Consider the following 72,089-nt stretch of genomic DNA (forward strand, 5'->3'; position numbering starts at 1 on the left):
GGAACGCTTTTTTTTAGAAAGGAAGCTCCTTCTCCAAAATTTATAAAAATTTGAAAATTATTCCTTCTGAAAAGCTTGACCTCGAAGCTGACTGCTGAATGCGATTAGGAAAGAAGATTCCTGAAGATGCACCAGACTGATTCTGGCAAGCCGTCTGTCGTCTGGATATGCACTGTTGTTCGTCATGGTCAACAATCTTCTACGTTCGTCCTTTCGTTTTCCTGACCACGATGATGACAAGCGGCTCTCATGCTCAGGTTAGTGCTACTTGTATGTCTGGGCACACAACACATCTGAGATGCACCCACTGACGTTATCGAACTGAAGAATGCAGCAAGGGTTCCTCGGATTCTCTTGATTTCGGAACAAATTTCCTTCACTTTCACCCTCTCCGTATCTTCCCCATGCCCTCCATGCATACACAATCGAGTTTGCACTTCAAATGTTGTTTTTACTTTGGCAGTGCGTTCGATAACGTTAGGACAGTCTAAGTTAGGTGTTCTTCTCTGGCTTCAGGCTTATTGGACGTGTAAAAATTCTAAAAAATAGCTTCCAAATGCTAAACGCAGGTCCCTATGAATACGGTTCTGCTGGGCAATGATGTTTGCACCAATCTACACTCTATGCAGCTGTCACAGCAGCCACAACTGATCCTCTCTCTCTCTCTCTCTGATCACTATTTGATAAAGCCAATCTTTAAATCACTGTTGCACAGGATCTCGGGTGGGAAGAAGCGATGAATCGATACATGGCAGTGTGAATAAAAGAAGAACAAATTCCCAGTGCACGTGAGACTCGGTTAGAAAGACTGATTTCTGCATTCGTAAGAACGTCACACCCCGGGGATCATGATAAAGAAAAAATAGGTCGTGAAAATGACTGAAAGAACCAAAAAAGTATTTGATCTTCCAGCCAGCTTAGCCTGGCACTACCATACTAGCAGTGCTACCAAGTACCAGCCCCCCATATTTTTCTGTATTTGTACGGAAAATCACTCCTTGTCCGCACTACAGAATTTGAGCAAATGGTATAGAAAATCGAAGAGGATCAATCAGCTGTGTAGAAGCATTGCAAGTGTAAGCTGAGCGATGAATAGTCTTGTACCAAAGCGAGTGCATGCCGTACCACGACAACATGTACATGTAGCACAAAAAATAATGTCGTGAGTGCAAGTCACACATGTTTTACACTACTAAATGCAGCCACCGACATGCATGTGCGTGTCCAAAAACTTTGTAGTGCAACTTGCATGCAATGTACACGGCAGTACGCAACACACTGCAAGATACGGAAAATCAGAAGTCTGAGTGCGCAAAACAGACTCAATTGGTGGGCAGCTCTGTACTGGCCTGTACGGAGGGAGTGAATCTCAATGTGTGCAATGCACGCACTTCGGCCGACAGTGAAAACTAGGGGTGAAACGGTTCCATGTTTTTCATGTTCGGGTACCCGAATGCCAGCATTGTTTCCCACGGTTCGGGTATCGGTTCCATGCACTCTTTTCTCCAGACCGACAAAATGCATTCGCGACAATTATTTTTTAGAAAAAACCATTTTTACGAGCAAGAATGAGACATCGGAGAGTCCAAGTGCGAAGAAGATAATGACCAGAGAACTCTTTGGAAGAGTGGGGACCGTTAGGTAAGACATTTAAAATCTTGAGTAGACGACGTGTACATGTATTTGTACAAGAACGAGATTTTTCGAGTTTCGGTTCGAAATTTGACGGAACGGGTACCCGATTCTTTTCAGCTGGCGGTTCCAAAACCGGTTCCTTACCCGAACCGTTTCACCCCTAGTGAAAACTATGCAAGTCGTGTAGGTTTGTAGGATGAATGTGAGTCGTTTAAGACAAGCGCCTGAGTGGAGTAGCCCACCGAAAGAAGAGTACTTGACACCGCGAAGTGGAGTCTGCGCATACAACAGTGAGGGGGTAAAATTAGCTATGACTGATTCTGCATGTGTGTCACATTACTCTAGCAGATAGGCACACGTGTTGTTCCAAAAAGATGCTTATGTCAGTGTCTGAATATGTCATGTACCAGGTAATATTGTTGCCAGGATCTCAGGATATGGTATCAATTAGGGGTGAAACGATTACACTTTTCAACTATCGGTTAACCTACCCTTGCATAGATTCGATTATCGATTATGATTATCAATTACTGTGTCCTAGAAATTGTCGCGCCGGACCAGCACAAAGTATGCCGTGTTGACATATACACATATACATGTACATACACACATGCAGATAAACCGGGTACTCTACACAATGCAGTGGCACATCACGTGCAGGTGCAGACAGTCAGTTTTTTATTTTTTTTTATTTTTTCACGGCCCCTACTGGAAAACATTTGGACAAGAAAAGAAACGAGGAAAAGGACAAAGTACAGTATCTAGTAGTGCTGTACATGACATCTTTTGATTCTTGCAGGCGTTTCTTTTTTTTTAGAATCGCGTAATCGAAAAAGACAGCATGAGCGAAATCGTTTCCTTGTAATGATCAATTAGACGGATAACCGATATAATCGTTTCAGCCCTAGTATCAATAGATTATCAATATCATACATCACCACCCAAAGTATAATAGCCGAAGGGCCCGTTTGTGTGGTGGTGTATGATTTCGTGAGCAAGATGAAGTGGCTCCAGATGTGTTTTATATAACACCCTAAGAAAAGATCATCAATACTGGGGAAAGTGATTCTGGTAGCATGTTGTATCCAGTGTGGCATGACAGAGACTCCCTCGATTTAGGCTAAGGCCTGTGGAGAATACATAAATACAATACACACAGGCATCGCAACCTTCGGATTATATGCACTTTTGCTTGCCTCCTGGAGTGTGGTTGTGCCTTGGTTCAGTAGACTTTGTTTTTCGAATTCGTTTCTATAACATTAGGTTTCTTTGTGTTGCTGCTATGTCTTTTCATGTGTTTTACAGGATTGCCATCTGTTGATTAATACCACTCTGAGGCACACTCACGAGCGAAGGTGTTTGAGAATCCATGTCGGAATGATGGTCGTGTTGGCCTAAAGGTGCCATTGCCGATACTCGCCACCTCCACCCTGGAACATGTTCAATTTCTGTTTCTCGTATGGAAGGACCGAACAGGTTGTTTTCCTGCCTCAGTGGACCACTCAAGACTAAACAGCACTGATGGAAGAAGATTTGCCGTGAATCTCGTTCACATAATCAGCCTGTTTAATTGCTGTACTGAGGTGACTGCTTCATAACAATGACCAAGCAGCATTAATTTTTGCATAGTACTGCAGTGCCCCTAAAATTGGAGAATATCGAAGTTCTCTGATAGCATTGTGATTCATTTGTGAATAAACATCACTACTCTTTTTGAGTAGCATAGCAATGACAGAGTTGGTTTGATGTATGACAAAAATGGAGCCGCTTTTTAAACCTGTACTATAATCAGTACCGCCGGAAGCAGTTTTTGATTGGTCCATGGCCTTTTATACTTTGTGTGTGATATGGCTGGTACACACGTCCTCCACAGCAGGAAACATTTGTTGGTGGCCAACCAGACCGGTTCCAGCGGGCCTGATAATTGTGGGGGTCATGAGCAGCTCAAGTACTTTGCATGGTTTTGGACATGTCCTCAGTTGAAACCGACTTCCCCAAGCGTTCTCTGAGGGGACCTCAGTCTACTCTATCAGTTCATGTATTCTGTGAAGTGACATGACCATTCGTGGGGACCTTGCTCATAACTGCAAAAGTCCTCGTCTGATTTTTCCGAATCAATTGAACGTTGTACATGTGCATGTAGTGAAAGCCACATGCAAAATGCTGTTCCATGACACTCATCTGCCACCAAGCACTGGGTTCATTGGCTGAAAATATTCTTCGGCACAGTAAAGTCGTGCGCCCAAGAGCGTGGAAGCCTAGAACATCCAGCCTGAAATACTAAGAACACCACAGCCCAAAATTAAGAATTGCGGTGCTGGGTTTGTGCTGTTGTAAAACACGGGGATTGTTATTGATTGTTCTGTTGTACATGTATTTGAGCTTTACCACTACATACACGTCTGTCATACACAATACTCAATCTGAGGACAAAATGCTGTTTCGCTCATCAATGCAGCACAGAGAAAAGGAGGCAGATGAATGTCCTGCTAGAGAGCATCGAATACTGTAAGACATGTTATTATAACGATTGTCCAAAATTCATAGGTTAACGAGAAGATATGTTTAACGACCTCGAGGTATTCCGGCATATCCACACACAACATATATGAAGCAGTATGGCCTCAACGGATCTTATTATAACGAAGAAATGTCATCCGTTAAAGCGTTAGATTTACTTCCTCGTTATAATTATATACATATCTTACAGTACAGGTATAGAATCATGCCTTGCAGATCTCGTTACGGCCCCTTCGATGCATGTTTGAACATTAGACGGCTGTGTAGCTTCAGTTATCTCGGAATATGTTATCCAGCAGCAACAACGTTGAGCAACGATTAACTGACATACACCTATTCACTATAATGAGTATGCGTTGGAACACTTTACCCCGAGTCATACTATAGCAGTGAATGCCATGCATGGGTTTACCTCACACACTGAATTTCATAATTTGACATCCAAATCACAGAAGAGTGGTGTTCGAAACTTTACGTAATTGCACTCCATGTCCTGCGAGCTACAGTAGAATACTTTAGTTATAGCACGTTCTCAGAAACAAATCGTATAGGTTCGAGGCTGTCAACCCAGAAGTTTGTGATTTCACAGCCATAGATGTTACCAGTCACGTCACTGTATACAGTAGGTATGCAGAAGAAATACTAGTAACTCTTTGCGGAAGAGCTGTGCCTAAATGTGTACAGTACAATAAATTAATAAAAAGTGGGAAAAGCAGTGACAAGGCTGTGCATGATGTAGATCTACCAGTAAGTACAGTGCACCAGTGAAACTGTTGGCGTAGTACCGGTATACTACTATAATTATGGCATGACCCATGCCACTACAATCTATTTGCAGTGGGCCGCAGTAGGCCAGTGCAACAGAACGCAATTCAGTAGCTGAGTGCAATGTGAACATCTATGACATGCAAGTAAACTGCCATACAGCACAATCGATTACTCTCAGCCCACATAAGTACAATGTAGGCCAATCAGTAGTATAGATACATAGAGCACACTCTACATCATACATAGTTAGCACCAAATCTATATTGTCGATGTACTTTGTAATGACGAAAATTAATGATGGCAAGCGTGCTTGATTCATCATAATACTGCCTTGAACTTGGTTGGAAGTTAGTTGGAAGTTCAGTGGTCGAGGTAAGCAGAGCTGCTCCAGCTTTCAGAATCCTGCATGAAAAAGGCAGAAAGCAAATGTAGGTATAATAGTAGCAAGGTGACGTAAAGAGCCTGTCTTTCAATACAATAATTCTATCCACTGCATGGACAGACCTGGTGCTTCATTCACATCTGTTTCTTGCTTTAAAACCTACTTCCTCCTTCTGCCATGTAGCTCATGACATACATTTTCTTTACGCCTTTTCAGCCGTGGTCGACTTTCGCCCCTCCTGTTTGATTGGCAATTGCAGTCAACCTGGGGAATATTGACCCTCGATTGTGAATGAGAAAAGTGTCGATATTGGTGTATTGTTGTTACTCGTGAGGTTGGAAGTATGCAATCAAATGGTCACTAACGTTAGATCTGAAGATTGTGTCGTTATTTGTGAGTTGTTTTGTAAACCCGAGGTACATTATTCACAAGGTGGATTGTACATGCTATGGGATGTAGGATAACTAACCAAACAAGAATGGTGTAACAATGATTTGAGTCCATATCCAATTGGATGAACCTAGAGCGCATGATCCATTCCAGAAAGGCGACTTCAGTGAGTCTTGAATTGTCAGCAGCATCATACTTCCATTGAGCTTTTTTTCTTTTTCGAAACGACCCTCTCTTTTCAATTCGAACGAAGGTCAACATACGATTACGGCAGGCATGCACGCACTGATCTTCACTGTATACATGTGCATGTATACTGTACTGTAGTCTGTACAGTCAACTAGGCGTGTTCCACTTGGCTTCCATAGGTGCAACTTGGCTTACGGTAAGTGTCACTACAAGTGCATAGTAGCCCCCCTCCGGGAGTGCGCGTGAACAGGAACTGTGAACTGGTAAAAGAATCATTCGACACCTTCGTTCGTTTCGATGGAGAAAGTTCATTTGGCAAATTGAGGCCTTCGTTTCACCCCTAGCCACAGGAGTGAAATTTTCACTCCTTGGCTGCCTGTTTGAGCCGTCCTTGTGGAAGGGTTTATTTATGTATGTCTGCATATAGACCTTATTCAATAAACGTCACAATCACGTGAACCGGGGTCCCGGGAACCAGGGAGCGGCAAGAGACCTGCACTCAGTGCACAGAAGACTTGGCGTGGGAAAATAGGAGTAGAAAAATACCGGTATTTTACTACTCCCTTGTACGAACTGGGCCTTTCTTGCCACTTGTTTCACGTACGCGTGCCCCAGCTTACGACAAATCCCTGGAGGCGAGTCCAAAAATCATGTTATCGAATAAGGTCTATAGAATAGTTGATCTAGACGTTTGGGTTTAACAGAGCAAGCCTGTGATTAAGAGCTGCACAGAACACAGATCACGTAGAACTACCCATATGGGGTCAAAACTCACAACGCGTTGGGTACTTTGGTCTCATGTCGTCTCCCCAGGTGCTATGAATCCCTGATGCACATGTATCTACATATACAATGTAACCGTAACTCTACCAATGTTGCGGACGATGACCCCCCCCCCCCCCCCCCCCGGCATACAGAAAGTTGCTATGTCCTGGCCCTCATACAGCATTGGGGAGGCACTGAATCACTTTTGCAAAAGGACAAGCCGAAAGTGGCATTACACATTTTCTATTCCCAGAAAAGCGGCGTTCCAGCCGAGTTTATCTTTTAATTTAATGGTTTTCTCGGTTGCGATTTCATACTTGACAACCATCCCGATTTGGCCGGGATCGTCCCGACATCGAGGGTGGTAATAGGCACCCAAAAGTGCATTAGCTCCATGCCTCACCGCGAGCTACATTTGTATACATTTTCATGCCTAGGTATGTCATTCGATCTCAGGTTTGCAAAGGTTGGCAGGTATGGGATTTGTAGAGTGACCAGTTCTGACTATTGCCACCTGCTGCGCAGAAGTCTCATTCCTACATCCTGGCTGCAAACCTACCTCCCCCCCCCCCCCCCCACACACACACACCACCAACAATGTTGGATCCTATTTACAGGACCTCACTCTCTATGAAAGTGTAGCAGAGGCACTGCCAAAGTATAAAAACAACATTTGAAATGCAAGCTCCATTGTGCATGCATGGAGGGCATGGGGAAGAGACGGAGAGGGTTAAAGTGAAGGAAATTTGTTCCGAAATCAAGAGAATCCGAGGAACCCTTGCTGCATTCTTCAGTACGATAACGTCAGTGAGTGCATCTCAGATGTGTTGTGTGCCCAGACATACAAGTAGCACTAACCTGAGCATGAGAGCTGCTTGTCATCGTGGTCAGGAAAACGAAAGGACGAACGAAGAATATTGCTGACCATGACGAACAACAGTGCATATCCAGACGACAGACGGCTTGCCAGAATCAGTCTGGTGCATCTTCAGGAATCTTCTTTCTTAATCGCATTCAGCAGTCAGCTTCGAGGTCAAGAGCGCGATGATATTTTCAGAAGGAATAATTTTCAATTCTTTTTAAATTTTGGAGAAGAAGCTTCCTTTCTAAAAAAAAGCGTTCCTTGCTTTCACGCAAGGTGCCTTGCCGGACATGTCGTCGACAGCACAGTGTCGGCAGATCCACGTTTGTAGGCTGCAGCGGCCTGGTGGTGAGATTTCGGGCCCGGGAGTACTAAAAACTGCTCGCATCCCAGGGTGCTCAGTTTCGCTCTATCCGATCGAGTAAGGCTTCCAGAAAGGCCCTCAGGTGCGCGGCCTGCGGTGCCATAATATACCTCGGCCCGGCTCTAGACAAGTACCGGTACAGGTAGACTCCCTCTAATTCGAATACTGTATAATTCGAACATTCCGTTTAATTCGAACTTTTTCGTCGTACCGATCTTCTGCAAGTCACTTCAAGCGCTCACCACCAACATCCTCGACCAAGACTTCAGTGTGACGGAAGCTCTTGCCAGCATTGCCTCAGCCAAAGCGTCACAGCGTGCAGATCACCGCCAGAAAGCGAAGACCGACATCCGTGGCTTCGCTGCCGACGCATCGCCCACTTTGCAGCACACAATTCAGTTGGCAAGTGAGCCTGGCGCCTCCAGCTGGCTTACTTGTCGTCCGCTATCCCGTCATGGATTTGTGCTATCCAAAAGCGAGTTCCGCGATGGTTTGGCACTGCGCTATGGCTGGCGGCCTTCTCGCTTACCGTCAACCTGTGTCTGTGGAGCCAGCTTCACAGTAGCCCATGCCCTGACATGCAGCACCGGAGGTTTCCCGTCACTTCGACACAATGAGGTGCGGGACATCACTGCCTCGCTATTGAAACGTGTCGCCAATAGTGTCGCTATCGAGCCACACTTACAACCGCTCTCTGGTGAGCAGCTCCGCTACAAGACTGCCTCCACAGAGGACCAGGCTCGACTTGATGTTGCGGCGAGTGGTGTTTGGGGAGGTCGGTTTGAGAGAGTCTTTCTCGATATTCGGGTTTTCAACCCCTTTGCTCCCTCAAATCGATCCTCTTCCATCACCGCTTGCTACCAGCGTCATGAACGTGAAAAACGGAGGCGATACGAACAGCGCGTCAAGGAGGTCGAGCGTGGAACCTTCATCCCTGTGGTTTTCGCTGCAACTGGTGGTACTGGTCGAGCTGCTGCCGCTCTCCTCAAGAGAATAGCTGCAATGGTCTCCGACAAATCTGGTGAGCCATACTCTGCAGTGATGGCATGGATCCGCTGCAGGTTCAGCTTCGCCCTTCTCCGTGCAGGCGTGGCTTGCCTGCGTGGTGCACGACGGCTGTATTCGCACCCGGAGGTGGCTGAGTCATCCGCTCGACTCGCTGTCTCGGAAGCTGCCATACAGCACTAGACACTTGTTTATGCTTCGTCATCATTGCTTTTTCTCGTATGGTCCATGTATGTAACTACTGGTACTTGTTAAAAAAAAAAAAAAAAAAAGTCAAAATCGAATGCATAATTCGAAGTACGTGACTTGTGAAGTCCAGAGTGTGCAATGAAAAAGTTTGTCCGGAAGATAACCACCCCCAGTAACGCTGGCCGTGAAAAGGGTGGCTCTTCACGCAGTTCATGCAGTAGTGATGTCTCCGGGGAACCGTCTCCCCCTGCCCCAGGAGCTCATAAACGTAGAGCTGAGAGCCCAACGGAGAGTCTCGCCCCAAGCGAAATTGACAACCCGTCCCAAAGCCGACGAGCTGGAGCTGAGAAGACAGCTCGCAAACCACTGACCAGCCTGACACCAGATCGTCAAGCCCAGTGCGCCGGAGTGTCAGAAGGTCCTGGCGATAGTGATGCTGTAAGGCAGATCAAGGGCCTCTTCGAGACGTTTCAAGGGCAATTTCGATCGGAATTCAAGAACATCATCGAAGAGACCCTGGGACCACGACTGGACAGCCTTGAAAAGAGGCTTGACGAGCAGCGCCAAGACATCAACCGCTTGTCAGCGGAGAACCGTAGGCTGAAGGCAGCAGTAGAGAAATGTAATGACGATGTTGGCAAGGCGGACAATGGCGCCAAGTCCGCCATTGTCGAGATGAAGAAAACATTTGCCGACATCACTGCCAGACATCCTGCCGCCAGTCCAAATTCTGCTGCAACCTCCAAATACGGACTGTCTGAGGACACACTGCGTGACCTTGTTGCGGAGGCCAGTGAGCAGCAGAACAGAGTAAACAATGTCATCCTTCGCGGCGTACAGGAGCTCCCATCGGAGAACCTGTCTGCCATAATCGGCACCCTCGCCCCACAACTCGCTCCAGAGGACATCAAATCTGCAGCCCGGCTTGGCCCCAGCCATTCATCACGGCCACGGGATGAAACATCTAGCTCACGTGCTGGGGCAAAACCAGCGCCTCGTCTCGTGCGAGTGGTGTTGTCCCCACAGGGGAAGAATTTACTTCTACGCAACAAAACGTCAGCACAATACAAAGGAGACAACGTCTACATCCAACACGACCTCACCCGACAAGAACAACGACGACGAAAGGACTTAGTCCCGAAGTTTCGAGCTCTTCGCGACAAAGGTGTACGATGCCACCTCCCCCGTGACAAGATTATAAATAATGGTGCACCGCTGTCATCAGACGACATCACCCGTCTCCTCAACACAGTCACCCAATAGGATACTGCCAGGGCATCCCCTCAAACGTCAGCACGAAAGCTAAGTATCGCTCACCTTAATGTATGTAGCCTGTATAATAAATTACATGAAATTGAAGCACTCATGCATGCTCACGATTTAGACATATTAACGTTAACGGAAACGTGGCTATCCGACAGTGTACCTGACATATGTATTACAGTACCTGGATACACCATGCATAGACTTGATCGGAACTCAAAGAGAGGAGGTGGTGTCAGTATATACGTAAGAGAATGCTTCGGTAATCGAGCACTACATCACTCCTCTCCCATTGAAGCCCTTGCAGTACACGTGAACATTCACCCCCAGCCTCTCACTATCCTCTGTGCATATCGAGCTCCAACAGTACCTGTAGCATTTTGGCAAACCTTATCTAGCCTAACTGATGACATACTGGATTGTACACCGGCCTCCTCTGCGTGCATAATTCTAGGCGATTTCAATGTCAATGTCCAAGACCCTAGTCACGCACATTACCCTCACCTACGAACATTCTGCCATGATTTTGATCTCCGAAACGTTGTCACGTCACCAACTAGATTCCCTAGTGCAACAACCATAGACCTAGCACTGATCTCAAGCTCTTCCTCCACCACGTCTACTTCAAGACCAGGCAGGGATGAACTGATTTACAAAGACTGCAATGTTATTCCATGTGATATTTCCGATCACCAACTTGTTTGTGTGAACTACAATATCCATGCTACCACCAGCACGCTCAAGACAAACAGACAGGTACAAGTACGAAAGCCACCGCTGCGTACGTTGAAGATTAAGCAATTCCAAGAGACAGCTGCTAAACATATGTCTACTCTCCACCAGCAGATCACATGCAGTTCATCACAGATGTCTCTAGATAGTTATACTGAACACTGGCAGGATGCAGTCAGTAATGCATTGAATGAGTACTGCCCACTAAAGACTGTTAACGCCAAGAAGAGCTATACTCCATCGCCTTGGGTAGACGATGAGCTCCGGCAGACTTTATTCAAGCGTAAACGAGCACACCGTGCAATGATAAAACGTCCTGATCGCTCAGACCTGCTGCAACAATTCCGAACTCTACGAAGACAATGTAAACTTTTAACTAGGAAGAAACGGTCTACATACTTCCAGCAACAACTAATCTATCATCGAAACCACCCAAGAGAGCAATGGAGTGTCATGAACAATCTACTGGGTAGAATTAAAATCAACCAGGAACCTGCTGCCGAAGTAGCCGACATCACAAAGACATTTACAGACGTTGTCAACGATACATCACTTTCTGGCAGTACACTACGCACTCCTAATGGCCCTGTATCGGAATACTCCCTGACACAGTTCACACCAGTCACTGTTCCACAAGTCCAACTCCATATCCAGAGAATGAACAGTCGTAAAGCCACAGGACCTGATAACATCCCCGCCCAGGCCTACAAGCTCATCAAAGATGAGATCGCCCCATCTTTAGCCAAACTATTTACCAAGTCTCTTACGTCTGGCGATTTTCCATCGACATACAAACTAGCAAACGTGCGGCCTATCTACAAGCGTGGAGATAAGTCAGTCCCATCCAACTATAGACCAATATCACTCCTGTCCCACATGTCTAAGCTACTGGAACATATTGTACACGACCAACTAATGTACTATATCTATAATGCACCACCACCACTGTTACCCCTACCTGCTGAGCAATTTGCCTACCGCAGAGGCCACTCCTGCGAGGACTTGCTCACTCCCGTGATCAACGACTGGATGCTCTCCTTGGACAATGGTGATTATGTCGTAGCTGCCTTTCTAGACATGTCTAAGGCATTCGACACAGTTAGTCATGAAGTTCTACTGAGTGAACTTCTGGAGATCGGTGTCGGTGGTACTGCCTTGCAGTGGTTCTGTAGCTACCTTACCCACAGGAAGCAACGTGTGGTCACCAAGACACAGCAAGGCCTTACATATAGCAGCAACAGGGGGGTTCCGCAAGGCTCCGTCTTGGGGCCCTCTCTCTTCAATCTGTCAGTCAGAAAGCTCCCATCTGTACCCCAGCACTGCAAGGCTCGACAGTACGCGGACGACGTCTCCCTGTACAAAGCTGGCAAGAACGTCAAACAATTGTGCAAGGAGTTGACAGAAGACATTGTGAAAGTGAAAGAGTTCTTGGCGGCCAGAGGCTTACTGCTGAATCCTTCCAAGACGCAGTTTGTCGTGTTCAGGTCAAAGTGCAAGCCCCTTGACCCTAGCGTGGCTCTACAGCTGGGTGAGGTCACAATCAACCCTAGTGCACACATTCGATACCTTGGCATTATACTCGACGAACATCTCTCCTTTGGAGAGCACGTTAGGCAACTAGAGCGGAAAGTTGGAAGTAAGTTAGCCATGTTCAGAAAGGTCCGAGATCACATGACGGTAACTGCAAAGCGTGCATTTTACATTTGTTCCATTCAGACAGTACTCGAGTATGGGAGCAACTCATTTGCTCACTGCTTGTCAGTAACTCTGCATGACCGTCTAGTCCGTCTTAGTAATAGAGCTCTACGCATTGTGTTCAGTATGCCTCGTTTTTCTGACGTATCCCTTATTAATGCACGCCATCACATTCTCCCTTTGTCTGTGCGCTATCAGTTCAAACTCTATATCTTAGTGTTTCGTGTCCTGAATCAGGTAACTACTACTCTCCTTACTGATTGCTTTTGCCTTCGTTCTACTTCTACTCGTACCAATTCCTGCACTCGCTCCCAGGTATCTTCGTCTGTGACTCTACCCAAGGCTAAAACTCGTTTCGGTCTCTTTTCAGTTTCTTTCATCGGTTCCGACCGTTGGAATGCCCTCCCTGCTGCAGTCCGCTTATGCTCTTCCCTGCATCTATTCCGTAATTCAGTACTTTCATTTCTAGGGTACCCTGTAAGAAGGCCTTAAGCCTGTGGGGATTGCCCTATCAAAAATTTGATAATAATAATAATAATAAGTACGAAAAGTGCGCCGGTTGGATAATTCGAACCCAGTCTTCGTACAGAATTGCTGTTTAGGCCAAGTAAAAAAAAAAAAAGCTAGATGATCGTCCCCGTCCGCCCCAGTTTTTGTCAGCGCCCCAAGAAATATTTTATTTTTTAAATCGTGAGTTTTTGCCGAAATCGTTGGTTTTTTTACCGATCGCGGATGCAGGAAACATGTGCAATACTTTCTTTACTACAGTATATGGACCACATACTACTAGTATATCACAACGTCAGTATCGATCTGCTGAAGAAAGAAAAAGAAAAAAAGAAAAAAAAGAAAAAAAGAGAAAAAAAACCTTGATGTTGTTGTGTACACTGTGTGCATGAGAGGGTAAAAAGTAAAAAAATAAAAATAAAATCCTCCCGCCCTCCCCGATTTTTCCAAAAAAAAGGACGATCATCTAGTAATTTTTTTTTACTCGGCCTTACATTGGCTTTTTTTTTTTTTTTTTTTTTTTTTTTAACTTTGTTTTACTTCGCAAGCTATGTCCTTTGAACGCTTATTTCGAAGTGAGATTGAGTTGCTATCCTTGTAATTCGAAGTTCATTCTTTTCTCCTTCTCTAGCCAAGAGTAGCTCAAAAATCGATCGATGGTCCGCTGCAGGATCGACTATAGCGTTCAAGAAACCCACCTTCTCTCGAAATTTGATTCAAGCCCGTGCGAGGCAAATTGCAAAGGTTTGATTGAAGACGACTTCTTCCTGGTGGCTGACTCTCTTCGCGGATCTCGATGGCCTTTCTTACCGCGCCAGCTCGTGCGCGGAGATGTTGGCGCACAACAACACTATTGTCGTAAATATTGTCTATGCCTTTGCTCCACTTCCGTTCTTCAGAACGACGTGCTGCTGTCCAACGGCCTTTCATGACGCCGATTGGGCAGCGCAGTTCTTTTCCGTTGAAATTGTTTCAGGAAAGCTGCAGTGACTGACAACTTCTTCACTAGAAGATGTCAAAATGGTTTTGTTTCGATCCAGTGTTTTGATGATCCGTTGTACATGACCCGTACCTAGTACCTATGTTTCGTTGATGCAAGTAAAAATATGCAAAAAATATTCAGCAAGCGATTTCAAGCATTTTGACATACATATCAGTGCATGGGGCTGCATTTGGATAATTAGAAGTTCTGGATAATTCGAAGTCAGGGCCTGGCAATTTGAGGTTCGAATTAAAGGGAGTCTACCTGTACATGTAGCGTGGCCCTCGGCCCTCGACGCCGACGGTCCCATGCAGGAGTTGTAAAATACCGGTATTTTACTACTCCTGGTCCCGCGGCTGCCTGTAGAACCAAGACTTGGCAAGAGTTCATAACCCCCCGTGCCCCGTACCGTATGAACTCTTTTTTTTGCATTACGTCATACCCTTGCTATGAAGCCTGTTACTTCCAAGCAGGGAGTCGTAAAATACGGTATTTTACGACTCCCTGCTTCCAAGCCTCTTGATCTTGTCACTGTCAGGGCAAAATACATTAGAGGGGAAGTCTAGTGAGTCAGGATCAGAAGTGTCCTGTGGGTCTAGCCCTCACTGCCTCAGCCCCTCTGCGGCAAGTGTAAGCCTGAAAGTCCGACGGAAAGTCTCCACTGCATTGCGGACGCGAGCACTGATAACACCTGTAGTCAGTCAGGCGCGCCGAAAGTGGTCCGCAAATTGGGCAGCGCTCCTGTAACAGCTAGCGCAAACGACTGTGCGCACCAGGATCTGGTGGCGAACCTTCAAGTGCTCTTCGCGGACTTCAAAAAAGAAATTCGTGCCGACCTCACGACGATCGGGAAAGAACTGGTCCAAGCTCTAGACAAACGCCTCACAGCTGCCGAGAAGCTCATCGCGGAGCACGCTATCGAGCTCAACCGTCTCAATGCCGAGGCACGCAAACTAAAAGGCCTTGTTGAGAGACAGGTCCAGAATGTATCAAAATTTAGGTACCATTGCCTTTGGGTTATCCGTCATAATAATAATAATAATAATAATAATAATAAAAATAGATGATGGAGCTCGTTCCGCCATTACGGAACTTGAGAAGAAGCTGGAGTGACGTGACGTCTAGACAGCCAGACGCCACCACTGTTACCCAACAGCAACAAATGATTAATGGCAGGTACTGCCAAAATCGGCACCGCGAATGTCTCCCTCATACGGGACCTGGTGGAAGAGGCCAGTGAACAGCGAAGACGTGCTGATAATGTGATCCTGCGCGGGATCACGGAGAACACAGGTGAAGACCTGAAAGTGAAACGCACTGTTGCTCAACTGGTGCCGGATTTGGACACCAGTGATATCCTCTCAGCGGAGCGCATCACTCCAAGACGCCAAACGGAGCAGTCGCGCCTGGTGCGCGCCACCCTCACCAGCCAGGGCAAAACTAAACTGATGCGCAACAAGACAAGGGCCAAGCATCATGATGTAAATGTGTACGTGTCACACGACTCGACCAGGGGAAAACAGGAACGCCGATGTGCTTTGGTACTACCCCAGTACAAGGCCCTGCGCTCTAAAGGCATTGTATGCCATCTACCAAAGGACACAATAACCCATAACGGTAAGAGCCTCACCCCCAGTGATGTTGAAGGTCTCCTAAAAGTAAAAGACCAATAGGATATTGCCAGGGTACCCCAGCCTCCCAACTCATGCATTGTAACTGCTCCAACCTCATGCATTGTAATTGCCCACATCAACATTTGTAGTCTTTTTAGTAAATTGAATTACGTCTCCTCCCTATTGCATAAGTATAACATTGATGTCCTTGGTGTTACGGAGACGTGGCTATCTGATGCTGTAACTGACAATTGTGTACACCTGCCGGGATATGACCTCCATCGCTTAGACCAATCATGCAAGAAAGGCGGAGGAGTATGCATTTATGTTCGTGACGAATTCAAGAGCAGAATGATTAGTCTTACCCATGACACTGAAGCACTGTCTGTCCACATTTCCCTACCACAACATCCACTGACAGTCATCTGTGCATATCGCCCTCCTACACAGACAGTCAATTTCTGGCAGAAGCTCACCGAAATGACAGATGACACACTTCAGTCTTCACCACCAAAGTCTACTCTCATTGTCGTTGGTGATTTCAATGTCAATGTACAAGACAGTCACCATCCACATTACCACCATCTGGAAACATATTGTCATGATCTAGGCCTCCGTAACATAGTCAATACACCAACGAGATTTCCCAGCCAATCCACTCTAGACTTAGTCCACTCCTAGTACCGAATACACTGCAATACATCTCACCTAATAGTCAAGCACATGCCGACCTCTATCTCCATACCTGCTCAGTAGAACCGTGCGACGTGTCCGACCACCAACTTGTAACTGTACAACTATGCACCTCCTCACTACCAATCGTACGCTCCCAACATCACTTCTACCCTCGCAAACCACCCATTCGTACGCTACCTATTTGTGAATTCCAGACAAGTGTAGCTCAACAAATGGCCAATCTACAAACTCACAACGATGACCTCCAGAGCTTGCAGGACAAGATCACTTCTTCTCTAGACCAATACTGCCCGCTGGTACAAGTACGTGCTACCAGGAAACAGATGCCGCAACCCTGGGTCGATGATGAACTCCGTCAACTGCTTTTCCGAAGAAAACGTGCCCACCGTGCCATGACCAAACACCCAGACTGTGCACGGCTTGTCCAGAACTTCAGAGGCCTTAGACGGCAATGTAAATTGCTTACTAAGAAAAAGCGCTCTGCGTTCTTCCAGCAACAACTGCATGACCATCGACGCAATCCATGTGCCCAGTGGTTCATTCTCAACACTTTACTTGGAAGGAAGAAGATCTCGCAAAATCCTGCTGCAAGTCTGCATGATATCACAACTACGTTTGCCAAGATCATTACAGATCCTTCACTCAACTCACAAATCCCTCTGACAAGTCCACATGGGCCACTGCCTCAACACTCTTTCTTGGAGTTCACCGCTGTGACAGCCGATGACATCCTGGCTCTCCTACGACGTCTTGACAACCGCAAGGCCACAGGTCCTGAGTTGATCCCTCCCACCATCTACAAGATACTTGGAGAGCAAATATCAGCACCACTTGCACGGCTCTTCTCGTCCTCACTCTCCACCGGTGAGTTTCCCGAATGCTACAAATTTGCACATGTACGTCCCATCTACAAGAGAGGTGACAAGTCCCGATGATTGCTAGCAACTACAGGCCGATATCACTGTTGCCCCAGATGGCTAAGCTTCTGGAGACACTGGCACATGAACAACTCATGGACCACATCTACACTGCTCCGAATGCGACACCACTACTCCCTCCGGAGCAATTTGCGTATCGGAAACACCACTCCTGTGAAGACCTACTGGCGTGTGTAGTGAATGACTGGCACACATCCCTTGATCAGCCGGGACACTTTGTTGTTGCCGCATTCCTGGACATGTCCAAGGCATTTGACTCGGTAAACCATAGCATGCTCCTACAAGAATTGACAGACATTGGCGTGGGAGGTACAGCTTTGCACTGGTTCCTTACATACCTACAGAACCGGGAACAGCGCGTCGTCACGAAGACAGCTCAGGGGGACACATATGCAGGAAACAGAGGTGTGCCGCAAGGCTCTGTCCTTGGGCCCTCTTTATTCAATTTTATCAGTTCGTAATCTTCCCTCGGCAACGAAGCACTGCAAGGCACGGCAATATGCAGATGATGTTTCCCTCTACAAAGCTGGCAAGGACCTAAACCAAATCACACTCGATCTCGCTGAGGATATTACCATTGTTCGTGATTTCCTGGCTGCACGAGGTCTCTGCCTCAATCCTGACAAGACTCAGTTCATAATCTTCAGGTCGAAGTTCACACCTTTGACCCCTGACGTCAGCCTTCAACTGAACAACACCTCAATTGCCCCTTTGCCTGAAGTGAAGTACCTTGGCATCGTTTTGGATGAACACCTTACTTTCTGTGCCCACATCGCCCACCTTGGCTTGAGCGCAAGATTGGAAACAAGATCGCCGTGTTCAGGAAGATACGACACCAACTCACGGAGCACGCCAAGAAAACATTCTACATATCGTCCATCCAATCAGTTCTCGAGTAGATCTACGGGTCGAATGCGTTTGCTCACTGCCTTCGTGAGGGTCAATATGAGCGCCTGGTTCGCTTGACTCGGTAGACGTGCCTTGCGCACGGTGTTCAACCTCACTCGCTTCAACAGCATCAGTGCACTACAAAAACGCAACCATTTACTCCCACTCGCCGCTCGGTATCAGCTCAGACTTTTTGTTGCGCAGTGCATCGTCACATACAAACTCCTGTACACGCTCTCAAGTTTCTGCAGCCCTTACTCTTCCCCCTGCTTCAAATCGGTATGGTCTTTTTTCTCTTAGTTTTCTAGGCTCAGATCGTTGGAACTCTCTACCTGCTGACATTCGCCTATGCACATCTGTTTCTCGCTTCCGTAACCTTGTATTGGCACATTTAGGGTACCCTGTAAGAAGGCCTTAGGCCTGTGGGGATTGCCCTATCAAAATAATAATAATAATACGAAGTAGTGGTTGCGACTTCGGCGATAATTTGTAAGAAAGGGTTTGCTCCCCACACCGGAGCTCGCGCTATTCCGCCGACTTTACTTGACACTTGACTGACTCACGACTGCCATCCAGAGCACACGAGAAGTCCATCGAACCTTCGACTCGGCAAACCTGCAAGAAAGCACCACTCCCTGCTCAATACACAGTGTTTCGGGGAATTCACCCCTCATCAGTTGAGCTTGAGTAGGCTGAGGAAGATTGTGCCTGAAGAGCACCACTTATATAGTGCTCTCCAGGCACAAACATCACCAGGGATACAAACTTACAGAGACGCTCCGCTTCCAGCGCGACAAACACCTCGTGAACACCAGATAGCAGCGTGAGTCAGTGTCGCTCCTGGACGGTGAGACAGACGTCGAGGACCCTGGTGCTGCTATCTGGTGTTCACGAGGTGTTTGTCGCGCTGGAAGCGGAGCGTCTCTGTAAGTTTGTATCCCTGGTGATGTTTGTGCCTGGAGAGCACTATATAAGTGGTGCTCTTCAGGCACAATCTTCCTCAGCCTACTCAAGCTCAACTGATGAGGGGTGAATTCCCCGAAACACTGTGTATTGAGCAGGGAGTGGTGCTTTCTTGCAGGTTTGCCGAGTCGAAGGTTCAATGGACTTCTCGTGTGCTCTGGATGGCAGTCGTGAGTCAGTCAAGTGTCAAGTAAAGTCGGCGGAATAGCGCGAGCTCCGGTGTGGGGAGCAAACCCTTTCTTAATAATAATAATAATACTGACAGTTAGTTTAGACCATTGTCGCGTCGAGGAAGACATGAACTCCAAGGAGCTAGAGGTGCGTCACTACCTCATTCCAAACAATCGCTGCAAATCGCTTAAATAAAACGTCGCTAAACTTGACAATGGGAAAACGCCAAAATTAATAATTTCAAACTTGGACTTCACGGAGAATTTCAAAGTTTTTAGGAAATTAGAGGCCACATGCCACGTCAGATATGACGGAGTTGACAGCCCAGAAATTGCGTAGAGGATCTACGCGTTCGACAGCCTGCGAAAGTGTATACTGTAAATATACAAAATTTCGGCGCTGCAAAATTTCGGCACTTCACGATTTTTGACATTTCGGCGGCGATGTATTTTCGGCGTGGGGTAGAGGGCATGGTATTACGACAGATGCTGTGAAAAATTTCACCGGCGTTTTAATTTAGGCGTTTTGGGTCGGTGCCGAATATAGCCGAAATTAAATAGCTGCCGAAAATTTGTATATTTACAGTACTTTGCAACGACCTGATACTTGAAAAATTGACTGAAAAGTTACTTATACCGTTATCTTTATCGGTTAGTTAATTCTTCGTAACCGGTCTGCAACTGATCGGACTAACCGTTTGAGCCCTAATTAATTATTTATATTCCACACTTTTATTATCCGATGATCTTGTTTTGTTTGCTATGAGTATGATTCCGTGATTTTCTGTTGGTTGCTTTTCTGCTGTGCGAATAAATGCAGTGTCCACACGCGTGTGAACTAAAAAATTAAAAAGGTGCAGAATCCTGAGACCTGGTGTAGATCTACCCGTACTTCCGTAGTCATATCATGCCATGGTATAGTATTCAAGAGGCAGCTGGCACCCTTCAACTCTGTGCAGGCCAGGACTGCGGGATCGAGGCGGCGATACATGCCATGCAGCAGGCGTTCGACCAGGAGGATACCGAAGCAGTCTTAATGGCAGATGCCACGAATGCGTTTAACACGCTGAACAGGGAAGCGTGCCTGCGCAACATGCGTCACCTATGCCCATCCCTGGCGGCAGTCGTTATTAACAGCTACCGACAACCCGCAAAGCTGTTTGTTGGGGGCAGCGTCATCATGTCGGCAGAGAGCACCACCCAAGGCGATCCCATCGCGATGCCGATGTATGCGCTGGGCATTCTACCCCTCATTCGTGCTCTCTCGGCTGAGGGAACGATCCAGATGTGGTTTGCAGACGACTCCTCCGCGGGCGGCAGAGTCCAACGACTACGCGCTTGGTGGGATATTCTGCGACAGAAAGGACCGGCATATGGGTACGCAGCAAATGCTGAGAAATCAGTCCTGGTTGTCAAGGCCGGTCACCTGACGGAAGCTGAGGACGCCTTTGCAGGGACCGGTGTGCACATTACCACCGACGGCCACCGGTTTCTAGGTGCTGCACTCGGATCGACGGAGTTCGTCCAGAGCTATGTTTCCCAGAAGGCAAACGGGTGGAAACACGAGATCGTGTCCTTGGCCAAGATTGCCGAAACCCAGCCACAGGCTGCCTATGCAGCATTCACGCAAGGCCTGAAGCATCGCTGGTCCTTCCTGTGCAGAGTCATGGAGTGTGCTGCTGAAAATCTTGGCCCTCTGGAAGCCACCATCACCAATGTCCTTATTCCTGCCCTGTGCGGTAAGCCAGTAAACTCACGTGAGCGAAGGGTCCTTGCTTTCCCATGCCGTGAAGGAGGCCTCGGCTTAGTCGACCCCACCACCTTGGGCGACCAGTTCGGGCATCGGCAGCGATAACCTCGGCGCTCGTCCGCAAGATTCTGGACCAGGACACCCAGATTGGCCATGTGCTGGACCTGGCACGGTCCACTAAGAGGGAGGTGGCAAGTCGTACCCGCACTTCAACGGCCCAAGCAGCCAAAGAGTTCATCCTTACGCAGAACACTGATATCCAGCTCTGTGTCGGTCTGGCGGCGGAGAAGGGTGCGTCGGCTTGGCTGACCTGTAGACCCCTGAAGGCCCATGGCTTTGCCCTCTCGAAGGGTGAGTTCCGGGATGGCATTGCGCTCCGCTATGGCTGGCCGCCAGCTCACCTTCCATCGATCTGCCCGTGTGGTGCATCGTTCACCGTCGCCCACGCCTTGTCGTGCTCTCTGGGTGGGTTTCCCTCACTGAGGCACAACGAGGTACGAGATGTTACGGCTGGTCTCCTCAAACGGGTCGCCAACAACGTCACCACTGAACCACACCTGCATCCGGTAACTGGGGAAGCATTCCGCTACCGCTCTGCCATAACGGACCCCCAGGCTAGGCTGGATATAGCAGCGAGTGGTGTCTGGGGTGGGCGTTTTGACCGCACTTTCTTCGACGTACGGGTTTTCAACCCTTTCGCGGCTTCAAATCGCTCCACCTCAGTACCCTCCTGCTACCAGCGCCACGAACGGGAGAAACGCCGCTGCTATGAGGAGCGTGTTCGAGAGGTCGAACATGCAACTTTTTCACCTCTCGTTTTCTCCTCAACAGGCGGCATGGGCAAGTCGGCAACAGCCTGCTATAAGCGGATTGCCGGGCTCTTGTCCGACAAGACGAAGGAGCCGTACAACCGTGTAATGGCGTGGATTCGCTGCCGACTTGGCTTTGCTCTGGTTCGCTCCAGCATGGTTTGTTTGCGTGGTGCTCGGCGACGCCCCATGCGCGTCAGCGATGTGGCGGATGCATCTGCTACCTTGGCCGTTGCCGAGGCCCGCTGCCCTGTGTAACTGACTGCAAGTGGTTCCTAAATCAGTTCCTATTCCTCATTGTTGCTTCTTTTTTCCCCTCTAGTTTTCTTTTACGGTATTATAATTTCACGGAGAAGGCGGAGAGCCCGAACGTGTGCAGTTTTATGTTTATTATTTGCCATGGCGACCCCCATACGTCCAAATAACTGGCAGGGCAGGGTTGGGCCTTTTTCTTTCTTCTCGGATTTATTTTCATGACATGCTCACTGATTTTACTCATAAACAGACTCAGGACAGTAGTACTACTACTAGTACTATGTAGACTACATGTACGATCGTACGAGTACATCATAATATCGATCCAAAAAAAAAAAAAAAGTATAGTGGCCGTAGACGCTTGTGCCAAAAAATACTTTGCGGCCAGGATATATCGATAGCGCTATGCATATGGCATGCACAGACCTGACAGACACGTAGACCCTCTCTCTACGACTCGTACTGAGTACATGTACAGTATACACCACATGCACAGGCACGCAAGAGTTGGCAAGAGTCTCCTCAGCTCACCGTACCAAAAATGACGTAAGTACAGTGTTGTAGCTTGTGCAGTTTTGGTCAAAAGCAGCTGCCAGTGTTTCGAAAGGTTTGTTTTGCTTGCACATCGTCCAGTGTAGATAGCCTTTATGTTCTCTCTCCGTCATTGCATTTTTAGGTTTGTTGTTCCTCGACTTCTAGCTCTTCGTTCCTGTGTATGTATATCGTCTTTTGAGGAAGTTTTTGTGACAGTCGTAGATAACCTATAATAAGCTCCTGAAGAGAAATGGATCAAGAAATTGCCGTCGCCTGTCGGTTCATTCGAGAACGCCTGCCGAATGACCTTCCGAAGTCACAGACGAGTAGGTTTGAAGTCGAACTGCGTGAAGTGTTGAAACGGCTGTACACCGGCCATTGGTACCCCGAAGAACCAAGCCGTGGCAGCGGGTATCGATGTCTAGCTAGTCGTAATGGGGTCTTGGATCGGAGCATTCTTCAAGCGGCAGAAACAGCCAGCATAGATCTGGCTCTTTTTGTGTCGGCTTTTCCTGTTGAGCACTCTTCGATCTGGGTTGATCCGGCGGATGTCAGTTATCGTCTATACGAGAGGGCTCCGATTATTTGCTTATGGCAAAGAGGCAAGTACTGCGACAGTCAGCAGGCTAATCTCGCACCGCCGGTTGGACCACCCCGTCGCACTGCTCATCAAGATGTCGGCAGAGCTTTCACGAGACGCGACTTCAACTCACAACTCACCAACGCGACTCCTTTCAAAGGTCCAGAGCCCAAAAAAGCATCATGCTGGTCTTCCAACTACTTTCCCTCCGGCGGTTCGGCTACTGTCTTCTCCATCGATAGCGAAGTTGACCATGGCATGGAATTGCCCCGAATGGATGCTTATCCGTCTTCCTTGGACAGCCCGTACAGCAGCAGATCAAGCTCTCCACCATCTTCAATGAGCCCGGACACGTCCGAAGAGGAGGACTTGCTGTCACGCGAGGATACTCTTCAGCGCAATAATGGACTGGCTTTCGGTGTGCACTGGACCCAGGCTGAGCAGCGCAGGGCGTTCGCCAAGAAGTCCTCCGGTCTGTCCGGCACTGCTCCTGTGTTTGCTCCACGTACTGTATATAACAACAACAATGCCAATAATCATCATCATCACCACCATCATCAACCTCATTCCAGCCATCCTCACTGGCATCATAGTTCTCGTCTTGGGGCTGAGCGTCCGTTGCAGCAAGCCCGGGCTTAGTTCAGTCCAATCCCCGCATGGCGTCACCAGGAGTCTTGGGGCGTGAATCCACCAAGTAAGAATTTATTCTGTACAGTTAGTTTTGTGTTGTATTCGTTTGTGGCTGCCATTGTCATCGTACCCGTTCCTGTACTAGCTGTCACCTCTGAGCACTGCGTGTTTCCCTTCTTTAGCCCCTGCCCCTTGTCCCATGTACAAATTCCCTTTCCCCTGGCACCTAGTAGTATTCAATATTTTAATTGTGTGTGCAACTCAACGGAGTGTAACTCGTTTAGCAATTAGTTAGTTTGTTAGTCTCGTACGCTTCTATAGGAACGTACATCATACCCGGCAATTCCCCGATAGTCGAGCACCAGTACCGTCAGGACACTGTTACCGTCTTATCCCATGTGTATGTGTATCTGTGTGCGCACCTGGCTTGTGCACCGGAACTTGTACCGAGTCCCACGGCCCTACATCCGCTCATGCGGTGCAGTGGCATAATATTACTACTACTACTCCCCCATTACGTATCTGTACCTGATAAGAGCTACTACCTGGCCTATCTAAACCCCCATCGTACCACTGCTTCCCCTTGGCATCATATCCTGTCCTAAGTGTTTTATACTGTGTGACTATCCCAACAGACTAGCCTGCACTATATGCAGCTAGATCCCCTTGGTTTTTTTCTGACTCCCTCAAACTGACCAATCAACTATAAGTCCTATTTACCCGTCGTATTTGAACCCATTCAGCAGCAGCCGCCACAGCAGCATCTTTCTCACTAGTTAGTTTCAACTCATGTTCTTACATTGTAGTTATTATTTTGCATCAGTAGGGAGGGACATGCTCGCTGAACATGCTCCGCTGCCGTGGCGTTTATTATTTTGCCCGTCCCTGGGGCCCTTTGTCCCATTTCGTCAATTTCCGCCTTTGTAGAGAGCAGTTGTGTACTAAGTGCTGAGTTTGCTGGCCGGACTCACTTGCTACTAGTCGCTAGCTTTGGAACTCTTTGACGGGTTCATAGAGCTGGTGTATATGTGTATGTGTACACTTTAGCTGTGCAGCTGTTGCTGCTGCTGCCTACGCCGTATTTCTTTGTTTTTATTTGGCTCTGTGTGCCGTTCATTGCCTGGCTGTGCTATTTGAGCGGGTGTTGGTGGTGCTTGTACCGCTACTGCGCTTACTCACTTGATTCCTCGTCACATGTTCTCCACTAGTTCTACCATACAATACAAAATCACACACACAATATCTACGGCTGCTACCGTACCATTCATTTTTTTTCTATCATGACCCTTGCTCGCGGCATAAGCGGACCTGGGTTAATGAGAATAGCAATCATAATTGTTTGGACGTAGTGCCCCCCCCCCCCCCATCTATCTATCTCACTTGCTTTTACTTCTCCACCCATTCTAGCGCACGTAATAATATTCTGCAATATCAGCATACAGCCATACGTGCAAGTACATGTTGACGATACGCCGTAGTAATATTTCTTGCAGCCATGCCTGCATGACTGATCATAGCACACAAATCCCAATTATATACGACAATTCTTTTAGTCCTAAGCGTTCTTGACTAGCCTTCTCGTTTTCCCTTCACCATTTCTTCTTGCCGTTGAGTTGTTCTTGTTCGTTTGCTTTGCCTCTCGCTGTGTGTGTGGCTCCGCTCTCTGTCCGTGGATTTTTTCCGCGTTTCGTTGTCATTCTGTGCTGTGAAGACATGATAATCTTCTTTGGTGGATGCTCCGCACAGGCGCGCTTCCGTACAACTAACTGTGTTGCACTTGGCTGGTGATGTGTGTGTGTGAGCGGAGAGGGTGTGTGGCTTACAAATGTTGAGACACTACGAAGGAGACACGGTTGCCGTGTAATGCAGCATGCACATGCATAAAAGGTAGTCCTCTGTGTGGCAACGTGTCCCATATTGGGGAGGTGCAACTATTTTGTTTTAATACTACATTTTGTGAGTATAATGGTAGATCTGCACAGCTCATGGCTTTTCGCCTTTAGGCACTGATCCTGGCATATCCGCACTACGGGCAAGCTGTGTTCAGTTGAACCGTATTAATTTTTGTCTGGCCCCGCCAAAGCAAGGGCAGGCATGGTGATGGATCCACTTCATAGACCTTATGCCTTCTCCGAAATAGGCCATTGCCTACGATACTAGCAGTTGCACATACCCCGGTACTGTTGACAATGAACCAAGAGTACATAACCCCATGTACTCTTGAATGAACTGATAGCGGTGGTGGTGAGAAAGAGAGCTCTGTACCAGGGCGTAACTACTACCTACCAGCTTAGAGAGCGTGTATGCCGGCAGGCATGTGTTGGCCGCCATTTTTTCCAGGTGTGCCCTTACCACCCAGGGGCGTCGGAAGGTATTTTAGTGTGCCACGGTCAGCCATCTGAAGTACAACTTACTCGTGGGGGAGTGGTGGCTGAGCAGAAAGTTTTGGAAATTTAGGCCCAGATCAAGTGTATTTTATTGATTCGCGGGGCACCAGGGGCAAAAAGTTGTACGGTCAATACCGTAGTGACCGTACCGTGTCCGACGCCCCTGACACCATATTATTGGATTATGTGACCCAGGACAGGCGGAAGCAGTTTTCATTCGGTTCGGTCGTACCATAGCCTTTCATACAGTTTGTGTATAATATGGCAGGGACATTATTAAGTCATACATCCCTCCTCAGCAGTACACATGCATTGGCAGTTACTACCGTACTTACCCACACGCATGCGCTTATAAGCGAAAATTTGCTGCAAAAAAGATCTTTGGCTATGTAAACATGTTCGGGTAGAAGCCCATGCGCAATACAGGTTTGTCTGTGTCCTAAACAATGGTGTCATCACACTACTTAGTGGTATATTTCGCTCCCGCCTTTTCACCAATAGTGTTCACATATAAGCACATGCGCTTATATCCGGACATAAGCACATGGGCTTATATGTGCGGAAGTACGCTAAGTTGGTCCGGTATTAACCTGACCAACCGGACGGGTTCCGGCGGGCCTGTGTACTCTAGGCGTTACTAAGTCTATACTTGTGCGTGGAGACCTGCATTCCCTGACATAGGCCCTGGCCACCTATTACACCATACCGTGACGTGTTCTAAACTGAATCTGCAGAGAGCTAGAAGTAGCTGCATGATCTGACCTTGTCTGGTCAGACCGGCAGTGGACGCCTGTTACATTGTATACAGGTAAACTGGTAACACAATGCTGTAACTAGACGAGAGTCCAATGCATGCGACTAACTTGTGCAACCTACTCGCGAGGTGTGACGCAGAGTCCAAGACTCGGGGTCACTGGTAATCGGTACGACTCCCTGCTGGTAATGTATAATCTCCTGACGTCATGCTCTTCAGCCTGATTCAATCAGCATGCACTGATGAGCGCTGGGACCTTGTCTTGCTACCGTGATCAGGGCGTCTTGACAACAACACATGACCAACTTACATTTTATTTACTTACTTTAGTACTGAAGTGTTTTTTTTTTTACAAAGACCACTTTAAACGCAAAACATGAGCTGCAGCTAGGGAAGCATGCATGACATGAATCGTGGCAGACTGGCCTGGCACGAGCGAAACTTCCTAAGCTGGTTGTGTTTCTCAACGCAATTGTACAGCAGGTTGTAACGCGGACGTGCGAACTATACTTAAATACGACCAACCAAATATATGCACCGCCCGTGCTCATTCCGTGCCCTGCGGTACAGGCACCAATATGAACAAGCAACAAAGCAAGCAACCAGGTGCAATGCTGGACACAGGACACTGGACACGTGCAGGGACCAAGCTTCCTTCCTCCATCACAACAGAGAACAAACACTTCAGCATCCGGTCAGGTGGTGATGTCCTTGTGTTTCAAAACGAGAAACATAACGTGTATTTCAAAGTACATGTACACGCTGAGTCATCCTAGCTTATGATACACAGCGTAGTACATGACCGTACAGAGAGAGCAGATAGGCAGAGCAGTACATATGTAAGTACATCACAAGTACAAAATCAGCACAAAAAGTCAAGAAGGGAACCTATCATGGAAAACCGATAAAAAACGCGCTATTACTTAAAAACAGAACACACGCACACAAAATTTGTATGGTAGTAAAAACGACATGATCGCGACTATACAAACACACACATATAAATCGGAGGAGCCTCGGCGAACTCCAATCGGAGTTCTACGAACCTCTTTGTAGCATGCGAGTACACACATACTGAAGTGCAGGTATGTGTCCAGTCACTGTAGCTGACAAATACGGATATCTGGTGCACTGCAGCACCGAGATTCTACTATGCAAACACATCTACCATATACCCACGTACACACCCACGTGCACCCCCCCCCCCACACACACACACCATGTACACACACACTCTCTCTCTCTCTCTCTCTCTCTCTCTCTCTCTCTATCATAAGTTACTATAACTGAGAAGGGCTAACTTTAACTTGGCTCTGGTTCGTCGAGTATTGCAACTCGATCTCCACTTTGTCTGTTTAGTTCTCGAGCGGCAGAACTGCGCTGCTTGCGGTATATACAATAGTCTACAACGGCTAGTATCATGTGCACAAACCAGCCCAGTGACACTATCCATGATCCAATCTAGACACAAGCAAAAACACACACCATGTACACACACACACACACACATATTATACACGCGAACACACACACACACACACGCACTTGTACTTTTTTACTTGCTCACTGCCAAAACTGGTCACATGGGTCTCCCCGGGAGAGGGGAGAGAGACTCAAAAGGAATCGTGGAAAGATGACTCAATTGGCCATTGAACCACCCAGCGGCCGACACCCTCTGAAATCCCCAAACTAGGGTGGACTTGAAATGATCCCACTTATGGGCTCACCACGCCTCAGTAATTGGGTGAGGACAAGGTGCAGAAAAAGGATTGACGGCATCAGGGTATCCGTCCCGGGATCCAACTGCAGTTACCCCTGCCCCCAGTGAAGGTAATACTTGCTACTAGTGTGAGTGGCTAAATCAGAGTGGATCTGATACAAGCTTCACTAGCACCATGATTACACAAGAGTTAATCTAGCCAGAAGACACACACACACACACACACAGAAGACATCCAGCCAGGATTTCAGCGGCAGCGAAGCACAAGCCCAATAACAGAACCTGATGCTGCATTTCCTGCAGCTGTTCGTTCACGTCTTGTTGCTCCTCTGAGCTGAGAGATGCAGAGGATATGGAATGGTGCGATGTACATGTACCGGTGTGGAATGCTGTGATGTACCGGTGTGGAATGCTGTGATGTACCAGTGTGGAATACTGTGATGTACCGGTGTGAAATGGAGTGGCACTTGGTATTCCACAGCGCTGTCGAGCGCATATGGGTGCAGTCCCTACCCTAGTGAGCAGCAGTGAAGTCGGTCAAGTCAAGTCCATACCAACAAACAGTGTATCAGCTGACGTACCTGTGCCACGGAGAGCGAGTTGTGCCACGCATAGTGACCAGCCACGTCACCAGATTTCTTCGTCAGGTAGATGTCTTTGCAGTTACTAAGAAAAAAAGACAGAGACAGAGACAGAGAGAGACAGAGAGAGAGAGAGAGAGAGAGAGAGAGAGAGAGAGAGAGAGAAAAGAGAGAGAGAGAGAGAGAGAGAGAGAGAGAACAAGCCGGCTTTGAGGGATCATAATAAAGCAATGCGAACATCAGGCCATCGTCAGTGATATCAGTTCAGTAAATTTTATCCCGTAGCTATGGAACAGACTTTATGTTAGTAACTAACGTCTGGCGCTAGCCAGGGTCCACACAGCTTTAAAGGGGAAGTTAAGCCTAAAATCAATTTTTCACCAGTGGTAGTCTTTGGGGTGCTGAGTCGAATGGTCTTGGTCCGAGAAAGCTGAGACGGTCCCTTCCTCCTTTATTCTAGTGGTGTGCACGGGTAGTCGGGTACCCGTGCTACCCGTGAGGACCTCGGGTAGACGGGTACCGAATAGTACCCGAAAACCCGAAGTCGCAGATGACATCATGTACAATGCACGTGTACAAATAATTCACGCATATCTACCCAGTGCGAAAGGGAAGGGGCCAGTGTGCCTTGTGGTCTTACCATGGAAACATTACCCGATCGGGTACCTATGCTACCCGTGGAAAACTACCCGGACCCGATACCCGAAGAAAATGCTACCCGACTCACCTCTACTTTATTCCCAATCGAACTCGCGCACTTCCACCAAAACTGGGTGACTGCGCCCTACTAGATGGGGATTTGTATGCAAAATGTCACTAAAAGTGCCATTCCGTTCTTATAAAAGCATGGATGACCGCGATTGGCCCATATGTTGTAGTCTTTTGGACGCTGAGTCGACTGGTTTTGGTTCGAAAAGGCTGCGATGCAGCGTTCGGCCCTTATTCCCAATCGAACATGGCTGAACAAGCGGTCACGTGCTCCTGCGCACACTAGTCACCCGGTCACCGCGCCAGCAGACAACAACTTTCACACCAAGGTTCAACTCAAAGATTCAAAGGTTCAACTCGAGTGACAGAAATTCGCTCAAACATGCTGTAAGTTGTAGCCTGCAGGCACGGTGACCAGGTGACTGGTGTACGCAGGAGCACGTGACTGCTTGTTTAGCCATGTTTGATTGGGAATAAGGGCCGAACGCTGCATCGCAGCCTTTTCGAACCAAAACCAGTTGACTCAGCGTCCAAAGGACTACAACATATGGGCCAATCGCGGTCATCCATGCTTTTATAAGAACAAAATGGCGCTTTTAGTGACATTTTGCATACAATTCCCATCTAGTAGGGCGCAGTCACCCAGTTTCGGTGGAAGTGCGCGAGTTCGATTGGGAATAAAGGAGGAAGGGAGCGTCTCAGCTTCCTCCCTCGGACCAAGACCATTCGACTCAGCACCCCGAAGACTACCACTGGTGAAAATTTGATTTTAGGCTTAACTTCCCCTTTAATATTTACTGCGAAAATGACATACGTTTTGTGTAAGACGGCCTTGGAGAGGTTCTTGCAGAAGACGAGAAGACCGGCTGATATGACAATAGTCGTGACAATAGCGACGATCAACATGCAGATCATGAAGAAGACGTCGCATAGAACAGTCCACGAGTGACTAAAGAAGATAGTGTCATGTGCCCATAAGTGTTCACACATACACACACGCACACACACACACGCACACACACACACACACGCATACACACACGCACGCACACACGCACACACACATGCATGTACAGACAGAGAGCAGTCAGCCATGATAATTTGCACACTACTTTCCAAAGCATGGGACTGTTGCGTTTACACACAGCGGATCAAATCACAAGCCGAGGTCAGGTGCAACAGTGGGTATAGCTCACACATTGTACTGGTTTTCAATGGCATGGCAATTTACAATGGGTCCGTGGAGCTTACAGCGGTGACTAATTTCAGTGGGTGTTGTCTCGCAGGCCTGGATTTCATGACTGGCGGAGGACTGAAATTGTATCAGTGTGTGGTCCTGCCATGCTGCAATGCCATGTTGAACTGCATGAATTAGTAGTTGAAAGTGAACTACAGTCGACTCCACTTGTAACGAACTCGCATATAGCGAATTTCGTGATATAGCGAACCCTGGTCCATGTCCTTGTTTGAACCCATACAAAATTGACCCTGTATAGGGAACAATTTTCATTTGTAACGAACCAAAGCTTGTAGTGCCCCGTGTAAATCAAGCCCATTCATACTGTCACCGACCACTTGCCAGTGTGAGTGCATTTCTGTTATAACGAACTTTGGCTAAAAAGAACTAATTCTCCTGCACAATGGTGTTCGTTATATCAAGAGTCGACTGTATATTCATAACCCGCGACTCTTTGAGCAGGCGATGTGGAGACAACAATCGTAAAAGAGCAATGAAAAAAATAAATAATGTGCACGCTCCCGTCACAAACACGGCAGCAAAGGTTAGGGTAGCTCATGCCGGAATACGTTTTCCGAAAATTCACTAGTTTTACACCGTCTTCGCAATGCTAGGGGTATCCAGACTGAGACCATCAATAGGATTATATTGATTATAAGGCATTCGAGCCGACAAGCTCGTTCCCATACCGTATTATCTCTGTTACAAGCGCAGTCTCTTGTAGAAGCCCAGTCTCTGCTATAAGCGCACTCCAAGAGGTCTTGGAAGATATACAAGCCCAGTCTCCAGTATAAGCGCACTCCAAGAGGTCTTGGAAGATATACAAGCCCAGTCTCCAGTATAAGCGCAGAGCTTATGATGGAGAACTACAGTGGAACCTGTCTAAGACGACCGCTCAAGGGAGCTGCAAAGTGTGGTCTCTGTTACCAGGTGGTCTCCTTATCCAGGGTCATTTGACTGGAAACAGCATCCCTTGGTCCTGGCTGCAGTGGTCCCCAGGGACAGGTGGTCGCCTTATCCGAGTGGTCGCCTACACAGGTTTTACTGCATACGGATATGTCCATGCATGTTTGACGTCACACAGTATCACGTACACACATTGCGGCGCTAGTCCGTGATCCCGCCGCGTACACACATTGTGGCGCTAGTCCGTGATCCCGCCGCGTACACACATTGTGGCGCTAGTCCGTGATCCCGCCGCGTACAGACTCAGTACACCAGCAAGTACAAAACTACCATTCATGGTACCTGCTGGTGGGAAACTTTGTGCTGCTGGTAAAACAAAAAATATTAACCAGTGTACACGTACCAGATGGATGAAATTACAAGCCCAGTCTCTAGTAGAAGCCCAGGGTCCGGACTAGTTGGAAAATGTAAGCCCTGGCCTTATAATGGAGATAATACGGTAACTCTGCAAAACACTGAACATCGTTTTCACATGAATTTCTTTATTCCAGTACTGTTCAGGCTTACCGATCTGGTGTTCCTTGCTTTGCCCTGTAGATGAACCTAATGCTGGTGAGCAGGGCCATGAGTGTGGATACGATTGCAGCACCCACGGCGTAGCGGCAGTTTGACGAAGGTCCAGTGAGAAAGTGCTGCGAGCCCTCCGTGGTGGTGCCCCACAGCAGGCAGTCTCCGTCGGTTGTCAGTTTGTAAACGTGAGACCTGCGTTACGTCGTGTGTGTGTGTGTGTGTGTGTGTGTGTGTGTGTGTGTGTGTGTGTGTGTGTGTGTGTGTGTGTGTGTGACAGGACAGGACAGGTGTGTGTGTGTGTGTGTGTGTCGCATCACATAATACACACAAAAAAACGGTAAAACACAGACTAAGCGGATGGGCGCATGGATACACGTGTGGATAGATGGGTAGATGTGTGGGTATGTGGATGAATGGGTTGACAGATGGATAGGTAGATGGATGGATAGGTAGATGGATGGATGGGTAGATGGATGGATAGGTAGATGGATGGATGGGTAGATGGATGGATGGGTAGAGGATAAAATTAGTTTGATTGATGAGGTTTGTATTGATAGCGGTCTAGGTGTGTACTTTCCAGATTCATAAGTTGGTATTCAAGTGTTATTGACATTTTCATTAGAGACCAGAACAGTGAAAGCTGACAATGGCTGATGGTGTTAGTGAAATGGATACTGATATTGCGGCTAGGTTATTGCGGCTAGGTTTACCATATAAACTTGAGCCTCCCGAGTTGGGTGATCTGTTGCTTTGCATCGTCGAGTTGTAGCAAGACCGGTATGTCCAATTGTCTTACTATTACTACAACAATTGCAGTCTCGTCATCATCCAGTAACAGTCGGCATTCTTTGTTGCCGTGGGACATATCTCGTGCTCATTTTCGCTGCGCTTTCCTTCCCCTCTTTGGAGCTTTCCTAACCTGAGCCACCCAAGTTGGAAGGTTATTGGTTTGCAACTCGTAGAAGTGTTTGAGCTACAATGTAGGTGTCAGGTCGTTGAATGTCTCACTACTCCTTGTCTTTGTGTCCTGTTGTCGCGCAAGCTGACTGTATAGTATCTGGTTACATTGGTGGACAGTTGGTCACAACTGGTAACGTTTCGTCCTTGAGAAGGGAACGAAAACGTTCGGTTACTAAATTGGCTTTACTTGACTGTGTGGATTGCGTCGGTGCTGACACTTCTTTCCACATTGTAGCGGATTAGCACTTTGTTAGTCACCCGGCTTGATTTGTATTTCTCACTTTATGTGCGAAAGTTGTCACTGTTTTGTCATTGTACAGTGGTCCCTCTATAATCCGGCACCATTTGTGCCACGAAAATCTGCTGGATTAGGGAGGGTGCTGGATTAACAAATCTGATTTACTGCTGCAATGTGCATGAAGAGGACATTTTGGCTACTGAAAATTGTGCTGGTTTATCGAGGGTGCTGGATTATAAAGTGCCGGATTAGAGAGGGACGACTGTAGTACCGTGCTCCCAACTGTAGTAATATTCATAGTTTCACTGTGTAGTTGGCGCCACTAGCACTATCTTTTTTTAAAGTGCTATTTTGGTCAATGCTCTGACTGCCAAAGTGCCTGTTATAAGGACATGCTTGCAACTTTGTTAATCCCTATTGTATTCGACTTGAAAAGTAATGGTACGAAAGGCCTAGTCGAAACTATAATGGCTTCTGTGCTTCGTGTGCTGGTTTGCATCCCCTCAACCAAAAATCTATTTCTCACTTTCATTCTCACAGTCATAGTAATGTCGCGTATTAAAGGGGAACTCCGGTCCAAAATCACCCCCATTTTTTATTGCGGAATCCATTAGAGTATGTCGTAAGTGGTAGAATGGCGAAAACCGGAAGCTTCTACGACAAGGATAACATACCTAAATTACCAATTGCAATTTTCCATATTTGGCACGAGGGGGCCCCCTCCCACCCTGTGACGTAAAACGTTCTCAGCCCGGTCCACTCAGATGAAATTTTCAAATAATTCAAGCAAGAATGAAAAGTCCTTGGCCATTGTTGAAGTGCTTGTTGTTCTGTGCCATGCCCGATTTATTGTCACGACTCGCTGCTGCGTCTCTGGATGCAACAATGTCACGAAGAAAGAGGCGCCTGCGGGCTGTCGTAGCACGGCTTTCCTCTGGCTGACGCGAACCTGACGACAGCTTGGCTATGGAGAGTATGTTGGAAGGATTTTTCTCCGACGAAAAATAATCGTGTCTGCACTGAGCATTTCACTGAGATATGCTATGAAAGAGATTTCCAACAAGAGTTTGCACAAAGCATTGGTGGCTATAAGCAGAAGCAGCAGCGACGCTTGAAGCCAGGGTCTCTGCCATCCTGAAACTTGGCGGTGCATGTCATACTAATAGTTAGTAGCTCCTCTACCTCTGCTGCCAGCAAAAGCAGACCATCTTCGATTTACTTCCAGGAACGTGAGCACGATGAGGTAAGTGAACGGCATGATTTTGTGCCGTCCAGAACGTAGCTCTAAACGACTACAGTCCTACTCAAAGTCCTCTACTCAAAATCCTAGTCAGTGAAGTCGAGAATTGATGTAATGTACATGGAACGTTATCATGTGTGTTATTTCGGTTCTCTTTATCTGTAAGTTTCCATTGCGTTACTTTCCGGTTGCAGCTACACTGCCACAAATACAAGGTACAGTATGATTTGTAGTCTGGAAAATTTCCATGCTGTCATACTGAAGTGGGCACCAAGACGTGTCCACTTTTCGTACAATGGCATGAGAGCACGGGTACAGTCGGCATGTCTGTCCCACAATGCCAATATAGGGAGAGCGCACGCCAAAACCAAGGAGGGTGTGCTCAGGTACAGGCTGGAATACACCAAGAGCACAAAGTGGCCAAGAAGCTGCACGACAATGTCCTGCAACTTCTTGAAGGACCTGTTGAACGATGTGCATACAACCATTCTCGGCATTCGCCACGGCACCGGCACAACCCCATGCTCCCGAACACAGTATAGTCTTGTGCCATTGTATCTGTCAACTTTACCAGATTGTTCATGCAGCTGCATTGGTGCAAAGCATGCGCCCACCCGAAAACACAAATATTGCCCGAGTCAAGAATAGTTATAAATCGTGTCTGTCAACTGTTTTCTACATTCTGCATGCACATGTACCAATGATTATGTGAACGTCAACCAGGCCAAGAAGCATTATCATCATCATCATCATCATGTCCAACTGCTTCCTCAAAGCCCCAGTGCGCATCTGCATTGGCTTCTGGTACAGCTGCTTTATCTTCGATACCACGCAAGACGGTATCACACGCCGCTGCTTGCGTCCAAAGTATCCATGGGTGAACCATGTGTATTGTCTATACGCCACATGTCTCCAAATCCTGCACAAAACAGTTGGAGAGATGTAGATACACATACCACGAGTGTCTTCATGATTGTGTAAAAGTAAATAGTTTCAGTGTAAATAGTTTCGGATTCGAATTAATATTTCTATGGGCTACTATACTAAAGACACTTTGGCCTTTTTTCAAATTTACATCACTTTTACACACAGTTGAAACACTTACAGTGCTAGGAATAGTATGAATGAAAGACATCGTTGTACCAGTATAATTATATTGGCATGGGTGCAATAGAACTTCATGATTGTGTGATGGAAGTAACACGTTAGTTGGTGAATTTGAATACTGTACACAAAATCATTGCACAACACTTCCCATCTACTTTGTACCGGTACATGAAACATGGAAAGAAAGGAAATAATGAAACCGATTCAGTGTATCCTCACCTGTTTGACCACGGTCCACACCTTGCCCGAAATTCTTCGAAGGAAAGCAATGCCACCTCGAGCACTGATTTTTGCAGGCAAACAACAGCAAACTCTGAGTGCTGCGTGACGCACTGCAGCCCTTCCTGCTCGCCGCGTTTACTGAAAGCTGCAGGAACCTCCCAGCAACAAGTCGACTCGACCTCGCTCCACATCATGCTGCATTGTCCGCAACGGCATCAAGCAGTGCTTCTCACGCGAGCACTTGCAACCAAAGCGTTCTCTTCACGTTCATCTGTTTTGTAGTCTCAGAAATATTACTTGTAGACAGTTTCGCAGACGCTGATGCGCGCTTCTGCTCGAACCTAAAAGGCCTCGGTGTTGTTGAATCCGAAGTGGCGTCCACCTCCACACCTCCCGTGGTCTCCTCTTCCTCCAACATGATGATCGAATGAATACTAGTACAAGGGTTATTGATTGAAGAAAAACAGTGAATACCTTTTTCAAAATTTCTGCAGGTCTACCATTTGAATAAAAAAATTTGGAGGTCACTGAGAACGTTTTACGTCACAGGGTGGGCGGGGGCCCCCTCGTGCCAAATATGGAAAATTGCAATTGGTAATTTAGGTATGTTATCCTTGTCGTAGAAGCTTCCGGTTTTCGCCATTCTACCACTTACGACATACTCTAATGGATTCCGCAATAAAAAATGGGGGTGATTTTGGACCGGAGTTCCCCTTTAAAGCCTGGCTTATTCATGTAGAAGCCGATGTCAGGGCTAGCCTTCTATTCACATCAGGCTTCTTGTCAAACCAGGTATTTCTATGTGTGTCAATACTAAAACCAGGTATTTCTATGTGTGTCAACAGTAAAACCAGGTATTTCTAATGTGTATCAATACTAAAACCAGGTATTTCTATGTGTATCAATACTAAAACCAGGTATTTCTATGTGTATCAATACTAAAACCAGGTATTTCTATGTGTATCAATACTAAAACCAGGTATTTCTATGTGTGTCAACAGTAAAAACCAGGCTTATGTGCCAACAGTGTACATGTATCTTGAAAATCAGGCTTCTATTCAAAACAGGCTTCTGTACGAGATAGGCTTTAGTACACTGTACTATAGTGGACATGGAAATCCAGTCGAATGACCGGGGCCGGCGCCCTCAGCGCGTACAGAACAGCGCATGCATGCAGTGCACATGTTGATCCGATGCGACCAGCGAGTTGCAGCGCGTAAATGCATGCGTATGCCGCTAACCCATGGCTGCACGGCCAGCGCCCTGGGGCCGCTGGACGTGCGACCGGATTTCCATGTCCACGACAGTACAAGATACTACGGTATCACATTTGTAACCTTCAGCATTGTCACTAAGACAGTGTTACTTTTCTTTGGTTGTTGAAACTTATTATCGGGTTATTATGGTACTAGATTTGGGTTTCGCATGTGACATAATCAGCGGCAAATGGCGACACCGAGTTCCTTCCTTTTCCGGTATGGTTGGCAAGTAGGGACTCGGGTTGATTGATTTCCACCCCCAGGGGGTTGAAATCAAGAAAACATACTGCCGGAAGCATGTGCTTGTCTCGTGCCCGGATTGCGCACCGCATGCGAAATTCTCACCAAAGTAATCACGCGAACATTCAGATCTAGAGAAATGGACTTCAGCCCGGATATCAGCTATCAACCCACCTTTCTTTTTTTCTTCATCCGGTACCGCTATTGTACCGACTTTCAACCGGGTTGAAAACAAAATTAATTCTCGTGTAAAACACGAACTGGACGTCAGGCATGCACGTCACTCGTACGAGTACTCTTCAGTCCCCGGCCCCCGAGCCAAAACATTTTGAATCTTCCTACTCCACTTGCACTGTACCTTGAGTCAAGAATGCCGTATAATATCATAGACGAGCCGACCAGGACTGCCATGTTCGTCACCAGTCGAGCAGACAGCGACAGGATACCCATCGTGCTTGTTGAGTGTTGTTGCGGCACGATTCCACGACAAAACAACTCAGGTTAGTTTCAAATTGTACGCACGTTGTAAGGTTCAAACAATGTTCGGAAGAACAAGATAAGAAGAGGAGAAAGCCCTTTCTCTTTCTCTCTCCCTCTTTTGATTGCTCAGCGCCCCGCAACGACAAGCAGCATGTCAGGAAAGTGTCATATCAGTCACTCGCATTTTTCGTTTGTTGCTCACTCAAATGCACCTGCAACACTGCTGGCCAACAGGTGCGCAACGTGCAAGCATCCTTTTAATATTTTAAAATAATAATAATAATTCGCGGGATTCGCGTTGGCATCAGCCTTTTAGTTTTAGCTTTCTGAAATTTTGAGTGACGATTCACCTTGCACCTGTGACCTGGCACCTCGCAGTAGATCTACGACTCGCACACCAGGTAGAGGGGACGGCTCGATACCGGGACGTTTGACAGCCAAATTTGTATAGACCCAAACCGATCATCAGCGTTGATTTTTCACTCGAAATATGTTTGTGGCAGGAAACTGGCATGTTGAAGTTTGCTCTGGGGCCAGAGTCAATCGAACTGAGCCACTTCTTTGTGTTGACCCATTGCCTCCAAGTTGCCCAATTTTTCGCTTCAAAAAAGTTCAAATCAGAGGTGGCTCCAAACCGGACACGTTTTAGAGTGCACGTCAAATTCACTCTGGGTCTGAAATTAGGTAATTGCTATCGCTCCACGACGGCCAGTACAGAGTAACAATAAGCCTTGTGTGTGCTTCCATTAGTTTTGATTGGTATGCGGTGCTTTATTGGCGAGAGGCGAGCCGCTGTTTACCTGCGACAAGAAGTTGATTTTTCGAAAGTCGTAAAACTCAAGTCGCAGTGCGAAGCAACACGTCAAAAACTCACCTGCTTGATATGGCGCTTCTGGTCATCGCAGAGCCATGAAATTTTGGCTCGGAGAATAACTCATCGTAGTCTCACTGTGACATGTTTTCTAATCAAAATACCAAGAGAGAAAGTGAATATTGAGTCCGTTCCGGTTTGCAACCGGTGTCCTATTTGAAACCGTCCCCTCTACACAGACAGTCCTCTACATACAGCTACATGACAGTGAGTGGGGTTTGAACTGCGAAAAACTTTTTTAGGGTCCAGTATCAAGAGGTCATAACCCCGGCCCCGGGTTATGAACTCTTGCCAGTATGCATTATATCAAGAGTACTCTTGATATAATGGATCATCTCATGAGTATTAACAAGACGGTACCCCCAGGGCCTAGGGCCTAGGGGTTACCGGTTATGAACAGAAAACAATGCCTGAGAAATGAAAATCAATCACAAACAGGAAGCTGTCTCAGGGCAAGTTTATGAGGTCAGATGACCGCTAGAGCCAACGATTCCGCTACCGTTGCATTACGAGCACGTTGATCCACAGATCGACCACAGTGACCTCGGAGGCTGGCATTAGCTGAACGCACCAGCGAGAAGGAGAGTTTGGATCGGATCAAGGCCATCGTAACGGAGAAGGGCTCCTTTCGCTTGTCGAACAGGAAGACTGCAAGCCGTTTCAGGACTCGATGATGCTGATGCAGCTTTTCCGCAACCTCCGGTGGCACTGTCGGAAGACGAGGGGCAAGAAGGAGGCCTGCTCAACCTCTCGCACCCTCTCCTCATATGCCCGCCTCTTCTCTTGCTCAGCCTGGAGTAGGTCGACGCGGCTAGGGATAAGGCTTGGTTCGAACGAGCATGTGGGTTGAACACTCGGACATCAGGGAGTGTCCGCTCGAACCTACTACCCCAAACCCCCGACACCGCTATGTCCAGGCAGGCTCCATCAGTGCATATGGTTGACCGTCACCGAAGTTGTTCACCACTCATTGGCACTCAGCGGTTGTAGAGGGGGTTCAACAATTTTATACGTCGGAGGCAACCTCGCGAAGCATTGCAATGTGGCGTTGACGTCACGAATCTCGTTGTGGCGTAGTGCAGGATAGCCGTCGGTGGGACATGACACGGCATGCGCAGCATCAAAGTTCTTGCCACACACACGATGTAGGGAGGCAGAGCGGAGTCCAGTCTTACCGAAGGTGTAACGCATCCTGGAAGGCGCCTTTGTGGAGGGTGAATCCATGCTGGCGGAGTGGGCGACAGGTGAGCCAGCTGGAGGCACCTCTTTCCGCAGCAAGCTCGACGGTCCGCTTCAATGATGGGCTGTAGTTACCCAGAATATTCTCTTGCTCTGCGCTTCCTCTGCCTTGTTGTACATGTCGCAGCACGGATCCCTTCCATGGAATGACGTTGGTGCAAAATCTGTTTCACAAGAGGGTCCGAGATGCGTGCAGAGGCGGCGAACTGACAGGAGAGAATGCACCGGTTGAGAAGGCCCAAACCTCCGTCACGGCAAGGCAATGCCAGGATGTCTCGCCCCAGATCCCGGGGGGGGGGGGGGCAGATCTCCCCGGTAGAGGGGAGAGAGGAACTCAAAAGGAATCTTGGAAAGATGACTCAATTGGCTATTGAACCCTCCAACGGCCGACACCCCCTGAATTACCCAAACTATATGGGTGGATTGGAAATGATCCCACTTACGGGCTCACCACACCTCAGTAAGTGGGCGAGGACAAGGTGCAGAAAAAGGATTGACGGCATCAGGTATCCGTAATGGAATCCAACTGCAGTTACCCCCGCCCCCAGCGAGGGTAATATAATATTATGTACTTGCTACCAGTGTGGGTGGTAAAATTAGAGTGGATCTGATACAAGCTTTATTAGCGCTATAGCTATAGCACCAGTGATTACAGAAGAGCCAGAAGCAGTCCATGGTTAACAGGTACGTATACTTCAAATAGAAAGTACAAAAACAGTCAGGTATTGAACCCTGAAACCAACAAAGGTGGCAGATACAACAATACACCTTCAAGCAGCCGAGCCTGTTGGCAACAGACCCAATGATGTATGATACTGTGATACATGTAGTTTTTTTTGTTGTACATTTCAACACAATCATCGGTTGTTTTTGTTTGCACTGTGGTATTCAGCAATGTACTATCGTGGACATGGAAATCCGGTCGCACGTCTACTCGGTCTAGCGGCCCCAGGCTGCATGGCCTGGGCATGGGGCCGCTGACACACATGCATTTTATGCGCTGCGTGCAGCGCGCTAGTCGCATCGGATCAACATGTGCCCTGCACTCGGCGTTCTGTATGCGCTGAGGGCGCCGGCCCCGGTCAATCCACCGGATTTCCATGTCCACGACAGTACTTCTCACTTCCTTGGTACTTTTCACACGCACAATGTTGGTGTCAGCGTATAGAGGACTTTCCAATGAGTCATACCATGCGGCCTATGAGGATTCGGGCCAAAGATCATCGAGTTCACCACCGATCACCGGACTTGAAACGGAGCTTGGGTGGCAAAAAAGAAGACTGCACTGGAAGGAAACAGTGTTTTTCGAAAGCAGTTCCATTTTGCATACTGTAGTTTGAGAATACCAAAGGGCTGCTCGCGATCGGATGTTCCCACACCTGGATCGTCTTTGAGTTGTTATCGTTTTCCCTACGATGGAGAACGACGGAACCAGTGGATGACGGACACACGACTCGAGAACTTCGCTCCTGATGCAAATACTTCGAAGTACACGAATATTGTTCCATCGCTTCGTTGGCGAAGAGAAAAGTCATGATCATCCCGTCACCCCAGTACGTATCGAACTAACTAACCAACTTGTTCAGCTCATTTGTGGCAGCACCAGTAAAGGCGGAACCACGAAGATGATTCCGAACACTATCAACTTACTTAGTTTGTTGGGGTGCAAGGTATAGCTGGAGTTTGATGATTGATAGTGCTGATGCTGATGGTAATGACTAATGTACCCAGCTCTATGCACGTACCTCTACATGACTGGTACGTGGTGGTGCTAGCTATTCTAGTACTGGCCCTGGGTGCAACTCATCATCTCTTCCATGCCAGTGTGTATGCCTCATGTTCTGCACAACGTGTATTTCCTTTGTCATGGATAAATACTCTGATCGACCTACTTGCGCAATCTTCTTCTGCTTCCCACTTGGTTGCTGCGCTGTGCAGTTCTTCAACTGCTGCGGCACATACTAGTATACCTCATATTCTGTCTTTCTGGTCAATTAGGTACATGTATTCATGTATTCAGCTTCTTGATCTTCTTGTGGTGAGGATCATCTTGATCTTACTTCTTGTGTAACTCTTGCAAAGGCAGTAATGGAGGACACTCTGCCAGTAATCAGCAACTGCTTATGGAGAATGCCAGGTCGAGGGACGACCAGGAAAAAACAATTGCTGTATTGGATGTGCATTCATCAGCGTGTTTTAAGATCAGGACAACTAAGTTCGCCACTACACCAACTTTTTGGCTACATAGGAGCAATGATGATGATGGCCGTGTTTGACTTTGTCAGCTTTCGTGCTACCAGCCACCGCATGTCAACATTGTCATACTCGTACTGATAAGGGAGAAAAACCCACACACGCACGCACACACATGCACACACATACACACACACACACACATGGATACACTGACAGGCATGCAAAGCAAGAGAGACAGAGAGAGAGTCAGGCAGCGAAAGAGAAGTGAGACTACTTGCAGGTTATGGGCACGGTGCACCAATTTCTGCCCAGCTGAAGTAAAATCCATGTACACTATTTTCGTGTAGTGTTCATTGACGGTGCCAGCCACTGGTGAGTGACCCAGTGGTGTAGGTGTTGACATTCAGCACACATCACATTTCAGTCTCCAACGTAAATTCAGTCAAAACAACACTGCACTGCAGCAACATGGGAACATGCTTCTCCCAGGCCCACCATGCAAGTGCAGTGTGCGCCAACAACAATTCCAGGTAATTCAGCAGCTACCCAAGGATGGACAGGTTCGGCAAAAACACTCCGCGAGTGCCTGACGTTTCCAAACGTATTTTGTTGACAGTTGTTGTTTCTTCCTTCGATTGGGCAAGACACGATAAAGTGCCAACCCAGCCAGCAATGAGGCACATGCATTTGTATCCATCAGGGCTATTGTAAGACTTTAGAGAGTCCTTTGCATATGTGCTGGGGACATTCACTAAATATTTAGAGAGGCCTGGATACCCAACGCAGGGGGATTGGCTGAAAGGTCTTCGTCCATAGGTAAATATGGATCAATGTACTGGGCCCACGGATTCTGTCAATCTTCTCGCGGCAACGCCTCTTCAAGGCTGGAATAAACAGTAGAGTAACTACGGCTAGTAATCCTCGCGACTTACCGAAACTATTCACCACATCAAAGAAAAGCAAAAGTGCTTCACCACTGCGACGGCCTGCAACATCATTTTCAACCGTACACCGAACACAAATTTGATTCTCTTTTTGCCACCCAAGCACATTTTACCGTAGGACACGGACTTGTCTTATGGGTGATCTTTGGGTGGACACCGGGAAGGCGCCAAAAAGGTGATGTAATGGAAAGTCCTCTATAAGCCCACCGAAATGTCCTTGTGAAACAGATAAGCCCATGGGCTTATACGCGGGATTGTACGGTATGTGTACCCACCAACCGGACTACAGTAGTCGCGCGCTGAAGAACGTGGAGCCCAAGAACGTCCAGCCTGAAATTCTAAGAACGCCACAGCCTAAAGCTAAGAACGGCGGTGTTGGTTTTCTGGCAGCTTGTGGGATACATATGATCCAGTACGGATTGTTTCTAAGGACGTGCTATAAGAACGTCCCAGGCTAACCTCTTGGAAACAACGTTCTTGGGCGCGCGACTCTACTGTAGCTGGCAGAAATACACACGCACACACACACCATTGATCATTTCATTTGACGCCCATCATGGGAGGCGATGATAGCAATGCTACAGCGGAAGCTATAGCAACTTGTGCTGGGATTGCACCATGCAACACCTTGCAAGGCTGAAGAATTGACCGCCACTATTCAGCCTGGTCTACACCACACAGCTATGAAGTGGCTTTTTCTGGCCAGTGAATCCCTACTTTTTGGTATTTTCATTTTTTTTCCCGCACACACATCACACCACATACTCCGGCATGCACTGGCTATTGGTAACCACCCAGGAGAATGAAAGAAAAGTCAGGAGGAGTCTGAGAAGAAGAAGAAAAACATGTGTGACCATAATGACCACACACACACACACACACACACACACACACACACACACACACACACACACACACACACACACACACACGCACACACACACACAACGCAGGCACACACGTCACACTCCGGGAGAGCTGCATCTGCACCGACTCCGGAGTAGTTTTCGCACAACTCCCACGGAAACAAAAAAAACCCGGATGTGGACAAGCTCGTCTTGAAGAGCACCTCCACGCCACATTACTATATTAACGAGTACTAACGACAAAACAAGCTGTCCAAGCAGAGGGGTTTAATACCATGACTACATAGCACTGGACAGCAAAGCTATATCACTGTACACTGTAGCACAAATTCAAACCAAGATAAAAAAAACCTAGCAGGTAACTACAGAGATAAAAAATAAAATAAAAATACAAGCAAAGAGAGACAAGGGCCGGCGCAGGGGTGGCAGTACCTGGTCCTGCCTCCCCGCCAGTGAGTGAGTGAGCGGCAGTGGTACGGATGAGCATGCGACATCTTCCAACATTGTACCGAAAGCGAGTGCCGTGCACGGCAAGACCTGGACGTTGGCAGGCCGCGGGCCCACTCGTTCAACCACCACCGCTCCCGTTTCCCGGCCTGCGGGACACGTGCAAGGGTGAGCAGCCTACACGTAGCTTATTTCATTATACTGAAAGAAAAATCACGGAGGGGGGGGGGGGGGAGCATTGCATACATGTACATACACCAAAGAATAAAAACACGGTCGGCTGCAAGTCTCCAGCACAAAGCAGAATACACCTGTTGGCTATTGGACAGAGAGGAACAGTGGTGCAAGGCACACAGCTGTACAATGTCCGTAATACTGCACAAGTGTACATGGTCTGCACATAGCACTCCTTACACACCAGGTGTGTATCCCTCGTGCTCTGTACATATGCTGGCATACACTTGGAAAGAAAATCAATAAAAAAAGAGTGCGTGCCTACGGTCCGCAGAGGCGCGGCAGTGGGCAGGATTATGAAGTGCAAGAAGAGCCCTTGGCAGCTAGTAGGATGACTCACAGCAAAGCACAGCACAGCACAGCACACACACAGACACACACACACATGTGCGCATGCACCTAACCGCACAGAAGATGAAGTGAGATAAGCATCATGACGCGGTAAAGAGCACAGCAGTGCAGCCCGTACACCGCAGGTGATGACAGTGCCACGCGTCGCCGTGTGCGCGTGCGCATGCACAACGGGAAAACTCTCCGCAGCCGCACAGCAGGGGTAGCATTTGGTGTCAACAAGCAAAGAGAACAACTGGCCAGATGACATCATGAGCACAGAGAACAACTGGCCAGATGACATCATGAGCAAAGAGAACTGGCCGGATGACATCATGAGCACAGGGATCAACTCAACACGTTGGCTAAGAGCTAGGCATACTCACATAAGACAGTGTGCAAAACACAGCCCCCGGTGAGGATTGACAGCAGCGCTGAATCACACAGGTCATGACATCACAGCGTTCAGCGTTGTCACATGATCGACTATGCTAGCAACGGCACTCCAGAGATGATGCCCAGCAATGCCACTCCAGAAATGATGCCCAGCAACGGCACTCAAGAAATGATGCCCAGACGCAGCAGACCTAGGTGCAAGAGGCAATGAAGATCAACTACCAGAAACGTGCACAGGCAGCTGTCCAAAACAGCCAAACGCCATGATCAGAACATCTACCGCTACGTCGAGACAACCGTCTCAGCCGAGGTCCATGCCTTCCTTATTCGGCGACGACACGAGCACCTTCTGCGAGTCGACGGGACTGTCCATGTCCAAGTCCTTGACGTCGCCGAGCTGTTCACCCACACCACCACCACCGCCGGGGAGCTGTGATGCTGCTACCGCGTCTGCATTTCCACACGCAGTGGCATCGTCGTCGCCACCGTTGTCGCTATTGTACTCCATGGCTTCGTCGTCGTCATCACCGGTGTTGCCTGACGCGCCGCTCGCCTTGGCATCGTCGGCCAGACGTAACCGTGTGGAGAAGTGGATCTCCTGGCAGTCCAGCGTACGGAGGTTAATGAGTACGGCAGAGGAGGTCTCCGCAAACCGCGGAACCAGGACGACCAGCACGCGCTGTCCGTCAGAGCCTGGTCACAACACAGCGCAGCAGAAGAACACACACGACTGGGCTCAGGGTCTTGCCACACGTAAGGGAAATCCTACCGTTGTGTTTGACATATGACACACACACGCGTGCGCATGCATGCACACACGCGTGCATGCATGCACACACACACGTGCATGCACGCACACACACACGCGCATGCACACATACGCATGCATGCATGCACACACACACACACACACACACACACACACACACACACACACACACACACACACACACACACACACACACACACACCAGGCGCGTACGCAGGGTCACCTCTAGGGGGGTTTCCAACCGAGTCCCAAACAATGAGTTTTTAAGTTTTAATTAACCCTTTCTAAAGAGCCCTAGGAAATTTTCAAAATTATGCATTTTTTCGTTTTGTTTGGATCATAACTTCAGTTCAACTCACTCAATCTTCATTATCTTGGGCTTCCTGGAAGTGGAAAGGTACCAGGGAGAGAATGAGGTCGACCATGATAGCCAGTACACAGGACAGTCATGTACATATCCAGTGCTATAGAGTGCAGTAGAGTGCAGCGACGGTGCGAGAAATGCCCCAAACAGGCCCAAACGCGTCCTGCTCCAGCGATTTCGTTTTTCTTGATCCCAGAGTTTCGATTTTTTGCTGTATACTCTTGAAAATATCACAAGTGAAGCCCCTGCAATTTTGAGCAAATCAGCACGACGAAAATCTCAAATTCTCGATACTCAAGTCGCACTGCGCGCTTTCGAAATTGCCGAGATCGCGGCCCAACTTCCGAATGATTTATCTCACGATACATTGCTCGCAGCAGTTCACAAATTGTTTCAACCGACAGCTGAGAGTTTGCTATTCGACCTGGATATTTGGATCGTTGGATTTGAGCGAGATTTGACTGAGTTACGATCTTTTGAAGTTTTGCATTCTTGCCAGATCGATCATGCACCCTACCAAAAAATGCCCAAAAACGTTGCTCGTTTGGAACATTTGGGGGGTTTCCGGGCAACGGGAAACCCCCCTGCGTACGCGCCTGCACACACACACACACAGAGGAGGAGACGAGAGAAGCGTGCCTTTATGATGGAAAGCAAACAAATGGAAAATGGGGGGGGGGGGGGGGGGTGGGCGCAGGGAAGCATCGCGCACACACACACACACACACACACTTGTGCGCATGAGTGCATAACCATTGGGAAAGTGGCCCTACCGATGATGTCCGTGTAGTCAAACTTGCTCTGGCTGCCAGCAAAGAACACAGTCGGGCATTCCTTGATGATGAACGGGTCAGACTTGTAGAAAGGATAGCACCCTACCATGGCAATCGACATAAACACATACACACACATAGACACACACAACACGTGGTCAAATCTTTCAGTAGCATGTCCCAGCACACACTTCACATACGAAGTTATGAACGCCTTTTGGGACGTAGCAGGACCTATAACCATAATGGAGTTCCACATTTGAAGACGGCATGGCATGTACACAAAATCGTTGGAAGAAGATTGTCGTCAACTTGTCGTGCACCCCCCCCCCCCCGAACAGGTGGACTGGGTGGGGGGAGGGAGGGGTAAGTCTCAACAGAGTTCCACCGCGTTTAGAAAAATAATGACCCCCTTCTCCCCCTCCATGCTCCAACACCTGTGGAATCAGGACCACCCCCACCCCCTTGCACGCATACGCATACGCACCACATTCACATACGCACACCCACACACACACACCACCTACTATCCATAGCTCAAGAGCAAGCCCCCCCCCCCCCCACACACACACACATACCTAGCGTGTCCGGAGCAGTGGGCAGAATGTGACCATAACGTAGCGTCTGCTCCAGGATAGATAGCCGATCGTCGTACGTTGAGTAACTGAAGATGTTGTCAACTCCTTGACCAGACGAGCCAAGGAACCTGGCAGGAGTATCACAAGAACATGGAAACAAGCAAGCAGTTTGAACAGACACACGGCAAGCAGTTTGAACAGACACACGGCACGCAGCTTGAACAGACACATGACAAGCAGTTTGAGCAGACACACGGAATGCAGTTTGAACAGACGCCCGGCATGCAGTTTGAACAGACACATAGTACTAGTAAGCAGTTCAGCGGCTCACCACCAGCTTTCGTGTCACGGCTTGGTCAAAAACAGCAAGCCGCGACCGCTGCTCGATCAGATTCCCGTACTTTGCATTGTTTTTTAAAACTCGGATACTGAGCCAGTAATAAATGTAAAAAAAGAGAAGAAACACAATGAGAACGAGTAATGCAGCAACTATCCACGACTGTAACAAGATGATAAAGAGTCAGAAAGTGCGATAATGGGGCACAAAACAGGTTACTGAGACATTCAGCGACCCAAGACCTAGCTCTAACACACCTCCAGTGCGCAAACCAACAGCCTTCCAACTTGGAAGGTTCATGGTTACGTAGTACCGAAGAGGGGAAGGTGAGCGCAGCGAAAATGTGCATATGCTAAATCCCACGGCAACAAAGAATGCTGACTGTTACAGGACCATGACGGGACCAGTAAATAATAACATGTCAGTTCGTACACAATAGTGTCATGCATGAGTACCGTTAGATATTGGCGAATGGTTTTGTACAATTCGTTTTCGCAAAGCTTCCCCCCTTCCTTTATCTCTTATATTGCTGACCCACCCGAGTTGGGTGGTGTGTTGCTTTGCTGCTTCGAATCGTAGTTAGACCGCATTGTCATGGTATTAACTGGTCTCGTCATGGTCCTGTAACAGTCGGCATTCTTTGTTGCCGTGGGACTTAGCTTGTGCACATTTTCGCTGCGCTCACCTTCCCTCTTCGGTACTACGTAACCATGAACCTTCCAAGTTGGAAGGCTGTTGGTTTGCGCACTGGAGACATGTTAGAGCTAGGTCTCGGGTCGCTGAATGTCTCAGTAGCCTGTCAGTTTGGTGCCCTATCATTGCACTTTCTGGCTGTTTATCATCTTGTTACAGTCGTGGATAGTTGCTGCATAACTCGTTCTCATGTGTTTCCTCTGGGGTTTTTTATACCCAAGAATTCTAAAATTCAAATTTTAACTCGTTGTGCAGCCCAGAACACGAGGAATTTTTCGATTTTGAGCACGCAGGCAGGTAAAACGTCATAAAACGTGGAGCACGACCGCAGTACCACGATTGTCGATAATTCCGCGATAAGAAACAAAATACTTGAACGCATGAGCGCGTGGAAGCAAGCCTACATGCCTCGACAAATTAGACCATCGAGACGAGCGCAAAAAAAAAGAAGAGAGAGACAAGAGAGAGACAATATGCAAGAAAAACGCTAACGAGGCCTAAACACTTGTGTGCTATCGTGTGCCGAGACTGGTTACGCCTGGACCTTGCGGGGATTTCAATCTTCTACACACGTCCACCAAGCGCATGGAACGTGCATCTCAATCTCCCTATCACAAATAAAGTCAACCGGGCGCAACAAAGACCTCCGGTATAACACCAATTCAAGTGTGCTCCAGACACAGTCATGAGTTAGTCAAGTGTCAAGTCAGTCGGCAGGAAGCGCGAGCTCCAACGTTCGGAGCAGACACTTTCTTCACTAATCACCGCCGATGTTGCAACATCTTTCGTCACAAATAGAGACACAATATAGAGACCTAACGTGGTGATTTGCTTGAATACTTTAAACACAGCGAATACGGAATACAGTCAGACCTCGCATAACCGCACACCACCGTTTTCGACAAAAAATATAGGCGAGGGAACCGGATAATTGAACACACATACTGTATGCATGCATGGTATATGCTGCAAATCGGTAACCAGTGATTTTCGTCCGGATGGCGAGGGATCCGGATAAAAGAGGACCTGATAAGCGAGGTCTGACTGTAGCAACAAATCACCAATAACAATACTTGTCTCATGCACCGCGATCGAAGGTTGTCATTTGCAAGGTTGACTGTACAGTGGTTTGTGTGCACATGCATCACCGCATTTGTTAGCACAGTACATGCATCACCGCATTTGTTAGCACAGTACATGCATAAGCTCTGTACATTCAGACCTCGCTTGACCGCACACATCCGTTTCCCACAAAAAATATCCGGACAGGCAAGGGACCCGGATAATTGAACACACATACTGTATGCATGCGTGACTTATGCTGTAAATCGGTAACCAGCGATTTTCCTCCGGATGGCGAGGGATCCGGATAAAAGAGGAGCGGACAAGCTGTACATGCATAAGCTCTGTACAGTCGCTTGACCTCGCTTGACTGCACACATCCGTTTCCCACAAAAATATCCGGATAGGCGAGGGACCCGGATAATCGAACACATGCTGTATGCATGCATGAAAAATGCCGAAAATCGGTAACCAACAATTTTCGTCCGCATGGCGAGGGATCCGGATAAGCGAGGTCTGACTGTACATGCGTAATGTCTATACCAACACTGACCGTGCGCCGCCAATACGGCAATCATACGGGTTGCTGACGCACTGGAACGTGGCAAAGGAGCTAGCCTTGGGGAACATGCAGCGATGCATGGGCTGCTGTGGCATCGTGTAGTTACACGGGTCGTGACGGCCTGGCATCACGTCTGTAGGAACGCTGGACTAATATGCACATACACACACGCATGCACACACACAAACACCACACAAACACACACCACACAACACACACGTATGAAAACAAATACTCCACTAACAGCCGGCAGCCGGAATGTAGACACACGGAAGCCAGAGCAAGCCGACAAAACCCCCCAAAAAACTGCTACACACCTGACATATTATACAATTGCCTGTAAGACTTAACCCAGACAGACAGCCGCAACGGCACACACGCACACACACATGTAGCTACTTACAGCTAGCTGAGCCAAACATTGATCGACTTCGGGCATAAACACCGTGGAGCCGGCGTCCGTCTTTCTTGTAAGCAGCTTTGACTGTACACACAGTACAGGACGACATACAATGCAGGACAACACACAGTAGCAGCACATACAGCGGCCTCGTGAGCCGAAGAACAGGACGTGGTACTTTACGGTAGTCTGCAAAAAGAGTAAGCAAGCCCCCCCCCCTTCCCCACACACACATCCCCCCCCCCCCTTCCCCACACACACATCCCCCCCCCCCCACACACACACATCCCACCCTACACACACACATCCCCCCCCCACAAACAGAATGATGAGCACTAACCTCATTTGCTCCTTTCCGAGAGTTACATATTGAGTCGCCGGCCACGATCACACGTACAACACGAGAGTAGAGCTGGCTATCCTGGATGCCGACACACAGACACACACATGCACGCACACACACACACACACATAGACACACACACGCACGCACGCACACACACACACACACAAGTACGGTGAGACACCGGTATAATGCACAACACACTGTATCTTCATGCAGCAGTGTGCAGAGATTGATCTGCACCAGACCAACACCACCACCACCACCACCACCACCACACTGCACACATTGTGTCGTGTGAGAATCCACTCATCAGTTCACTTAGTGAGGGTGGTGCATGCAGTACATAGTAACACAGCATGGTAACATTACAAGAGTGAAGCATAGACACATGGATGACCAGAGAACAATCTAGCGGTGTCATCGGGTAGAGGGGTGCCCGTGCTACCCGTAATTAGAGCGGGTAGTCGGGTGGCAGTTTGCGTCTGGGAACACAATTGGGAGTAGTAGTTGGGAGTACGGTGCTGTCGCAACGGCGCATATACGAAGTACAGCTACGTCCTTCGTGTACACTTTTCATGTGGTGCACGTACACACTCACTGTACGGTACGCATAGTGGCGATCCCGCTCATGCCACGCCGTGTCCCAGTGTACTCGTGCTATTGAAAAAAAACCCCGAAAGGGTACCCGTGCTACCTGGACAGAAATACCCGAACTTGCTACCCGGTCAAACCACTATCCGTTGCAGCCCGAAGACAATCTTTTACCTCATCGCTGCCAAGCTGTCCAGTGACAAGGTCGAGGAAGAGTTGCAAGGCAAGCTGATCGGCAGTGTCCTCTCCCACGGACATACCCGACACCATCATAACATACCTACACATCAAGTAAACAGAGAGAGAGAGAGAGAAAGAGAGAGAGACAGACCATGGTCGTCAGCAAGTAATTGCATAAACTCAGGAGAGGACATGGCACGCAATGGCTTGGGCAATGTAGGCTCATAATTCCCAGGATTTCCATGGGAAGAAATTGACTAGAGGGTAGAAGAAGGTAGGTACCAGCATGTGGCCGTTGACAATTCTAAGATGATTGACTACACATCCATTGTGCTCTGCAGCCGACCACACATACCTCAGACATGCCCATCGAGGAAGTGATGATAGCGAACAGCTATGTTATACATAACTTGTGCTGGGATTACACCATTCAACAGCTTGCAAGGCTGATGAATTGACCGCCACTAATATTAGCCTGTACTACACCACACGGCTGATTGAAGTGGCTTTTTCTGGTCAGAGAATCCCTATTTTTCGTTTTTACACTTTCATTTTTTGACACACACACACACACACACACACTCACACCACACCACATACTCCGGCATGCACTGGCTGTTGGTAACCACCCAGGAGAATGAGAAAGAGAAGAAAGACGTGTGTGATCATAGTCGTCGGGAATTGAACACACACACCCACACCCACACACTTCCCACAACAGAAAGAGTAGGGCGAGTACTGCTGTTGTGGGAAGTGTGTGTGTGTGCTTGTGCGCGCTCACATGCATCGCATTCAGGGATCCCTTGATCTCTGCAGGTTTGAGAGTGTACGTGCCAGTGACTTAGGAGGCAAGGGAGCACTAAGTCACTCACTTATCAGGAGGAGCTGTCATGTCCTCGTCCAATGTGACTGTTGGTTGCGGAGGAATGTCGCAATAGGTGTAGTCATCAACCTCAAACTGACCGTTGGGCAACTCAACACCGCGAGCAGCAAGTACAGCACCTGCACAGCCATAGGAGAGAGAGAGAGAAAAGCAGAGTTGTGCTCAACACCACTCAACATTGAGTTGGAATGCCAGTTAGCACCCCCCCCCCCCTCGTACACGCTCACTCATTCCTCACACACACACAGGCACTTCCTCACTTTCACACACACACACACACACACACACACACACACACACACACACACACACACACACACACACACACACACACACACACACACACACGAGCACACGAGCAGCCACCGGTAATGCACACAGCACGTACCAGTCACAGCAGTCTGCGGGTCAATTGCGCCGGTCAGCGAAATGCGCTGTGATGCATCCTCCAGCACCAGTGAGTCTGTTTCGTCAGCAAACTTCTCCCGATACGGTGGTGGCAGTAGACTTTGCTGCAGGGCACAAAGTGGCAAAAGGAACCAATTTTAAAAAATGGGTTCACTGAGATCCGGGTCTCAGAAAATCCAGAGAGTGTGCACTGCTACACAACCTCACTCCAAGGTCTGTGCAGGACACAACCTCACTCTCAGGTCTGTGCAGTACACACCCATTAGCATGTTAACAAGACCAGCAGCACCATTGACTACACCAGCTGTGCATAGAGAAACAGGACCCCAATCACAACACTCCTTCATCTTTTACATTAGGAGCGTAGCACCGCCGTTGGAGGTGGTCCGGCCGGAGGGGGGGGGGGGGATCTCCCTGGGAAAGGTTTTGAAATTAGGGTGCAAAATCCTGCATTCTGGGCACTTTTGACATTGTGTTAAAAAAAGTAGTCCGGCCAATGGCGGACCGGCTGCTACGCCCCTAATATAGAGAGCCTAGCCATGATATGGTTAGACGAGAAGGCAGACATCCCTGTGTATCTGATGAAGTCAAATAGATTCTTGGTTGCGGGGATGCAAACCAGCACACGAAGCACAGAAGCCATAATTATAGTGTCGACTAGGCCATTCGTACCATTACTTTTCAAGTCGAGTACAGTGGGAAGTAAAATTAAAAAACAAACACTTCAGGTGAAGGTCCCTGGTTCCAGTCCTAGTCGTGACAGTCAATCTTTTCTTCAGACTTTTCCCATTTGCATCTTCTCCCCAAACCAATGAAAAACAAAGACCTCTGCTTCATACCTCGTCGCTGATTTCTTTCAAGATGCTCGGCTTGAGGACCATCTTCTTGAAAACTGTGCCCATGATCACGCATTCTTGTCCGATCTTCACCGCCATCAACGGCAGGATCTTCACGCGATTGCCTGAGAACGAGCACGCACACACACACACACACACATGGAAACAAACTCGGTTTTCGTTTCGGAAACAATCAAGAAACACTGCGAAAGATGCTCAGCTCTGTTTAAAGGGAAAACAGGGTTCACTTTTCATCGTAAGAGGCTGGCAGCTGAGATGAGGGCTTCTTGTGCTGCATGTTCTTGCACAAACACAAGTATAGTCCTCCGTGCTCACAGCACATTATGCCATTAAAGTCAGCATCATGTCAAAGAAACCGAACGTGCACACACGGGGAGCAGCAGTGTTTGATACAGTTGAAGAGAGAGAGAGAGAGAGAGAGAGAGAGAGAGAGAAAGAGAGAGAGAGAGAGAGAGAGATAGAGCGAGAGAGAGAGAGAGAGAGAGAGAGAGAGAGAGAGAAAGAGAGATAGAGAGAACTTTTTCTCCCAGTGACTGGCCTTGAGTGAGGGATTTCCCCCTTGGATGACAAGCTGATTCATCCAGACACACTTCCTGCACGTGGCCAGCATAAAACTATACTCAGCGCAAAAAAATGAGCGTTCCTCGATGAATTAGAGTGAAATGGTTGGCGTCGAGGAAATTTGCTCGTATATCCAACTCTGTGGACTGTTTGAGGTGCTGTGGCGTTGGATATGCGACTGCTGTGGTGCTGAATTCGGGCTCTAGTTACTCTGCTCACGGAGAGCTTTCCAGGAAGCCCACAAAGTGATGCCGAAAGTAAGGTAAAGAATATGTCGCAAAAGCAGCCGCATACAATTATCAGGATTATTTGGGGCTCCAAAGGATTAAAGTCGTGTTATATAAGGGGTCACGTGGACGAAGGGGCCGTCCCGCAGCTACTCTCCCTACCATCATCATGAAGGACCTGGCAGGGCACGACATCCCTTTGAAGAATGCCAGCGACCTAGAAGGAGCACGAGCATTTGCTGCAGACAAGTCGAAATGGAGATCAGACATTGTTTATGGATGAGTTTTTTGTTGACTGGAGACAGAAGCGAACTTGGCTTAATTTCAGTGTATTCTCATGCATTGTTCTTTGGCCTTTGTACGCGTGCTGTGGTATTATTATTATTATTATATAAGCTGCGGCTATATGACTTTTTGGGGGAAATTTTGCAGGCTTCCCCATGAGACAGGCTTCTATACAAGACAGGTGTTTCTATGTACCGTAAAAGCAGAACTTTTCGGTGGTGTTCTATTTTCGGTAACTTTGGCGCCGGCAATTTTTTACTAAAATAAAACGCACCGAAAATGTCGGTACTAGTCTAGCAAGAGTAGATACTGTACAGGCAGAAAATTTCCTCGGTCAATAATTTCGTCCAACTCCAAAGAAAGGGATTTCGTCCGGTTGAAAATTTAGTCCATGGACTATAACAATGACTGTATTGAAACGCTGGACAAATCGACATTCGTCCGTCATTTAATTTAGTCCCAAAGCTGCTTGGACGAAAAAGACGAAATTAAATTCCAGACGAATATTTCTGCTTGTACAGTAAACAAGAGTGTGCAACTCCCGGATGGGTTGGCCCATGGCGGAATTTTTTGTTGACGTAATCGTTTCTACGACCCACGCGCTGTGAGTCTTTTGGAAAGTTTTGCCTCGTGCACTTGGCCGGGCTTTACATTACAAGGTCGGTGCCCAGCACATGCTCTCACACTGCTCTGCGGCAAGATGCGCGTTTTTCTTAAAAAAAAGGTGACGTCAACAAAAAATTCCGCCGCGGGCAGGCGTATCTGCAGATTGTGCAGGAGAGATCCGGAGTTGCACACTCTTGTTTGTCTACTCTTGCTACCAGTACACTTAGGGGCCGTCCGGGGTTACCGATTGTTTTACAAAACGAAAAGTTTTAGTATTTTTCAGCCCCCAGTGCTAGGGCTGAAACGATCATTTAATAACTCCCAACGATCAACCAATATCATTAGCAATCGATATATTGGTTTTATCGATTCTTGTCGGCTCTACTTACCCACTCACCCCTACCGTTAGGCGCTGCATCTGCCGCTAGGGTTTATCGGGTGTTAGCGGCCGTCGTGAGTTCCCTTCGGGAACGGATACGATAATTTACTTTTTTTTTTTTTTGTCGGCTCTACTTGTGTACCTAGCACACCAGTTTATGAAGAAATTCCATGATACCTTTGGTACATTAGAAATTTGTGGCACCGCACCGTTGACATCTGTGGAAATCTGGCTGGTTTTATCAACATGAACTAGATAATTTCATGTTGTTTCTAGAGCAAAGAATCTTGTCATCACCCTCTGGCAACTGCTCTTATGTCCGACCTCTCACACAAATGAACCAAAAAGACAAAGTCTTCTCTCCCGACAGTATTCTAGCCCTTGCACTCCATCCGATACTGAATACGAGTGCAATGATGGTATATACACAGAAGCCTTGCTTGGTAGTTAACCGGGTTATGGTTGTAGTCAGGAGCACTACGCGTCCTCGCCTTGTAACATGCTGTCAAAATCGAAGAACATGTTAGAGTACAATCATGTACTTCCAAGCGCGGTAAAATTGATTTCTGGCTTTGAAAGAGATCACTGATATGCATGCATAATAAATCGTTAGCACTCGTTTTGAACACTAACGATTATCGATTGCACTCTTAACGATCGATATGCGAGTTATCGGTATAATTGTTTCAGCCCTAGCCCCCACCCACCCACCTATCTTTTCTGCAGGTAAAACGAATTCCAATAAAATATTGATGTCAATTTTCGACACCCAGAAGTAACTGGACATTCTCCATCTGCATTCAATAATTATTTTCAAAACCCACCCACCCCCACATGAAAAATTTTCGTTTTGAAAATATTATTGGTAAAGATATTGATATGTGAGACATCAAGGCATTCTTGCTGTCAAGTCAATCTATTTTTCGTTCAGGGGGGTGGGTGGGTGGGTGGGGGAGGGTCCTAACTAAACTTTTTCGTTTCGTGAAAATTATCGATAATGCCGGATAGCCCCTTTACCTGGAAAACGGTTTTCCGAAAATGTATGCTTTTACAGTATGCCAACACTAAAACCAGGCTTATGTGCCAACAGTGTATCTTCTCTTCTGCGTTGTACATACCATAATGTCACGTATAAAGCAGGTGCTTACGGCCGTATAAGCCGGGGTTGAAACAGCGCTTCTATTCAAGCTATGCTTCTACGTCAACATCTTCAGCCTACACTGCACAGTGTACATTGTCACACATGTTTTTCGATTTTGACAGCATGTTACAAGGCGAGTTGCACATTCTCAGGAGCGTGTTCACTCTTGGTAATACATGTATCAATAAATTGGCATCGTATTTCCGTTGACTGGACTATGCTACCTTCACCCATAGTACTGCTACAGAAACCCATTCACAGTCTGAAAGATCACCAGACAAGCTAGCACCAAGAGTACATAACCCCCCAGAGTGTGCAACGCCGATCCAGCTCTGCATAGGGTCTTGGTCGAGCGGAATCGGATCTTCTGATGTCATGCGTACACTCCACACCAGCGCAAAGCCGGTCTCGAGGCAGGGTACCGTTGTTTTTGATCCGAGAGTACCCGCGACTCCCCGGGTTCCCCTCAGATGTGTACGGTATTATGACGCAAAGATCCGATTCCGCTCGACCAAGACCCTATGCAGAGCTGGATCAGGCGTTGCACACTCTGGGGGGTTATGTACTCTTGCTAGCACTTGTGCCAATTACTTCTTCAAATAAATAGTCTACTAGTACATTGTACCGGTAAGCAGACAGACGCACGCGTGCGCAACACACACACACACACGCACACACACATACACACACACACACACACACACACACACTACTACTACTACTAGCAGCATGACTGCCCAGAGGGGCAAGTGCACACACACACACACACACACACACACACACACACACACACACACACACACACACACACACACACACACATACAGAGTTCTGTGCATACCCCATTTCCTACGCACAGTCGCCTCCAACATAGGTTTCAACTCCATCAGTCGCACAGAGTAGATCTGCGAATACTGCTGGGAAAACGTCCTGCTCTGCGTTAGAAAGCGTGATGAAAGATTCTCATAGGAGCATGTGCGCCGTTCCGCGCGGCCATCTATGCTTGCCTTCTCTGCCGCCATCATCTTCAACAGTAAGAAATGATAGGCAGGGGATTTGTTCGGGGTCAAGACTAGTAGTAGTATTGACTGCCTCGATCTGTTCCGTGTTCGTTCAGCCAACTCAAACTCGTTTCTACCTGCAAATTCAGGTGTTGCTGATCACACGCGCATAATTATTGCACACTTGCACAGACACCGGTGTTGTTTCTTCAACTTTCCCGCCATTCCGACCTCGAATATTTTTTTGCACCTTTCCATAGGCCATGCGGATCAGCTCAGGCAGGGAGTCGTAAAATACCGGTATTTTACGACTCCCTGGTTCGAAGGCATCATTCAAGTGTTGTTAGTTACGACACTAAGTACACTGACTGTTTATCATAAAGACATAATGGACTCTTCTTGTCAGAGTAGTAGTAGCAAGAGCATCATCAGTCTGACACCACCCACACAAGGTTTGTGTTACTTATTAGGCTCTGGGCATTTTGTTGTGTGATTGTGGTCCGGTATAGTGGTGGCGCGAACAATCAATCAATCAACATTCACATTGATTGATTTTTATTTAAGGATTGTCCAAATGAAGCAGAGACTGATGAGAGAGAGAGAGAGAGAGAGAGAGAGAGAGAGAGAGAGAGAGAGAGAGAGAGAGAGTTTTCTGTGTTTCTGCACTGTAAGTGTCATGATCCCCAGACTCCAGAGCACTGAAAGAAGAAGTGACGTATCACTATTCTGTGCTATCCCTAACTATCCAGTGTAGCAGATAATTATGACAGTGACCCCATGCCAGTAGTACTGCACTCACGGCACTGTAGATCTACACTGTACTGCACTCACTGCACTGTACACTGTACACTGTACTGCACTGTACACTGTACTGCACTGTACACTGTACTGCACTGTACACTGTACTGCACTGTACACTGTACTGCACTGTACACTGTACTGCACTGTACACTGTACTGCACTGTACACTGTACTGCACTGTACACTGTACTGCACTGTACACTGTACTGCACTGTACACTGTACTGCACTGTACACTGTACTGCACTGTACACTGTACTGCACTGTACACTGTGCCTCTCTCTGTGGTACATGTAATAGTAATACAGGTACAGAAACACAAGTGGCCGAGTTTGTGTGTGCACGCACACGCACGTACACACATGCACACGCGCGCGCACACACACACACCATGTACCGTGTACCATGTATCCGCCTGTCGCAAGAGAAGCACGCAAAGTCTGCAAATGCACTCTGGATCTGCACCCACAGATTTTCTCTTTATAGCAACTGGCGAATCCATGTGAATCGACCCCAATGCACACCTGGTCTACACCACGCGGAGTACATCGAAATAGGACGGCCAAGACACACACACACACACACACACACACACACACACACACACACACACACACACACACACACACACACACACACATGCACACACACACACACACACACACACACACACACTGCAATAATCCCGACTGTGACTTGGCACGATAGTGATGCTAATCCTAGACATGAATATAATAGTATACAAGTAAATAAATAACTACTTGAAGTATATGCAAGTATATGTTTGTGTTCAATTGTTCATTGAAAGAAATCTAATCTGGCCCATTGTTGTACGGCATTCGGAAATGACTATAAAATAATGATAAAATCCCAGATGCAACGACGGGCAACTACCATTAGTTATCATTATCAGAAGAGCAGATCAAGGTCGCTGAGAGAAGAAAATAACCTGATGAATTCCACTTTGAATGAACGAACTCTCTCACACACACACACCGCACACACACACACACACACACACACACACACACACACACACACACACACACACGCACATGCACAAAGCAGGAAAAAAGGTCGTGAACATAAATCTCTGGTGGTCAGACTCTGAACTTGAGTCAGAAGTACATGTACTTACTTGTACAATAATGCAGTGACATATTTGTTTGCTCAAGGTGTATAATAACTCTGTCGATATAACATGGACAGCTCACATTGCATCTTGCAAGCAACAAGAAAGCAAAAAATATGCATCTGGATATGGGAGGAGGCATGAATACATTCACCGCGTCATGACAGAGCACTCAACAGCATTGCAGTTGATGCTGCATGCATGCAGCCATGCTCTAGACGAGCGGAGGCGCGCACACGAGCACACACCATCCGCCTCGTGTCACGGTACTGAGCCTGCACAGCCTATGCTCTAGAGCACCAGGTTGAGATGACTAGTGTGCAGGCTAATGACAAACTGCGGCTGACACACATACCGCGCATCACTGACAGAGAGGAAACCTGTAGCTGCGTGACTGTTATTGTAGATAGTCGGGCCAATGCAGTAACGTCGTTGGCCTGCGGTGCGGTAACAGCTACCCATAGGGAAGAATGGAAATGCTATCCAAGCAGCATGATTCCACAGGACCAATTACAAGCTGCTTGCTGGTATCCGCACTGCAGTATCCAACAGTCGGTGACGTGTATGCTATCCTTTACTAATACTGACGGGAAGAGGCCCGGCGTGCGGTATGACGCTTGGCTGCTACATGCTTAGTAGAGGTAGCACGTGCAGAAAATGCAGCCATCTGTTGCGGAGTCAACGCTTCATACTCTTTGTCTCCAAGCATAGTAACTTCAGCTGCCTCAACTGCTTCAGCTGGTTTAACTGAAACCTGGTGTGCAGACATGCGTGAAGCCTTTCCACGCTTTGCAGGGGAAGCGCGTGCAGAAAAAGCGGCCATCTGTTGCGGAGTCAACGCTTCATACTCTTTGTCTCCAAGCATAGTAACTTCAGCTGCCTCAACTGGTTCAACTGGTTTAACTGAAACCTGGCGTGCAGACATGCGTGAAGCCTTTCCACGCTTTGTAGAGGGAGAATGTGCAGAAAATGCGGCCATCTGTTGCGGAGTCAACGCTTCATACTCTTTGTCTCCAAGCATAGTAACTTCAGCTGCCTCAACTGCTTCAGCTGGTTTAACTGAAACCTGGTGTGCAGACATGCGTGAAGCCTTTCCACGCTTTGCAGGGGAAGCGCGTGCAGAAAAAGCGGCCATCTGTTGCGGAGTCAACGCTTCATACTCTTTGTCTCCAAGCATAGTAACTTCAGCTGCCTCAACTGGTTCAACTGGTTTAACTGAAACCTGGCGTGCAGACATGCGTGAAGCCTTTCCACGCTTTGTAGAGGGAGAATGTGCAGAAAATGCGGCCATCTGTTGCGGAGTCAACGCTTCATACTCTTTGTCTCCAAGCATAGTAACTTCAGCTGCTTCAACTGCTTCAGCTGGTTTAACTGAAACCTGGCGTGCAGACATGCGTGAAGCCTTTCCACGCTTTGTAGAGGGAGAATGTGCAGAAAATGCGGCCATCTGTTGCGGTGTCAACGCTTCATACTCTTTGTCTTGAAGCGGAGTCACTTCAGCTGCTTCAGCAGTGGCTTGACGAGAAGCCCCTGTACTGTCTCCATGCAGAGTTACTTCCGTCGTAGCTGAAGCCTGACGTGAAGCCTTTCCACGCCTTACGGAGGTATTACGGACGGAAGACGTGGCCATTTGCTCGGGTGTGAGCGCTTCATACGACTCGTCACCTACTTCTTGTATTTCAATCTCAACCGGCTGGACAGACGACTGACGAGAGGCCGATGCACGTCGCGTGGACGTGTTGCGCGCGGCAAACACTTCCACCTGCTGGGGTGTGAGGGCTTCGTACTCCTTGTCTTCCATCTCGGTGACAATGTTGCCATGTGATGCCCAGCTGGCGGCATCCAAAGTGGCAGCATCAGTCTCTACAATACCGCCGCCGGTAGAGGAGATGTAGCGCCTATGGGCATCAGTTGCAAAGGAACGTGACCGTGCCATATGCTGTGTGCCATCTGTGTGTGGACCAGGGGCGAAGGAATGGGACCTTGCCAAATGCTGTGTGCCATCTGTGTGTGGACCAGTGGCGAAGGAATGGGACCTTGCCAAATGCTCTGTGCTATCTGTGTGTGAATCAGGGGCGAAGGAATGTGACCTTGCCAAAAGCTCTGTGCCATCTGTGTGTGGACCAGGGGCGAAGGAATGGGACCTTGCCAAATGCTGTGTGCCATCTGTGTGTGGACCAGGGGCGAAGGAATGGGACCTTGCCAAATGCTGTGTGCCATCTGTGTGTGGACCAGGGGCGAAGGAATGGGACCTTGCCAAATGCTGTGTGCCATCTGGTTGGGTGACTGCCACGCAAACTCCAGAATACCTTGTGTCGACTATGGCACCGTGCGCTGTGTGTGGAGCATCTAAACCTGTATGATAGTGATATTGCTGCTGCTGCTGCTGCTGCCTGTGTGGCACTGAGTACTCAGGTTGTTGTTCAGCATTGCCCAATGCATGTTGTTCAGCATTGCCCAATGCATGTTGCTCAGCATTGCCCAATTCATGTGTCTGTCTGCCTATATGTTGTTGAGAGTGAGCTTGGTTGGGTACGGAGTACTGATCATGTCCGTACTGTTGCTGCTGTGGCATGTTCAAAGCGTAGCCGGGGCTTACGGAAGCATCTGCGGGCGGACAAGACGAACGCGTTGCAGGACTTGGCGTAGAGGCATTGGTGGTCGGCATTTCCGCAGGTGCACAATAGCCAGTGCTCGATGGGGATTTTGTGTAGCTGTTGGCAGTCTGATCCAAGCCAGGCATGCTACTCGGCATAGAGGCGTTGGCGATAGGCATTCCCGTCGGCGCACTGTAACCAGGGCTCGGGGACCTCGACATGTAGCTGTTCATCCCAGGATGCACGCCAGCCGCTATACCACTGTACATGCCGTCGTCAGCACCTTCATTAAGCACGTTCTCCACCGAGTCGTACTCACCGCCTGCTGCCCACGTGCTCAAGTCAGCACCGTCGCCATTGTCAGCACCATACTGAGCTGGTGAGCGCGGTGTGTGCTGGCAGTTGTTGGCAGGTCTGCCTGAACCAGCGGCTGTCCAGTATATAGCATCACCGTGGTTACCGTCATCTGCCCAATCCCCGTTGTTGCGCTGCTCGGGCGGCATACTGCCATCTTTCCTATTGGGTATATGCAGGTAAAGTCCATCGGCACGAAGACCAGCAGCAGCACCAGCAGCACCAGGAGGATGTATGCCCATCTCACTAGTCATCACATACTCTCCTGTTGACGTCTTCTGGCCCAAAGTCAATGCGTAGCCATTATCAACTGCACACGTGTTGGACATGCTGCCATCGAACCCTATGTCACTCCAGGAGTCAGATTTCTGCCGGCTGCAGGACTGCTTGCCTTCCAGAATGGTGAGTTCAGCTAAACCGTTTCGCTTTGGCCCAAAGCCCAGCTTCACGGCCATTGTGGAGCGTGCTGGGGTAGCTGAGTCAGGAAAACCATCAGCTGCGTCCGAACTTTCGCGCCGTCCAAACAAACTCCTGCGAGACAAAAGCACACACAGCACAAGAAAAGGACAGGGGGGAATCATCTCCTTGGCTTTCTTGTTATTGGGCAACCTGCTCGTTAGAATTTCCGAAGAAGAATAAACAACAACAGTTACAACACAAATAATTATCTTGGAATAATCTTTCAACATGACCTCCGTTGGACGGAGCATGTTGAATACATAGTCAAAAATCACTCAAGTCTGTCAATATTCTTTTTAGACTACCATGTAGCATGTATACGCCCGTCGCAAGAGAAGCACGCAGATCTGCAAATGCACTGGATGTGCACCCACAGATTTTCTCTAATATAGCAACGATAGCGGACAAGACATGAATGAGACAGATCAAGACTAGCGCCAGATAACTGTCCAATCCACACAAGCTGCGAAGCCATGTGAATTGACCACCAATGCACACCTCAGTCCTGGTCTACACCACACGGAGTACATTGGCATAAAACGGCCAAGACAGTTACCTATGCACACCCTACACTTTTAGACTAAGGTCTACACTCACCAATGATTCTTTATCTCCCAGCATATCAGACGTGCATCCTACCTATATTCTCATATGCGAGCAATGCTCTCACACCGTTGTCTCACACTTCCTTTGACAGGGTAGAACGACTCCAGCGGAAAGCCGCCAGAGTATGTCTCCACCTTCCCCATTACACACCCTTAAACACTCCTACCTTTTGCATCGCATCAAATGGCCAACATTATTTTCACGCTTTAAAGTTAGCCCTTTCAGGGCCACTACTGATTCCACGTATTCCCGCCAGGGCACACGCTGACACGTTTCTACTGCCAAGTCCTGCTTGAGTTCTGTGAACTCAAGTAAGGCGACTGGTAGTGATGGTGTGCCGGGCCTACTTCTTCGCAAGTTTTCCTCGATACTGTAAATTGCCTAATACAGTAGATATTGGTTATAACGTGCCCTTCTGATTTTTCACATTTTATCACTATAACCGGTATATCACTACAGGCGATTTTCAACTGCGCTCGTCATACATACACATTATACACGTGTCGGTACTCGATCGCGCTAATGTAGCATACTGATACATGATGCATGCTGCTGCACCTTCTCCAGTCTAGAGTGAAGAACTTCTTGGCCCAAAGGCATCATCCAGGAAGCATCAGACCAGAATACACTATGAAAACACACATGTGGCTCCAAGTTGAGACATCAATGCCTCACACTCGTGTGTTGCTATCACTATAGACGATAATTTTTCTGCACAAAGAGGTGTTTTGAATGGTGATTCTGTATCCTTATAGCCGATTTATCGCTATATACGATATATTGGTTATAATGATAATTTGACTGGCTTTTTCTGGTTTTGCTTTTGATATTTTCATTTTGTATCAATATAGCCGGTTTATCACTATGTCCGATGACTTTATAACCGATATCCACCGTATTCGCGACGGATTAATGTTCGCTATTTTCGCGAGAAGAGCGTAACGCGAATATTAACCATCGTGAAATCTAATTTCAACAGTGTGTGTATGTACGTGACCCCCGTGCTTCGCGAACTTTTGCCATCGCAAACTCGCTGGTTCTAAGAAATCGCGAAAATTTAGTGACGCGAATATTGGGCGGTTTACAGTATTGGCAACTTTTGTGCACTTGCACATGTTGTCCAGGCGTCAGGGGCCCAGCCTCCCTGTCCATCCGACCCGCCACACACAACAACGATAACTGGACTAAGAGTTCTACATAATTTCTTGACAAGACGGAGACGGACAGACAAGAAGACCGGACACGACGAGGTAAACTGATAACTGAAGAAAAAGACTAACATTATGGCAGCATATACGCATGCGCACAAACAAAACATAACGCATGACAATGACGTAACCGTTACTTGGATCATGTACAAACTATAGACCTTATTCGATAAACGTCACAATCACGTGAACCGGGGTCCCGGGAACCAGGGAGTGGCAAGAGATCTGCGCTCAGTGCACAGTGGACTCTGTGTGCGAACATAGGAGTAGATAAATACCGGTATTTTACTACTCTTTTGTACGAACTGGGCCTTTCTTGCCACTCGTTTCTCGTACGCGTGCCCTAGCTTATGACAAATCCCTGGAGGCGAGTCCAAAAATCACGTTATCGAATAAGGTCTATACATGCAACCAAAACCAGTCAAATACGAGTCAAAGCAGAACGCAAAACAAACCAAAATAAACGAAAGGACCACAACAAAAATGAGCCATGAAAAGTCTTTCTACCGATACACAACAGCAACCAACCTCATCAAAATGATCAACTATTCACTCAGAACAGGCCAAATTCCTTCCACCTTCAAATCCTCACATATGTCACCCCTCTGTTTACGGTTGGCGACCCAACCTCACCTACTGTAGTACGCGACCGAGTGACAAGGCAAACTGGTTCAGTCTCTCCGACTCAAAACACAAGTAGTAGTCTCAGGGAAATTAGTATTGCACGAAAAGACAAACGTAGGTAGCACAGAACTTATAGTATACTGAAAAACTCAAGTGAAAGGTAAGACTACAGAAACAACGGAAGCAAAGACTCTGCAACAACTGAGCTGGGGAACTGACAGACGGATCTATATACGGTACGAGATTGCCAGTTACAGCTCCGAGCGCTAGCTAGCGATCTCTAAATGAAAGCAAGGGATCTGATGGTGCCAGCAATGCATAGTGCAATACATAGTAATACATAGTGATTTGTGTAGGGGAAAGTCCGTCTACTACACCTACAAACTACCGCCCAGTTTCCCTGCTACCCATCATCTCCCGTATTCTGGAGGCATTTGTAAAGAAACAGCTCACCACCTATCTCGAATCAGCACAGCTTCTACCCACTAGCCAATTTGCCTATCGTAAACCACCTCTATCATGCAGTATTCTGTTCTCGAGGTTCGTGGTTTCTCGTAAAAAACAAACAACACTCCACAGAGGATGCACTTGTCCTCGCAGTCAACAGATGGTCTCTAGCCACATCTCGACGAGAGTACACTGGAGTTGCGTTTGTAGACATGTCGAAAGCGTTTGATCGCGTTGAACACGAGCGCCTTCTGACCCAACTCTTCTCTCTTGGCATATCTGGTACCCCACTCACTTGGTTTGCCGATTACCTCTCAGGCCGCTTCCAGCAGATCAGAGTTCAGGGACGTCTCTCTCCTGCCGTTTCTTGTTCTCGAGGTGTCCCACAGGGCAGCGTTCTTGGTCCCCTGCTATTTGTCTTGTACACTAGCACATTGAGTACGATCCTGCCAACGCGGTAAACCACCAAGAATTTGCGGACGATACTACTCTCGACTGCTCAGACACCGGCCCTACTCAAGTATGCCGAACCCTCAGCCACGCCATCACAAGCCTCGCCACATGGCTCGAAGATATTGGTTTGCTGCTGAATGCAGCAAAAACTCAGCTTTTTTCATAAAGCCCCGTGGCGCAGATGACACACAGCCTGAGGTGTTGTGCCATGCTGACAAACTTGCTGTCACTCCTTCGGCTAAGTCTCTCGGGGTAACACTCGATGATGAGCTGTCCTGGAAGCCCCACATTGCACACCTGAGCCACAAGACTGCTAGGACCATTGGCCAGTTCATTGGCCACTCCTACAGCAACTCTTTACAACGACTGCTCCAAACACTGTGCTAAACGATCAGCGCATCACTAGGGGCCAAGTTGCTCCTTTTTTCATAAAGCCCCGTGGCGCAGATGACACACAGCCTGAGGTGTTGTGCCATGCTGACAAACTTGCTGTCACTCCTTCGGCTAAGTCTCTCGGGGTAACACTCGATGATGAGCTGTCCTGGAAGCCCCACATTGCACACCTGAGCCACAAGACTGCTAGGACCATTGGCCAGTTCATTGGCCACTCCTACAGCAACTCTTTACAACGACTGCTCCAAACACTGTGCTAAACGATCAGCGCATCACTAGGGGCCAAGTTGCTCCAAGTTCCTTTCCTTCGCGGGCCTGCTGGTCGCTCAAGTATGATGTTTCACGGCAGTATTGCATGGAATGCCCTCTCGGCTGATGTAAGTAGTTCTCTCCCCCTCTCTTGCTTCCCAACCCGCCCCCGCTCTCTCTCTCTCTCTCTCTCTCTCTCTCTCTCTCTCTCTCTCTCTCTCTCTCTCTCTCTCTCTCTCTCTCTCTCTCTCTCTCTCTCTCTCTCTCTCTCTCTCTCATGGAGTTGTGCACGCGGACGTGCGACCAGTTGTTGGAGGTGACAGCGTTGCGAATAGCTATACTGGCTCTCAACGTCTGTTTATCACAACTCCATGACCGACTCTGACTCAAGCTGCTACCTGGAGCTTCACGAGGTGTTCGTCGCGCTGGAAACAAAGCGTCTCTGTAAGTTTGTATCCCTGGTGATGGTTTGGCCTGGAGAGCAGTATATAAGTGGTGCTTTTCAGGCACAATCTTCCTCAGCCTACTCAAGCTCAACTGATGAGGGGTGAATTCCCCGAAACACCGTGTATTGAGCAGGGAGTGGTGCTTTCTTGCAGGTTTGCCGAGTGGAAGGTGCGACGTGCTCCTCGTGTGCTCCGGATGGCAGTCGTGAGTCAGTCAAGTGTCAAGTTCGGCAAGAAGCGTGTGTTCCTAGTTGGAACAATCAACTTCATGACTATTACCGCCGAAGTCGCAACTTCTAAGTTCGTATTGTTGTCCCTCACGCGGACGTGCGACTAGTTGTTGGAGGTGACAGCGTTGCGAATAGCTATACTGGCTCTCAACGTCTGTTTATCACAACTCCATGAGCGACTCTGACTCACGCTGCTACCTGGAGCTTCACGAGGTGTTCGTCGCGCTGGAAACAAAGCGTCTCTGTAAGTTTGTATCCCTGGTGATGGTTTGGCCTGGAGAGCAGTATATAAGTGGTGCTTTTCAGGCACAATCTTCCTCAGCCTACTCAAGCTCAACTGATGAGGGGGAAATTCCCCGAAACACCGTGTATTGAGCAGGGAGTGGTGCTTTCTTGCAGGTTTGCCGAGTGGAAGGTGCGACGTGCTCCTCGTGTGCTCCGGATGGCAGTCGTGAGTCAGTCAAGTGTCAAGTTCGGCAAGAATTGTGTGTTCCTAGTTGGAACAATCAACTTCAATACTAATCTCACTATAATTATTATTTCTTATTGGCCACAGGCCATCATGAGAATAAAGATTTGAAACAACAACAACAACAACAACAACAACAACAACCGTCTGCATAAGTGCCAACACTGAGTGCAGCCAGTTTGCCGATGACACTGCCATCATTGCCGCTCACAAGAAATTTCTAGCCGCAGAAAAGCACCTCCAGTCAGCTGTGACAACCGCCGCACAGTGGCTGAAGGATTGGCATCTCCTAGTCAATGAAAGTAAGACCACTGTCATCCACTTTCACCACACCAACCGGCCACCTCCCAGACCACCATCAATCACGCTCAACGATGCCAACCTCACTGTGGCCTCAAGGCACCGCCACCTTGGCCTCCTCATACAGCATAATCTATGTTGGAACTCACATGTCGACTATGTCATCACTAAAGCGTCCAGGAAGATGTTCCTTCTCCTGCGACTACGCAATCACTTCTGCTCTCTACTCCATCTATCTATCTTACATCCGCCCTGTTCTTGAGTATGGTTGCACTGTCCTCTCACCCCTCCCCGCAACCCTCAGCAACCGGCTTGAGCGCATCCAACGGCGCGCCGCTCGCCTCTGTTCGCGTCTCCCCCTCTTTGAAAACAGGACCCACTCCGTGCTGCTGCACCGGCTCAAATGGCCATGACTTAGAAGCCGCCGTACCCTCTTCCATATTCTTCTTGCACATAGCCTGCGCCATAGATATGCACCACCACACCTTCTTGCAATTCACCTACCCCGAATACAACCCATTCGCATGCTCAGGTTCCCCCGAACCTTTGAGCTACCTACAACACGCACAAACCGGCTTAGAGACCCCCCCATCTATGTTTCTCTTGATCTCTTTAATAGCATCCCACTCAGCCTCCGGCAAATCAACCCCAGACGAGATTTCAAAGCAAACATCCTACCTCTTGTCATCTCTTCCGTATGTACCTGCTCACATTGCTCAGCACATCTATAGTCCCATTGTACCCAGCCTATGTGATAAACTCCCTATTGCCATCGCTACTATTTCAGCAAGCAGCTAAACTTTGATCACTCTATATCCGATCCCCGTACCTGTAATTCTTTTTCTCTTATTGGCCACAGGCCATCGTGAGAACGAGAGAGCTTGGAAGCCCAGGGCCCTTCGCTATGCTTTTTTGCCTTGATGACCTATGGAAAAATACAGAGGGATGTTATAAATTTTTCATTTCTCCTATTTTTTTCAAGACATAACCTGGGATTCGAACCCGCACTGTCGCCCTGCATGCATTCCCCGATACACTTCGCATAGATACTAATTCTTCCAAGTTGCTTCACGTTATGATCTTGCATTTGAAAGCTCTATTTGAATATTGTGGCCAGCTGTTTGTGGCCAGCCGTCTTTGATGGTACGGTACGGGACAGGTACGGTCGAGGGTAATACGACACCGTCTACCACCTTGATGACCTAGGCAAAAAAGCATAGCGATGTTATAAAATTTTCAATTCTCCTATTTTTTTCAAGGCATAACCTGAGATTCGAACCCGCACAATCGCCCTACATGCATTACCCGATACACTTCACATTCATACTCATTCTTCCAAGTTGCTTCATGTTATGATCTTGCATTTGAAAGCCCTATTTGAATATTGTGGCCAGCTGTTTGTGGCCAGCTGTCTTTGATGGTACGGTACGGGGCAGATACGGGATAGCGCCAGACGGAGGTCCGTCCGCCACAAACAAACAAATAAATAAACACCAAATTAAAGCTGTGTGGACCCTGGCTAGCGCCAGACATCACTGAAGTAACGTCTTCTGCATAGCTACGGGAATAAAATATTTCAAACTCGGCAACTGCAGCGGCAGCAGCATAATAATACTTACCGTAAAGTCTTGTATAAAAGCCACACTTGAATAGAAGCCACCCTCGAATAGAAGCCGCAATTTTGGGCCCATCAAATCACACATAAGCCTGGTTTTAGTGTTGGCATGCATAGAAATACCTGTCTTGTATAGAAGCCTGTCTCTTATAGAAGCCTGCAAAATTTCACCAAAAAAGTCATAGAAGCCGCGGCTTTTATACAAGACTTCACGGTAGTTTAAGTAGTACGAGCAGGAAGAGTACTGGAATACTTACACAGTAGACAGGCGCTTGGTGGCATTACCCATTTTGAGGTCGTTGACGACACCCTTGGAGCGTAGGTAAACGAATCCCAGCACAGCAAGAATGGCGACAACAATGACGGTTACCACGGCGATGATAACAGATAAGTTCGACTGTGTGGTAGCACGACCACCTTCCGTGTTCCCGTCCGCAGATGAAGTAGTTATGTTAGTGGCTGGTGTGCCACTAGCAGCTGAAGATGTACTGCCGTCAC

The 72,089-nt window shown here is 47.9% G+C and overlaps 4 protein-coding genes and 1 long non-coding RNA gene across 5 annotated transcripts in view; 1 reads left to right on the plus strand and 4 right to left on the minus strand.

Moving 5' to 3' along the window:
• The first annotated feature begins 22,922 nt into the window (after nt 1-22,922).
• Nucleotides 22,923-25,840, plus strand: LOC135811294 (protein Tob2-like). Its single transcript, XM_065324511.1, has one exon. It carries the CDS (start codon nt 23,115-23,117, stop codon nt 24,081-24,083), a length of 969 nt encoding a protein of 322 aa, XP_065180583.1. The 5' UTR covers nt 22,923-23,114; the 3' UTR covers nt 24,084-25,840.
• Nucleotides 25,841-28,498: 2,658 nt separating this feature from the next.
• On the minus strand, nt 28,499-38,690 carry LOC135812437 (uncharacterized). Its single transcript, XM_065325806.1, has 5 exons — nt 38,562-38,690; nt 32,935-33,129; nt 31,039-31,173; nt 29,517-29,601; nt 28,499-28,676 (listed from the first exon to the last, which is right to left on the minus strand). The coding sequence occupies exons 1-5, from the start codon at nt 38,651-38,653 to the stop codon at nt 28,518-28,520; spliced, it is 666 nt and encodes a 221-aa protein (XP_065181878.1). The 5' UTR covers nt 38,654-38,690; the 3' UTR covers nt 28,499-28,517.
• Nucleotides 35,918-37,338, minus strand: LOC135812436 (uncharacterized). The gene is made up of 2 exons (XR_010552800.1): nt 36,702-37,338; nt 35,918-36,294 (listed from the first exon to the last, which is right to left on the minus strand). It is a non-coding gene; the product is annotated as an uncharacterized LOC135812436 (long non-coding RNA).
• Nucleotides 38,691-44,934: 6,244 nt separating the features above from the next.
• On the minus strand, nt 44,935-59,369 carry LOC135811295 (DNA polymerase delta subunit 2-like). Its single transcript, XM_065324512.1, has 11 exons — nt 59,050-59,369; nt 54,992-55,113; nt 54,133-54,256; nt 53,734-53,863; nt 52,856-52,961; nt 52,085-52,165; nt 51,748-51,828; nt 51,336-51,493; nt 48,691-48,818; nt 48,113-48,214; nt 44,935-46,899 (listed from the first exon to the last, which is right to left on the minus strand). The coding sequence occupies exons 1-11, from the start codon at nt 59,231-59,233 to the stop codon at nt 46,508-46,510; spliced, it is 1,608 nt and encodes a 535-aa protein (XP_065180584.1). The 5' UTR covers nt 59,234-59,369; the 3' UTR covers nt 44,935-46,507.
• A 1,328-nt stretch (nt 59,370-60,697) lies between these two features.
• The window catches only part of LOC135811297 (uncharacterized), a 119,918-nt gene continuing 108,526 nt past the window's right edge, over nt 60,698-72,089 (minus strand). The window contains exons 19-20 of the mRNA XM_065324513.1: nt 71,849-72,089; nt 60,698-64,623 (exon numbers count right to left, since the gene is read on the minus strand). The exon at nt 71,849-72,089 is cut by the window's right edge and continues 426 nt beyond it. Coding sequence (XP_065180585.1) covers nt 61,719-64,623; nt 71,849-72,089 — 3,146 coding nt within the window. The 3' untranslated portion in view covers nt 60,698-61,718. The remainder of the gene's footprint in view (nt 64,624-71,848) is intronic.

The sequence above is a fragment of the Sycon ciliatum genome, chromosome 3 (assembly GCF_964019385.1).
Source record: "Sycon ciliatum chromosome 3, ocSycCili1.1, whole genome shotgun sequence".
NCBI classification, from domain to species: Eukaryota; Metazoa; Porifera; class Calcarea; order Leucosolenida; family Sycettidae; genus Sycon; species Sycon ciliatum.

Excerpts from the sequence above, each read along its gene's own strand:
- LOC135811295 (XM_065324512.1), bottom strand. The coding sequence starts at position 59,233 with ATGATGGCGGCAGAGAAGGCAAGCATAGATGGCCGCGCGGAACGGCGC. Across the intron at positions 54,257-54,991 it reads TGAAAGAAATCAGCGACGAG|CAAAGTCTACTGCCACCACC; the intron begins GTATGAAGCAGA and ends TGTGCCCTGCAG. Across the intron at positions 48,215-48,690 it reads CACTGCTCCGGACACGCTAG|GGTGCTATCCTTTCTACAAG; the intron begins GTATGTGTGTGT and ends TTGCCATGGTAG.
- LOC135811294 (XM_065324511.1), top strand. The coding sequence starts at position 23,115 with ATGGATCAAGAAATTGCCGTCGCCTGTCGGTTCATTCGAGAACGCCTG.
- LOC135812437 (XM_065325806.1), bottom strand. The coding sequence starts at position 38,653 with ATGGGTATCCTGTCGCTGTCTGCTCGACTGGTGACGAACATGGCAGTC. Across the intron at positions 31,174-32,934 it reads AAGCAAGGAACACCAGATCG|TCACTCGTGGACTGTTCTAT; the intron begins GTAAGCCTGAAC and ends TATCTTCTTTAG. Across the intron at positions 28,677-29,516 it reads ACTCGCTCTCCGTGGCACAG|ATTGGATCATGGATAGTGTC; the intron begins GTACGTCAGCTG and ends GCTTGTGTCTAG.